This window comes from Helianthus annuus, chromosome 4 (genome assembly GCF_002127325.2).
Source record: "Helianthus annuus cultivar XRQ/B chromosome 4, HanXRQr2.0-SUNRISE, whole genome shotgun sequence".
Classification (NCBI taxonomy): domain Eukaryota; kingdom Viridiplantae; phylum Streptophyta; class Magnoliopsida; order Asterales; family Asteraceae; genus Helianthus; species Helianthus annuus.
In genome coordinates, this window is record NC_035436.2 from 206217914 (window position 1) to 206279012 (window position 61099).

Below are 61099 nucleotides of genomic sequence, written 5' to 3' on the forward strand. Positions count from 1 at the left end.
GATCATGTGAGAAGTGATAGGCTAGTTGAGAAACTTGAGAAGCATTCTGAACCACACATTTTTCTAAGCCTTTCGTAATATACACATATGTATAGTTTAAAATTGACTATATACATATGTGTATAACTCAATATACATATATGTATATAGTCAATTTTAAACTATACATATGTGTATATTACGAAAGGCTTAGAAAAATGTGTGGTCCAGAATGCTTCTCAAGTTTCTCATATAGGGTGGACTTCTCTTAGGATCCCTACCCTATATATATATATATATATATATATATATATATATATATATATATATATATATATATATATATATATATATAGAGAGAGAGAGAGAGAGAGAGAGAGAGAGAGATTACTAGAAAGGTTATAGCTATACAATCATATCATCATAAATCGTCCCCTCCCTATCTCTCTTAAAACGTGATCATCAAGATCACCTTACCCTTCCTAACCGTACATCCTAGACGAGAACTCGATTAGTCAGAAACATGTTTACCTCTATATCTACGATTTCAGGATTAACATGTACACATGATTTACATACTTGTTTTCTATTAGATATTAAAGAATCGATCAACATCATTATAATCAAATGTTGACGTATTTGGAAGACTAAAAATGATATAATTTTTCGAACAAGAAGGCAAACATTGCGCATATACCGGAGGCAATTAAATCACTTGGATACTTATGATTATCTCATTAGAAGCCACTTAATTCTCATTAGAAGGTCGAACCAAAGACATGTGGAAACATCACATGTGCATACAAGTATATAACCTTTCTTATGGTATTTTTTGCCTATCATTGTATGATTTCTTATAATATAACAATATATAGCACTTCAATACTTCATAGCACATCAGATATACATGTTTTTTTTACTTCTTGTGCAAGTATAGAGGTCTTGATCAACCCTGCAACAAGTAACCTCCTTCTATATACACCTTTATGATCTTTTCATAATAGAAATGGCTGATGCATCACCACCTATTTCCTCAAAAACAACTATCAAATTTTGGGTAGGTTTTAACCAAGAACGCGGAACGTGGTACCTGTAGAAAAAGATATGTTATTTTATATTATATGATATGTAATCGTATATAACTAACAGTGTAAAGGAGCCAAGTCACTCGTAAGCTATTTGAAATAGGCTAGCTTAAAACTCGATTCAAGCCGAGTTTAAACGAACTTGAGACAGAGCTCCAGCCTGAAAATAAGCTTGTTTAATTAACAAGCCCGAGCCTCAGCTTCATATATTTAGCTCGAGTTGGCTCACAAGCCTAAATAAACTTACTTTGTATATAAAGTTTATTTAATATATCAAACATATATTTATTTAGAAATAAATATTGTTATCTAAAAAGTTATGACAAAAATAACTAAGTATTATAATTATATATATATATATATATATATATATATATATATATATAGGGGAAGGTTCAAATGAAAACCATTAGTTATTGTGAAAACTCGAAAACTAATTAAAAAAGCCAAAAAAACATACCAATTTTTTTTTTTTTTGCATAATAATTTTCGCATGTTTTTTTATATAAAAAAAAGAGAAAAATGTCCGGATAGTCCCTGTGGTTTAGCATTTTTTCACCTATAGTCCCCAACTTTCTAAAACTACCTGAATAGTCCCCAACTTTTCATTTTTTGTTCCCGGATAGTCCCTGGGTCTAACTTCAGTTTGTTTTCTCTGTTAAGTGAGTGTGAAATGACCAATTTACCCTTTCTTTTAAAAAACCAAACCACAGGGACTATCCGAGCATCTTCTACATTTTTATTTATAAAACCCCACCACCACACTTCATCTTCAACCTCCACCCACTATCACCCTCCTCCACCCTCCACCATCACCGCCACAATCAGATTTGAGCAGAGGGATGCCTATATTCCACCTCCACCTTCTCTTATTTCTCTCTCTCTTTATCACCTCTGCCACCACCACCACCACAACCCTACCTCAGCCGCCACCACCATCACCGTAGACCGCCTGTCACCCAACCACCATCACCACCTTGCACCAACTGCATCCAACCACCACATTCTCTTCTCCCTCTCTCTCACCTCAGCCACCACCACCACAACCCTACCTCAGCCGCCACCACCATAACCCTACCACTGCCTGATCAAGCAACAAACATGTATAAAGGGACAACTTGAACCACTCTTTAAAGTTTCTTCGTACAACCACACACCCTCAAGCTTACCACTGAAATCACTCTTGTGATTAAGCAAGCTTCGCCGGAAAACTGTGGACTCCGACCTCGTCTTTTTCCAGCCATTCTCCACACAATCAGTACCATTTTTGTATGCTTTTGACTTGTTTCAATTCGTAGAACAGAAGCCCTTTATCAATTTGAAGCAACAGCAATACATTTCTGTTGATTCGGGAGCTTAGGGAGAGAGAGGAAGTCTAGAGAAAGAGGTGACGGCCGCCTAGGGTTTCGACAGTGAAGGTCTCTTAGGGTTTTGAGCCAAAGATTTGGATGATTATGGCGACGGTGGGGTACATTGGAAAACTCCTTTTTTGGAAAAAGTCGTTGGATGAGATCAGGTTACTTATTCGTTTGATGGTGATGGTGGTGATAGCAGGTGGTGGCGGTGGGATGGTGATGGTGGTCGATTAGCAGCAGCTGGAGGTGGGAGTGGTGGTGGTTGATGGTAAAAGTTTAGGGTTTCTCACCACCGGCATCCCTCTGCTCAAATCTGATTGTGGCGGTGATGGTGGAGGGTGGAGGAGGGTGATGGTGGGTGGAGGTTGAACATGAAGTGTGGTGGTGGGGTTTTATAAATAAAAATGTAGAAGATGCCTGGATAGTCCCTGTAGTTTGGTCTTTTAAAGGAAAGGGTAAATTGGTCATTTCACACCCACTTAACAGAGAAAACAAACTGAAGTTAGACCCAGGGACTATCCGGGAACAAAAAATGAAAAGTTGGGGACTATTTAGGTAGTTTTAGAAAGTTGGGGACTATAGGTGAAAAATGCGAAACCACAGGGACTATCCGGGCATTTTTCTCTAAAAAAAAATTCAAAAAAAAAAAAATTTTTGTGTAGTGCACATGTGTAATACTACACATGTGTACTACAATTTTTTTTTTTTTTGAAAAAAAGTTTTTTTTCATATATAAAAACCAGCGATTTTTATAAAAAAAATTGAAAAAAAAAAAATTGTGTGTTTTTTAGGCTTTTTTTAGTTAGTTTTCGAGTTTTCACAATAAAAGTGGTTTTCATTTGAACCATCCCCTATATATATATATATATATATATATATATATATATATATATATATATATATAGAATAATTATGTGTGTAAAAAATAAATTATATAATGAATAAACGAGCGAAGCCCAGGCTTGAAAAGCTACTCGTGAGTCAAGCTCAAGCTCTCGTAAGTTTAACAAGCCAAACTTGGACATGCCTTGATTCATTTATACCCCTGTATACGACACACAGTATATTTTTTAAAATCATAATATAAAGTTTTGGGAGAAAATTGATTCAGGGTGAATTACATTTCGGGTTTTTAACTTGGTAAAAAAAAAACCATTTTGGCATGTTACCCAACTCATTTGACCTCCCATTTTGAAAAATCGTTATTCGTTGATCACGAGAAATAGTTAAGTATACCATCGTTGAGTCGGGCGTCCACACTGAGATTGACACTTGGCGGGTCGAAAAGTACCAGCATAGTTGCAATCGGTACAACTACCTTTCGCATGAACTGTCCAATATCTTCCTATGCTCTCACCATTTATCCATACTTGACCCTTTCCCATGCTCTTCATATCAATAGCCAAAGGCTCCACACCTTCTGGTGCATTGAAATAAGCCTAAAAAGATTACAAAATGGCAACTGCTTAATCCATCTCGGGCCCAATTCTGAGCCCAAAATCCAGGCCCAAAAGTCTCTATAAATTAAATTAGTAGTTATTAAATGAGTTAACCGCCATTTTCGTACCTGTGGTTTGTTCACTTTTGCCATTTCAGACCAATTTTAAAAAATGCACCAGTTTCCACTTAAAACGTGTCACTTCATTCCAAAAATTAAAACCCGTCAGACATGTTAAATAAAGGGTATTATTGTCAATTCATATATCTTTTATTTTCACCTTATTTTATGAATTGACAATAATACCCTTTATTTAACTTGTCTGACTTAATTGAGTTTTAATTTTTGGACTAAGTGGCACGTTTCCGGTATGTCAGGAAGGAAACTTATGCATTTTTGAAAATTGGCCTGAAATGGTAAAAATGAACAAGCCACAGGGACGAAAATGACAGTTCACTCTTATTAAATCCTTTTGACCCGAACCCTTTTTGAAGTGTAACCAAAGTCCAAACCCGCATGAGTGGACCTTATCCATCCATTTCAACAACTCTAAGAATCACATACCTTATACCATGTAAGTGGCCTATTTGTTAGTCCTAATAAGGACGATTCTATCCAGTCTACTGACGAAACCCCGGTAGGCGATGCCAGGTTTTTGGATTCGCCTTTCAAGCCAACCTGTAAAAAACATATCCGAAGATCATAAAGAAAAAAAACGACCCTTGTCTCGGTAAGAAGATATGGTTAGACTTTTGAGGCCGAACCGGTTAATTTGAAAAGAAACAAACCTGGTATGACCATTTCTGATGGGTTATATCCCTCGAACCGCGACCTACTCCATGCAACACAACAGGCCCTAAAACTCCCGTTTTCGATAGCTCGAAACGTGGCCCGTTGTTCTTGGTCATAAAGAATCAACATAATACACGTGTTAAAATAAATAAATTAATAAATAAATCCATGATTAAACTTTTTAAATACAAGTCTCTTTTCAAAATGTAAAGAAAAGATGTTTTTTCTCTAAAGGTTGTTAAAATGATATTTGCAAACTTTTGGTATTTTTTTTTAGAGTAAATTACAAGTTTTGTCCTTTATGTTTGTCTCAAATTTCAGGCGCTGTCATTTACCTTTAAAATTGATGAGTTTTGTTCTTAACGTTTCCAAATCTTGCACGTTATGTCCTTTAGCCCTAACCTAGTTAGATTTTTTTGGTTAAATCAGATTACACAGGGGCATTTTAGTCTTTTTACCCATTTATTTAATATTATTTTAAAAAAGAAAATAATATTAAAATAATATTAAATAAATGGGTAAAAAGACTAAAATGCCCTTGTACAATCTGATTTAACCAAAAAAATCTAACTAGGTTAGGGCTAAAGGACATAACGTGCAAGATTTGGAAATGTTAAGGACAAAACTCATCAATTTTAAAGGTAAAGGACAGCGTCTGAAATTTGGGACAAACATAAAGGACAAAACTTGTAATTTACTCTTTTTTTTATTTGCTTGAGATAAAAATAGCTTAAATGACTCACTTGTAACCCGACTGTAACACTAAGAAGTTGAATCTTGTTCATTCCGGCCTGTAAATTTGCATTTCCTGTGAACTTTATTTTCTTATTTTCTCCGTTTCCAAATGCTGAACCTGTTGATTTGTGACAAATAATGATGAACAACATATTATATGCAAGCAAGACCATTCGTAAAGTACTCGAGATCAATCAATGTTCAGCTCGAGTCCGAATTTCATATGTCGAGCTTGACTAGGCTAAACGAGCCTATTATTTATTTAAATAATATATTTTTATTAATATAATTACATATGTACTAAATTAATATTAATAGTATTATTTATAATTATAAAAAATAAAATAATATGATATATATAAATTTAAAAATATGAATTTAATATAAAAATAGTATACGTATGTAAACGTAGTAAAAATAAATAAAGAGTGAATTTCAAGTTTTGTCCTTTATCTTTAGGCTACTTTACAAGTTTTGTCCTTTATGTTTAAATTTGACGAGTTTTGTCCTTTATGTTTAAAAATCAAGCACGTTTTGTCCTTTATGCTTGATTTTTAAGGACAAAACGTGCTTGATTTTTTAAACATAAAGGACAAAACGTGTTTGATTTTTAAACATAAAGGGTAAAACGTGCTTGATTTTTAAACATAAAGGACAAAACTCGTCAAATTTAAACATAAAGGACAAAACTTGCAAAGTGACCTAAAGATAAAGCACAAAACTTGAAATTCACTCATAAATAAATAAATAAATAAATAAATAAATAAATAAATAAATAGTTTATAATTAGTATATGAGCCAAGGCCAAGTTTAGCTTGAGCATGACTATGAGCTTAACTCATTGAGTTGTACATTGTGCTTATAGGAGTTGTACCTGCGAGCTCGCCATTGACGAAAACATGCAAAGCATGGCCTTCCGATTCGACTGTTAAACTAGGAACACCGTGTAACTCAGATGGGTTTATTACAACACTACAAACCAAACCAAACTCAAAAACATAAGTTACAAGTCCTAATGCACAATATACAAGCTCTAAAGCACAATGTACAACTTTTCTCACCCGGTAGAATACCAAAGGTAATCACTTGCATCTCTAGTGACACTCAACTGATCCAACAGCCCAGAAACTGCCATCCTTGAATCGGAATCAACCGATGCAACATCTTCATTAAAAGTTTGCCAAACAAGTTTGTTTACATTTGTTGGCAACCAATTGACTGCTGATGTTTTGGATCCAACCTTAAAACACCCAAAAAAAAAAAAAAAACAGATCGATCAGAATAGTGGCGGAGCTAGACGAAAAATTTAAGGGTGTCCCATTTTTTTTACCTAGGGTGGTCCTTGAGAATTCAAGGGCCCGTGTGGCTAGTAAAATAGCCCCTTAAATTTTGTTTGTACCTAGGGTCATTCGACTCATTCCTATGCGGCTAGTGTGTGTGTAATTACTAGGTTACAGACCCACGAGTTGAATAAAAAATTATTAAACACATAGTAATAAGATTTAGAATTATAATATGATATTTTGAAATAAGGTATAGATAAGTGTGTTGTGAAACTATTTTTTAGAAGGAAAATCGTTAATCAACCTTTATTAATCCATACTTTATAATATAGTATCACTCTCTAATAAAGTGAAAGAATGAATTTTATTTTTACATTTAAAACATATGTTGAATATAACTAGTATTAAGCCCCTGCGTTGCAGCGGTTGTCATAAAACTGTGTTAAATAATAGCAATACTATACCATTGTCAACAACCAACAACACCGGAAAAACTTGTAAAAACAAAATAAATAAAAATGGGGAAATAATAACGCCGAGGGAAAAACAGACGTAAAATCTTTGAATCACGCACACTCGTTGCTGAGAAATTAAACCGAAACGTAAAACATAGAAAAAATTAACTAAGTCCATGCAGGACCCGCGTGTTGGACGAACTTGTCAAGCGCAGAAAAATAGATGTGACGCGACGGGCCAGGTAAACGGGAATAAAATATACGAAAAAATGTTGAACCCCAAACGCACGTTGCGGTACGTTAACTCACAAAATTTAGAACGAAACGAAAAACTTGGGAAAGATGAAAAGTATGATGGACCAAAATTGAAAATAAAAAAGAGTTGGGATTAAATCGTAAAAGATGAAAAACTTTGGGTTAAAAGTAAAAAAACAAAGGGTCTAAATTGAAAAATTGAAATTATTTATTAATTTTAGATAAAGATAAGAATAAAAATAAATGATATCTATATATTGGTTATTAATTAATATTAATATTAAAAGAATTTTATTAAATAAATATAAATAAAATTTATGAGTTTGAAAGACAGAATGCCATGTGGCATTATTTGGAGTCTTTTATTATAAGTTAGATTTATTTTATTAATGGGTGTACCACACACAGTGGAGTATCAGGTAATTTTTATAGAACTTTAAATGTGATTTAGAAGTTTTATAGATAATATTTAGTAAATGGCTAAATGTTAAATGAAGTTTGACTATTCAACGCATACTAGTGGGTTACAACCGCGCTCTGCCGAGGCGCAAGCCGATACTTACTACGTCGATTTTTAACAAAATGTAATAGAAACGTAGACGCAATGATAAACATATTTTGTATTGATCATCAGAATGTGCTTTAGGTGCATGTATGTCCTCTATGGGTTCAACGTTTGGGCCTAGGCCCAGATGAGTTTGGGCCCATTGGGCTTATACAATGTAGGATTGGTTTGTACTAACTAACTAACCTGGGCGGTGTTAAAGGCGACTGTTTTGCAGTCAGGAAGGATGGTGATGGACCACGGTGGTAGATCATAACGGTTGTTTCTGAATCTAACGGTTGTGGATGAATTGATATGATAATTGGCTAGAAAAGCAGCACAACCACCTGCTTTTGAAGAAAACACATGGGCCTGTTCATAGGATCCTAAAGAAATGAAAGTGGGATCAGCTGAAACGATAGCTCGCTCGCTTAGTTTAACCGCTTTATGAAGCTCCTTTAGGTGATCGTATTTCGGTTGCCTAACCAAACCTGTGCATACAACCATAACAACTTTAGAACAGGCCCATAAATATGTCAAAACTAAAGAAAATGTTATTAATGTGAATCATAATGTTATTTATAAGTAACTGATAATTTGATTAGAGGTTTAGAATCATTCTTCCATGGCAAATTGGAAAATAACAATCCCATCTTTCTGAAATTGGCCGATAATAATCCCAAGTCAGTTATTAGCCGATAATAATCCGATCTCGTCCAATATTTTTGTAAAATAGGCCGCCGTTAAAATAAGCTTAACGGAGTTAAGTTTTTTTCCGAATTACAAACCGATGTTTTAGGGCTTTTGATCAGAACGAGGATACGAGTCGATTGATGTAAAACTTACCTCGAAATTGTGTTCGAAACGGCTTGAATTTTGTTAATTGGAAGTTAAACACCCGAATTGAAGCACCGTTTTCGTGGGTTGGGGGCAGTATTTTGAGGTAAGTTTTACATCAATCGACTCGTATCCTCATTCTGATCAAAAGCCCTAAAACATCAGTTTGTAATTCGGAAAAAAAACTTAACTCCGTTAATCTATTTTAACGGCGGACTATTTTACAAAAAATGGACGAGATCGGATTATTATTGGCTAATAACTGACTTGGGATTATTATCGACCAGTTTCAGAAAGATGGGATTATTATTTTCCAATTTGCCTTGTTCCATAACCGAAGCGGTTCAACAAATAGACTGGTAAGGCGGTCAGTTATATATGACCGACCCAGTTATAAAAACATCTATTAGAACGCGTGTAATTTAATTTTATTACCGTATTCATCTATAGGAGCGTCATAGTCGTAGCTTGTAGTAATAAACGGGCCTCCAGCTGTCCTTCCGAAGTTCGTTCCTCCATGATACTATTTTCACAATAAAAGAATTTTAATAAATAATGAAATTTAATCCGGTTTCTAAATAACATTTAAATAAAATGTTAACCATGTAATAGTTCGTGAACGAGCCCCCCTTTTGAATGAACCGGGCCACTGCAAAGGCCAAATCTTGAAACGGTCGATGGGGTAAAGGTCCACCAAAATCCGAGAACCTTAAATGACAAAGTTAAAAAACATGATTTTGACTTTACAAATCAAAAAGCTTTTTGGCAAAGTCAAAATTGTTAGTTTAAAGTTTGACTTACCAGCCAGTCCAAGCCTCAGTCCACATTGTGGGTTTGGTTTCTTTGTTATTTGGAGAGAAATAATCACAATAGAACCCATTGCAAGTATTTATCTAACACAAAGTCCAAACAAATCATAAATTTTAACATAAGTTATGTTGTTAAAACAAACCATACGTTATCCAAAGTGGTAAAACAACTTCTGAATGGGTAAGTACTGAACCAGTAAGACGTTTGAACCATTGAGTGTTGAACCAGTAAAAAGTCTGAACCATTAAGAGTCAGTATAATGCTTAACCGTTCAGAGACAAATGTTTGACCAATTCAGATTAGAGGTCTTAACCATTCAGATTCAGAGGCACATGTCTGAATCATTAAGACATCTGCTTGCGAAACAAACAGTCTGAACCATTAAGTACTGAACAACCATTAAGAGGTGAAACATAACATACAATGGGATCAGGAGCATCATCTTGCTTGCACATAACCCATGGGACACCAGTGTTCAAACCAACAGCCATTTTAGCTGCCCAAGTCATGTAAGCATGACCAGCTGCCCCATATGCTTTAGTATCTGCCCCATATTCATTCTCTATCTGCCCCCATTTACCAAAAAAAAAAAAAAAACATGTTACAAGCATATACATTCTTCTTTACATCATTTCATTCATTTATATCGTTTTATTCGGCTCTTGATGTCACGCGTATCATAACACTAGTAAATCTTGATATATGGAAACCCGAAACGTTGCAAGAAACTAAATGAAATAGGTAAATCATACAAATAAATGAAATCTTGATATTGAAAAAAAAAAAATAGTCTTAGCAAGAAAGCAGGAATAACCTGAGAGAGGATGATAGGGCCACCTTGAGACTCAAACAACTTTTCATTCTTCATCATTTCCACTATTTTTGTTGTGAACTTTTGCATTGCCATCTGCATTCACCAATGATGTACATTTATAAGATGGTAATCTTTATGAATTTCTCCATGAGTGATGCCAATCGTGCTGGGTTGGTGGTTTAATAGGTTGAACTTATGAACCCGAACATAGTTCATAGAGTTAACTGTTATTTTCGTCCCTGTGGTTTGGTGGAAAATGACACTTCAGTCCCAAAAAAAAAAAAAATTGCGCCAGTTTCGTCCTCAACATTTTTGAAACGTGCCACTTCAGTCCAAAAAGATAACGCCTTGCGCCAGTTCCGTCCTCAACGTTTTTAATGGTGTGTTATCTTTTTGGACTGAAGTGGCACGTTTCAAAAATGTCGAAGACGGAACTGGCGCAATTGTTTTTTGGACTGAAGTGGCATTTTCCACCAAATCACAAGGACGAAAATGGTAGTTAACTCTAGTTCATATAATATATTTATAACAAATTCATCAACTCTTACCCAGACACACATAAAATAGTATAAGCTATTTATGCAAAAGAGCCAGACGTTTGTGAGTGAGTTGTAATCAAGTTGTAAATGGGTTAAACGGGTCATAAACAGGTTGACGGGTTGAGCTTAATAAACATATATATTTTTATTTTAAACGTGTTGAGGTCAACTTGTTTGATTAAACGGGTTAAATAGGTGAACCCGAACACCACCAGTATGTTAAACATATGCAATAAAACAGAGGATTTCGGTAAACGACAGACCTTGAAAGGTTCATTATCAGTTCTGAAGCTGATTCCAGGAACATACTTCAGCCAAACAGGCAAACCCCTACATAAAAAACATCAAAATAATTATTAAATTAAAAAACATCAAAATCATTATTAAATATTACAAAGTCTTTCTTGATAAAATTACCCAAAATTCCACTCTGCACAAACAAATGGCCCAATCCTTAGATGCATATACATCCCAACTTTCTGAACCAACTTTACAAACTTTACCAAATCATATCTTCCTTCAAAATTATACTACAAAAAAATAATAATAAAAAAAAGAAATCACCCAAGATTAACCAGTATAAATTCAAAATAAAACTTTTATACCACATAACTAAAAAAACTTAAAATGTTTAAAAAAAAATTAAAAAAAAAGAAAAAAAAGAAAAGAAGAACATTATACAATGCCAGGTGAAGGTTCATGGCCATTCCAAAAGACATATGTGTCAATAACATCCAAACCTCCATCTTTAGCTTTTTGAATAAGATCTTCCCACATCTGCATCAATATTCCAGTTATATCAGTTACTTTTTTTATTAATTAAAAAATAAAAGTGGATTATATTTGGAGACATGTGAAGAACAGAGCAGAGCAGAAGAGAGAGATAGATTACTTGAGGGGTACTTCTTGGATAATGTATGGAACCAGAGAAGAGGATTCTTCTTTGGCCATTGATGATGAGAGATTTCTTGTCATAAGTCACAATGCATTCAGTAAACTCAATACATAATAATAATACCAATGAAGTGCATAGTAGAAGATAAAGCCATTTGGAACCTGAGCTAGCTGCCATTTTTTTTTCAGTTAGGGAGGGAGAGAGGTATGTAAGTGTGTGTATATATATATATCGAGCCCGGGGTCTTACTGGAAGCAGTCTCTCTATTCTTAACAGGTAGAGGTAAGGCTGTCTACGTGTTACGTTAGCTTTGTTATTTGTGGTATTTATCGAGAGAGGAAAAGATTGCTTAAGTCACTTATTGTTTTTTATTTTTTATTGGTGAATTGTCTTGAGATCTAGTGAATATTGGTATCTTTTGTTTATTAAAAATGTGACAATTTTTTTGGGTAGTTTTTAACTTTTTAGTCTTTGATGCTTAGTTTAAACAGATGGAAGTGCTCAAAAGAGGGAAGGAAAAGAAAATATTTAATTAATGAGGTTTTGGTGGAAGTTATGAAAATAGACTCATACAAATTGATTATTATATAACTTTTAAAAATTTTTTTTAATGAAAAATTTGAATTATTCCACCTCTAATATGTCACTAAGCTATAATGTCATGGACTTTTAAAAAATGAGGAAAACGATAAAAATGAGAAATTAACAGAAAATTCTAATCCAGATTGTCAATTGGATGAAAATCGCAACAAAAATGAAACCTCATGGACTCAGATACAAAAAAGTTTCATTTTTGAATTGAAGTGACAAAATTGGTAGAGAATATTTTGGCATTTTACTCTTCATTTAAATTTAAACGTATAAAAGATGACTTGTATTTCTTATTTATAAAAGTCGAATTTAAATTAGGACTTCTTTTTTTCTTTTATGGGGTTTAATTTAACTAGTCGATATCAAAACTCATAATAAAAGTTAAGGAATTATAAAAATTCTAAAAGAATATGACCAAATGGCATCAAACATAAGGGTGAAGGGGGTGCACACCTAATAGGTGAGTGCACTCTCTTACGCCAAACCAATCCCCGTGTGCCACGTCAACTCCCCTCTTAAACTCCCCTAACACCCCCATTTGATGGCGCCACTCCCCTCTTAACTCCCCTTATTTTTTTATTCAAAAAAAAAAAAAAAAAAACAAAGAAAATGGTTTGATTGGCTGGAAATATGGGGCCCACCACCTTTCTCCCTCACCGCTCTCGTTGAACCACCACCGTTCTCCCTCACCGATTCGGGTCCCCGCAACGTTGGCGGCGGTGTTCCCGATCGGGGAAGGCGCTCACCGAAGGGGGTTACCGAGTACGCCCCGAACACCCTAAGATCTGCATCTCAAGGTTTTAAAAACCTAAATGACCAGACATATGACACAACTTTAACTAAGCACATGGTTTCAAACTTCTAGATAACCCAAACCAATACGACAAAAATAAACTCCTATAACATTATATTATATTTATAAAAAAGTCAAACTCTTGTTCTAATGTTCTTAATTAATAACTACAACCTTGAAAGCCGTTCAAAAAAAAAAAAAAAATACAACCTTGAAGTTGAAACACCTACCCAATATAAGTTAAAATGGGTCACCCAAGATTTTCTTGGGTATTTAATATAAGTATATTTTCTTGGGTTTGTAAAGTAGTTAGATTTGGTGATATGTGTTTAAATCTTTTGTAATGTAAGATTAAATATTGGTAATGTATGTATCAATTTATCAACTTATATTCTAGAAACTTACAATTATGGTTATTTATTACTATATTTAGACGTTAGCATATTATGTTTAAAGTAAATTACATGGATGGTTTTTATCATACGTTAAAATTATATATTTGTTACTAATTCTTTTAGTCTCTCGAATGAGTGGACGGCTAAGTAAAACACTAGAATCAAATGAGTAACGAGATCATCCGTGTAGTTTACTTAATATTTATATTAAACATGTATTTACCTCTATAGCTATTAAAAAAATTACAACCAAGTATCAGGTATACATTCTGTGAAATTATTTTCTGTGTTTTACTATATTCCTTAAGCCCATATATCTAACACAAAAAGTTGGTAATATATAAGATTTATTTAGCTGAGCAGACCACATTCCTCAATCCTGCATAAGACACATGGAAAAGTGTGTGTACTTGTGGTCAAATTGCTTGTACCATTCTCATAATACATAATAAATGTTTTAACTGACTCATGTGATGTGAAATAAAAGTTGTATGCGGATCCAGCTTACATTTGTGGGTTCCCAGGAACCTAATGCCTTTAGAAAAAACGGAAAAAATTAATGAGAACATTGTAGAATTTAGAAAAAAATAGTGAGAATTAATGAGAATTTATCAAAAGGAACCCATTAAAATAAAATCTTGCATCCGTCACTGTACGTAGGTACGTACGTACATATGTATGTATGAAAATATAGTCCACTTGGGAATAGTCTAGTGGTGTTGGTGAGTTTAGATAGAGCTTAGGATAGGAGATGTCAGGGGTTCAATCCCCATAGTGTGCAACGTTAGCCATTCAAAAAAAATGTATGAAAATATAAAGAATAAAGAATTTATCTAGTAATTGTTTAGGGGTGTCCATGGCAATGCAGGTGTAGAACAAAATACTCATGGGCTTTTTTTATATTCAAGAATCATGCTTGCAATGCTAGAAGATACTATATTTGGTGCAACCATTGCCATAATATTGTGTTCTTGTTGTTGTGTTACAAAACCGGTGCCTATTTATAATGAACGAAATTATATAAAATAGAGTAAATTTCTGTTTTCGTCCCTGAGGTTTGTCAATTTTAACTAGTTTAGTCCATAAATCTAATTTATAACAAATCCAACCCTGAAGTTTGCATTTCTTAACGCTTTTCATCCCTAAGGGTGCTTTTTCATTTAATTCATAAGGATGAAAAGCGTTAAGAAACGCAAACCTTAGGGATGAAAAGCGTTAAGAAATGCATACCTTAGGGATGGTTTTGTTATAAATTAGATTTTTGGACTAAACTAGTTAAAATGGACAAACCTCAAGGACGAAAACAGAAATTTACTCTATAAAATAAAAGATTAACACACACATACATAACAACGGGCAGATCTAGCATCATTGCCGCTTGCACCACCACCATCTAGGTAAAGATCAAATACTAGGTTGTAACATACAAAATACTCTTAATGTAAGAAGTAAAGGAGGATTGATTCTTTTTTTTTTTTTTTGAATTTTCCCCTACTACTAAAGAATGATTTTTAATTGCAAAATGTAAAAAAGAAAAACAAGTCGTGATTTTACAATAGTAGAGTAATTTTGTAAAGTAATTATACTTACCGTAAAATTGCGATTTTTTTGGATTGTGCGACTAAAATACGTGCTTAATAAGTAGGGAGAAAAATTAAAAAAAAAAAAAAAATCCTTCTTCACTTCTTATGTTAAGGATGTTTGGTAGAATCATTTGTACAATAACTTAACCTGTATTGTTTAAACTTTGAAAGTGATTTATACAAAATTGAAATACCTAAATCGTATTATATAATACAGTGGGTTATCATTTGATTAATTAGCTTTTAATTTTAATTCAATATAATATATTAGGTATTAGTTATGTATAATAAATTCAAATTAACAAAAAGAATGTATGCATATATCTGATCGATTTTGAGTCTTTTGACCACCCTAATTAGTAATTATCTACTTATCTAATCCAAATTGGTTTTAAAAGCTTAACTATCTTCATTTTGTCATTTACAAATATGTTTATTCCTTGTGAGTTCTGTATACGCAAGTAATGACGTCGTGCGAATTAAAAAAAGGTTGGTAAGTTATCATACGACTCGTCATCTCAATCATTTCATTGTTACTAAGTAAGAATGAACTAGATAGGTGTGACAGATGATTTGTTATTCATCAATCAGATGTTCATCACTTAGAATTATTTGTTATATGTGTGTGTTTTATATGAGACTTTTAACTCATCTATAATATTTATAAAAGAATAATATAAATTAGCTATGTGCATCCCATAATTATATGATGAAGAACATAACGAAATCATTAATATTAAAAACGAACTAGTGGGTTACATCTGCACTATGCGGCGGGGCGACTCAATTTTTAATGGAAACGTAGACGCAATAGTAAAAATAACGTTAATAGCAGGAATTCGTTTGATATTGATTCGATTCATTAAGATGCCGACGTAAGAGAAACAAAAAAAATCATGATACGACCCAAAAATACCGAGACGTGTTTACATCGATCGAAACAATAAATAAGAATATTAATTTCGTTACTGTTTTGTTACATGTACAACAACAGGTTCGATTGAAACTTAAAAAAGAAAAAGAAAAACCAAAAAATAGAAAAGAAAAAGAGAAAATTGAAATTTTTTTCACAAAAGACAAAAATCATAAAAGGATTGTAGCTAAGAAGTTATAGATTATATATATAATAAATAAAATCTGAATACAATTTATAAAACAATTTTTCGTTGTTTATTGAGATTTTTAATGAACATATATGATTAAGAATTACACACAAATATTTTTTGAGACAGCACACCTAAAGATGAAAACAATTTTTTTTTTCTAATGTGAATTTTTTATATATTTTCCAACATGCCAAAAATAACCTGTTCTTCATCCTTGAACTTGTACCTTTTTTTTTAATTATCGTCATGCCTCCAAGTCTCCAACTATCCTTCTTAGACAAATAAACCCAACTCAATAAATTACAAATTATATAGAAATTATAATTTTCAAGAATATTTAAATATGTCATTACTTTAAACTTGGATTAATGTTTTTGCAATTGTAAAATTAAAATGGATATATTCACATAGCTATATATGTGTATGTGTGTTTTTTAAGGGAAATGGCTTGTAAGGTCATCCAAAGGCCATGTTCAATTGTTCCCAAATGAGATTTGCCAATTTCACAACAAATTTCAAAGATTCTAATAAAAGAAAGTTGTTAATTGGTGAATTTAATACCAATCTTCTTTTGTTTAACAAGGAGTTGTGCCCATCTAGTGGTGTAAAAATTTCAAAGATTCGCCTATTTCAAGATTAGCTTGAGCAACACTACATATTGTATAATCATTAACCATACAATTGCAATCGAACCAAACGGAAATTTATAATCATTAACCATACAATTGCAATCGAACCAAACGGAAATTATTATGAAGATTCATTTGAGAACACGCAAAATAAAAGTTGACGACAACACGTTATCTGTTTCAAGAACAATGAGTAGGGGCCAAGAGCTTCTATCAATCCTTCGGGTGGTTGAATTTGTTTTGTAAAATGTTGTGGAAAACATGAGTTGATCTTCTGAATTGTTGTCCACTTAGAAGAAAAAAAAATTGAACTTTTTTATAAGGAAAATGTGAGTTTTATTTAGAGAAGTGTGAGTTTTCTTGATATGTGTTAATAATATAAATCTTCTACTTTTATTGAAAACGTGTATGAGTTCTTCTACTTTTATTGAAAATATAATATACAAACAATGAAATCGAGGAATGGGATCAAATACAAATACTTATGTTTGTAAGAACCAACACATAATTGACAAGTGTCTCTCAACTCATGAAATCGAATACTATATTTGTTTATCAATGGTTCAAATCTGTTCTTACGGTTTTACAGTTAGCACTGTTTGTACAGAATCTCAACTCATGAAATCGAATATTATATTTGTTTATCTGACTCTAAAGCATGAGTTCTTCTCGTTTTATTTTCTAGAAGGTGTTTGCAAATTATTTGATAATTGCATTCTCAATCATGTCGCAAATAATTAGTTTTGAGTATACGTATGGATATGACGTCGCTGTAAATTTTTTCTGAACGGTATACGGTTAGAATGTCGCTAGAGTTTTGGTAAAACTAGACACTTGTGGGGCCTTTTAGTTGTAGCTTTAAGGGTAGCTAAAAAATTTATAAAATATACGAACACAAATTTTGTGACATGTGTTAATATTATGAAAAACTTTTCAAGTAATGGTACGGAGTTTGTCTTCTTGCACAAAAATGTTATGGGTTCAAATCTTTATAAACAGTGATAACTTTTTTTTTTATTTTACTTGGATATTAAGTTATTTTTGGCTACACTATACATATGGTGAACTTTGCTTAACAATACAACAAGCGAGTTGGCATATTAGTTTTGACTGTTAGAACACTGTCTTTCTTGTATTTTTATCATATTTTATGCGGTTCTCTATCATAAATTAATTCAAAACCATAAATTAATTCAAAACCATGAAACCAAATCAAAGGCAAACCGTTAATAACGATTTGTTGGTTCAGTTTAATTTTATACGGTTTAACTTTGATTTATAATAGTCAAGAAACGTTACTAATGACTTGACATAAAAACTATCACAAACGAACCGTGATATAGTATAATCTATTTCAACAAATAATCTCAAAACACCCCTAAAAATCAACAAATTGAACCTATTCAAAGCCCTTAACCAAAGCCATAGCACATGGTTGACGTTTAAAGTATACTATTGTTGATGTATCCATTTGTAAGTTTTCAATCCCAATTTACTAAAGCCATCTGCACATCTTATGCATTAAATTAAAGACTATACATTACACATTTGAATACCCAATCTTTATACCATTAGAGTAGCCCCCCACTATTTATGCCATTTGTAAATTGTAACACTAGCCCAGCCAAAATGGTCCCAACTCTAAACCATGTTCAATTGAAGCATCATCAATGTTCTACTTTTTTCTTGCACAATTGGTGTTTCAATTTGGATACAAATATCCCCATTATTAACTTGCAATAAGAAAAAGTAAATGACTTGAAAAAGAATTTAAATAATAGAAGATCTTACAGTTGAACAAAACCAAAGCCAAGGTGTTAAAACAATGTGAATTCGATTCAAACTGAATAACAAATAATGGTTATTTTAGTTTGTCGTTTAGCTCAGTCCAATCACATTTTTAGCCCAACCCCAATGCAATAACTAATTATTGTTTTATTTAATTTATTTGGTCGAAACTGAAAACCGAACAATTCCAGAAAAAAAAAAGTGAAAAGTAAAAATCAAACTGATGAACACCAGATACTAGTAAAAGTAAATAACACGGTCTATTTTAAGTAAATTTACTTCTCGTTATCTAAGTTAAGGTGCTTAAAGCGGGTTTCGCCTTGCATTTGGGAAAAAAAATCAATGATAACTAGACTTGAGAAGGTTTATTATAATGATCAAGTCATAATGCAGTAACAATTGCGGTTTAATAAAGTTGTAAGTTTATTTGTTATTGAGTTAATTACCTTATATTTGTTTGTTTTTTAAATTAAATGTTGTAATGTAATACACTAATACGTCATCTTATGGTGTAACAAAAGAACGGCCCACGAGCCCAAAAATACTAAGAAAACCGAACCATTTGCACCAAAAGGTTCGGGCTTAAATTTAATTGCATATAATACATTTAGCCCAATATAAGCTAATTTTATTTGAAAACTTCATATATTTTCCTTATCCTTATTTGAAAACTTCATATATTTTCCTTATCCAAATTTAAAGCTATACATCCTTCCTTCCAAATTCAATATTTTTATTTTTCACGAAGAAAACATTAAATTCTCATATTTATTAAAGTTCATATTGAGAGAAGGTAGATATGTAGGGATGGCAAAACTACCCGAGCTCGATGGGTATATTCAAAATCCGAAGAATTTGGGAGGGGTATACCCGATACCCACTGGGTATGGGGCCAGGTATGGGATTGAAAAAAAAGAATATTTCCCAGGTATGGGACGAGTATGGGATTATATGATATCCGGCCCAATTACCTGAAACTATATACCCGTTTACCCGAAAACTTTCAAGATTTATATTTATTTTCTTTTAAATATTATTTAGTAATGTTTCATTCTAGTAGTTTAATATTTAAAAAAATAAACTTTTTTTTTTTACAATATAGATTTTGATGACATTATTTATATTTATTTGCTATGAAATACAAAAATATTTGTTGAGATTAATATTATTATATATTTACATATTTAAATATAACAAATATTATTATGGTGATATGATATATATGTTATTTGTCATAATATAATATATTATATAGATATTATAAAACATAAAATTATAAACGAAAGTAAAGAATATATATACATGAAAATCATAACTGGTATGTCCGAGACCTGACGGGTAAGTACCCGAAAAATACCTGACGAGTAATGGTCGGGTATGGGACAAAATTTTACAACCAGGTATAGGTATATGATTAGCCATACCCAACCCATTGTCATCCCAATATATAAAGTAGCCTAAGGTTTTGTTGATAAAACCCTCGAAAGTATGCAGATTACATCGCTCTTTATATGGTCCTAAGCAATCTTTCGGATCGTGGTTTATTTGGTTTCTACATGAGAGTTTGGGATGTTTTTGTCTTGAATATTATCACTCTGTATTCCTTGGGCAGCAGTGGCGGATCCAGAAATTTTTTTCACCGGGTTCCTTTTGATAGATTTCCATTAATCCTCACTATTTTTTTTTAAATCTTATAAAATTTCCCTTATTTTTCTCATTTTTTCCAAATCGAGGGGGTTCCTGGGAACCCCCAAAACACCTCTGGATCCGCCACTGTTGGGCAGTGTCATTATCAGAAGTTTATGATTACATAAACCCAAAACGTTCATGTACAAATGATTTTTATAAACCAACATGCGTTTTGTTAAAGAAGTTTTATAAAAGAAAACTATTAAACAAAAATTAGGCGAATCTTCCTTTTAGGGGAATGTTTTCAAATTAAATACAAGTCATAATAGGTCAAAAGCGTTGTATATTAGAGGGAAAATTACGAAAATAGTCATTGACCAACATGACTTTCAAAAATAGTCACCTCATACGTCTTTGGAGCGGCGCTTCATTCGCGAGATGCGTCTTCCAAGCACAGAATGTGTCTTTGGAGTGAAACCCAATAAAAATGGACAGTGGCCACGGGATGCGTCTTTTGAACGAGGCATCATGCACGAGATGCGTCCGGCCAGTTTAGAAGCGTCGGGCGAGTTGCAGGTTTCCGGCGAGTTGCAACTTTAAAAATATGCGGTCCATAAATTAAAAAAATAATAATAATGAAGATATGGTCTGCAGAAGGGCTGCAAAAGAACTGAACATCAGCGAATGGTTTATGAACTGTTTAGCGGAAAGTTCGTTTATGTTCGTTCGTTTAATAAATGGACAAACATGAAAGAGGCCTCGTTCGTTCAAGTGTGTTCGTGGACGTTTGGTAATGTGTTAATGAACGTTCGTTCATTTACGTTTCTTCATGTTCATTTGTTTATCTTATTCAGTAAAGGTTTTTGTACATTTATTTACTTATTTTATCCATACTTTTTATATTATTTAATTCTTATTTATTTTCTTACTTTAACAAGCTAAATAGAAAACCATATTCCCACATGATTATGCACATTCTCTCCTTCTCATTAATAACATCGACGAAAAATATCAATTGTCGTTCCACGATTACGAGTTCACATTCCAGTGTTACTCCCTCCGCCATCCACCTCTAGCCTCCGTCACCTTCGTTGATTTTATTTGTGTTCATGAACACATTCATTTCTTTAATGAACGAACACGAACAAACAAATCTCGTTCAATAAGTGTTCATGAACACATTATTTCCTTAACAAACGAACACAAACAAAGCCTTATTCATATTTGTTCGGTTTATTTGCAACCCTAGTCTCCACTCTCAACTCCAAGTTACACAAAACACATATATTTTCACCCGAGAAAAATGCCCGGATAGTCCCTGTGGTTTCTCCTTTTTTCACCTATAGTCCCCAACTTTCTAAAACTACCTGAATAGTCCCCAAGTTTTCATTTTTTGTTCCCGGATAGTCCCTGGGTCTAACTTCAGTTACTTTTCTCTGTTGAAATGATGTGAAATGACAAAAATACCCTTTTCTTAAAAGGCCAAACCACAGGGACTATCCGAGCATTTTTCTCTTTTTATTTATAAAACCCCACCACCACACTTAATCTTCAACCTCCACCCACCATCACCCTCCTCCACCCTCCACCATCACCCTCTCTCTCTCTCTCCCTCTCCAATTCCGGCGAAAGTCCGGCGACTCACGGTGGAACCAGGGTTTTCCGGCCGTTTTTCATAGTGGAACCAGTCTTATTTCAAGATGAAGATGTAATAATGTAAATTTTCCGGCCGTTTTTCATGGTGGAACCAGTCTCAAAGACGGCCGAGAAGTTGCATTGTAAATTTTCCTCAAATGCTCTAGTAGGATACCCTTTGAATTGGTTTGTTTCCGCCATACTAACATGTTATGACAGTATAATGGAAGGTGAAGAATCATTGAAACAATAGTCAAATAGCAACCTTAGCAAGCGCATCAACATCACCAGCATGTATGTAATCGACTATATAGTCAAATAGCTCGTCTTTACCACCTCTTAGAGGATCCTGTACGGTTCGACAGAAATCCAAAAATTAAGTTAAAGTTGTCAAAAAAGATTATGTTCCAAACTTAAAATGTACACTTACTTGAACAAATAAATCTGTATGGGTTTTTCCTTTGTATAGTATTAGATCAGCTGGCACACCAATTCTCTTGAGAGTCTCCACAAAAGTTATACTGTTAAATATTTAAAACTGATCAGGCCATGTGTAGTCATAAAGCCCTTTTGTGGGCGTTATGCGACACGTGTCGTGCCACGTCACACAGGGGCTTTATGGGGCGTTATGTCACTAGAGCCCGTAGTCATAAAGCCCCTACCTCATCATAACCAAAGTGTAAAATGCAGGGACCAAAGTGTAAAATGCAGGGACCAAAGTGTTTTAATGCAGGGACCAAAGTGTAAAATGCAGGGACCAAAGTGGAAAATGCAGAACAAATAAATACCTTCTCACGCCGCGAAAAATCTCACGCCGTTTTTTTTTTTGGTCATGGCGCCCCGGGGGGCGGTGTTCTTGGCGCCATAGCGGCGCTATGGACCTTTCTCGCGCCCCATTACACATAACCTCATGTATAACATTTTAAAAAGTAATAAATGAAATACGAGTTTTGACTTTTGAGGGAGTCAAACCTTGCATGTGGTGGTATTGTGAAATCTTCAGTACCATGAAAAAGGATAATACGGGGCAAGATAGAAAAGGCGTTTTTAACTAGAAAAGGCGTTTTTAACACTGGGATCCTCAACAAACATTTCAGGGGAAAATTGTTTCAATGATTCTTCACCTTCCATTATACTGTCATAACATGTTAGTATGGCGGAAACAAACCAACTCAAAGGGTATGCTACTAGAGCATTTGAGGAAAATTTACACTGCAACTTCTCGGCCGTCTTTGAGACTGGTTCCACCATGAAAAACAGCCGGAAAATTTACATTATTACATCTTCATCTTGAAATAAGACTGGTTCCACCATGAAAAACGGCCGGAAAACCCTGGTTCCACCGTGAGTCGCCGGACTTTCGCCGGAATTGGAGAGGGAGAGAGAGAGAGGGTGATGGTGGAGGGTGGAGGAGGGTGATGGTGGGTGGAGGTTGAAGATTAAGTGTGGTGGTGGGGTTTTATAAATAAAAAGAGAAAAATGCCCGGATAGTCCCTGTGGTTTGGTCTTTTAAGAAAAGGGTATTTTTGTCATTTCACATCATTTTAACAGAGAAAAGTAACTGAAGTTAGACCCAGGGACTATCCGGGAACAAAAAATGAAAACTTGGGGACTATTCAGGTAGTTTTAGAAAGTTGGGGACTATAGGTGAAAAAAGGCGAAACCACAGGGACTATCCGGGCATTTTTCTCTTTTCACCCGAAAAACAATTTCTAGAGATGAGGGCGTCAATTATAGGAATACAACCCAAATCCACTCTCCAAACTAGAATATTGCAATTCTTAGGAACCCGTTTGCACCATTTAAGCACAAAACTGTTACTATAATCTTTATCATCACTTTCCAGGAATTCTTTAAATGAACGCACTTGCACCATTTAAGCACAAAACTGTTGCTATAAGGGTGTAAGGGGTGCTCACCTAATAGGTGAGTCCCATCTCTTACGCCCAACCAATCCTCGTGTGCCACGTCAACTCCCCTCTTAAACTCCCCTAACACCCTAAATTGATGGCGGCACTCCCCTCTTAGGTGAATTGTTTTTTTTTTTTTTTTTTTAAAAAAAAGGAAACTTTTGATTGGTCCCCTCTCCCTCTCTCCTCCCTCTCTCCTCCCCCTCTCTTCGGCAGCTCCTCACCCATTTCACTCCCTCTCTCTAACTCACCGCTATGTTGGCAGCCCCCCCCCCCCCCCCTAATCGGCAAGTGACCTCCCCGCATGGGTCACCGAATTACACCCCGCCCACCCTAATCTTTATCCTCACTTTCCAGGAATTCTTTAATATTGCAATTCTTTAATGTTCTTAGTTACCATCTCCCTCTTTGCCTTTAATTAACTAATGAAATTTTGTTCCAACCACCTTTACTTTCTCAACCGTACTAACAATATTCTTCCAAGTTCCATTTAAAGCCTTGTTAACGGGAACTTGCGACCAACACGGCTTGGTGTTATAAAGAGCATCATCACAATAACCGATTTCCGCATGTTATTCTCTTCATTTTTGTAGCGCCATATCCATTTGGATATAAGAGCAATATTAGTGTTCTTCAGTTTGCAAGGTCCAAGGATAATTCCTAAAACCTAGTGTGTTTATCACACAGTACCAATTGCATAACTTTTTATGTTGAATCATTTGGATTTCTTTATATATGAAACCGCTATCAAAGCAACTTAACAACTAAATTAGTTTGGTCAAGCTTGCAAATACTTCTTACACTTTATATACAAAAACCAAGGTTTTCCGCAACTCTATATTGCGAGAATAAGTAGATAAAAATGGACCATTTTATTTTGATGCACACAACAAAATAAAATGAATGAAGGAAAAATTACAAGTTTTGTCCTTTATCTTTATACCACTTTTCAGGAGGTGTCCGTTTTAACGAATGTTGACAGGCGGTGTCCTTTACTAGGTATTTTGTTGCAAATTTAGTCCTTTACATCCAACCCAGTTAAAAAACCCTGTTAATTGTTGACAGGCGGTGTCCTTTACTAGGTATTTTGTTGCAAGTTTAGTCCTTTACCTAGGTATTTTGTTGCAAGTTTAGTCCTTTACACCCAACAATTAACATGGTTTTTTGTGACAACTTCGACTTTCAAGGTTCGTATCCGTCAGTCTTGTGATTTCAAATCTCTTTATTTCTTTTCTTTCACGTTCCTTGCTTTTGTGAATCTGTTAACGCTCGTGAAAGACTTGTTTGCGTTACCTATTGTGTCGTATGGTTAAGTTAGAACCGCACACTTTGACGGGCCACGCATATTAGATTTGTGCATATGGTATTGGGCCGATTATTGTGCACCAAGGAACCCAACCGCTCACATGTATCGGATTGTTGGGGTGGGCCTGAGCCCACTTCGATTACATAAAATATATTTATGTATACGTAAATTGCATATATCACACAACTCAAATAAACAAACCCTACCCCTACCCCCTCTAATCAAACTGCGGCAGTAGAAGCAAACCCCCCCCCCCCCCCATGTCGAGATCACCATCACCATACTTCCCATATTATCTCGGTTAGTATCACTTATGTTTGTTTAATTTTATTGGTTGCTTGTAGTATCCGTGAACTTGCTTGATCTTGGTTGATTTGGGCATCGATACATGGCTGTGTGGTTTATGTTTGTATATGAGAATATGTGGTGTTTGGTTCAGCATGATGATGATCAGTGATAATGCTAGATAATAACAAATCACTGGATACAGTTTAGGTCATATCAACTAGCACAAACCACAACACAATTCAAACAATCAGTTTTGATTTAATTGTATTCGATTTTTCATTGGACCTCAATTGTAATATGATGTGATCACTGACAACTTTATATAGATCACATGTAATTCTGACAAATTATGGAAAAAGTGGCTGACTATTATGAATAAATTCCAAGTCACCTGCATATTGATAAGGATCTGATCAATAAATTAATGATTGGACCGATTGTTTGAAACCAGAATTGAATGATTTATTATTTGATTGCATGATTTACTTGCTATTTGATCACTGTTATGTATATGGAACTCATGAATTGGAACTTTGAATTTGTTAATGTGCATGGCCTCAATTGTTAGATCATATCCGGAAGTAGTTAACCAGTGGGCCACACAAGAATGAAACATATACACGAGCCCATATTGGGCCACACTCTAACATCAGATTACCCCACATGGGCCTAGCTTGTAAGTTGGGCCTCACACATTGAAACAGGCCTGGTAAGGGTGGACCGTATGCACAGCTGGGCTGCGTTCAGGCTGGGCTCAGGCGTGAGTGGCCCAAAAAAATTCACTGTTGAGCAGACGACTCATATTGGGCCTTAGGTATGATCGGGTTGCGCGGTTTGGATGACTATTATGTGATGCTACACGAGTACATGAGATTTGATATGTGTAATCTTGTATGTGTAGTACCTAGTACATAAATATACCCTGATAATGGAGGTTTGTGACACAATTAAGTGATACATCATGTCCATTATTGAATATATACTACTTGTGTAAATGTGAGCAGCATATGCCATGTTAGGATGAAGGAATCTGTGACTCGGGGTTTAACCACCTACTATGTGATATTATGATGGTGTATGTTGCCAAGTGCATTGTGCGGACAACTGTTACAACATGTATGCTAGTATGTGCGTTACTTGTATGTCGGACTACGTGGTATATGAGTAGGGAATATGTAAATTAATCTTCCGTGGAACATCTAGTGTTTGTGCACTCGAAACTGATTATTACTGGTAATTACAATAGGGACTAATTGACCAACTTGGAATACGTGCTTTAATCTTACCGAGCAAACCAAAGGTGAGTTCACTGCACTTTTCTAAGCATGCGTCCCGGTGGTTTGGGACATCTGGTAAACGTTTCTAAAGGGAATACTGGGTAAACTGTTATTTGGGATGTTGGTTATTGAACACAGTATAAATCATGTAAGACCCCATACATCTACCGTGTTGCTGAAGAAGCAACGAGGTATTTAGTTGATAGCGCTATTAGGTTTGGCACCCTCACACCGGGCCGAAAGGACGGGCGTGAACTAATTACCTGGACTTCATGACCAATGCCTAGTTAGAGGCATTGGGGTTGGGCATTCTCATCGTGTACATATAAAACCCCTTACATCTATTCAAGGTTGTTTGATACCTTGACCTCATGACCAATGCCTAAATGGAGGCATTGGGGTTGGGCATTCACATCTAGTCGCCACATACGGTAATCGAGTAATAACAACATCAAATCAATCAAATTGTTAAACTGTTTTATACATGTATCTGGTAAACTGAACTCGGTAACAAAACTTTGAACTCACCAGCGTTGTCTGACACACTTGTTTGCATGCTTGTAGGTCGTTTGATATTCTGCATTGGGGCTTGCTGTCTGGAGTAGCTGGAGTGGTCATGGGTCGACTGGATGGATTTATGTTATTGATTTCTTGATACAATACTTGGGTTTTGAAACTGTTTAAATTTTGCTTCCGCTGAATACTTTGGTTTTCACTTAGACTTGTTGATGGTATTTTACTAATAATCAAGGATTTTATTTTGAAACTTGTGCGCGTTCAATGTTATTAGTGGCTCGTCATTACTAGTGGTCACACGCCTAACAGGGACACTCCCTAAGTGGTAATTTGAGGGTGTGACATTTTTTAACTGGGTTGGGTGTAAAGGACTAAACTTGCAACAAAATACCTAGTAAAGGATACCGTCTGTCAACATTCGTTAAAATGGACACCGCCTGAAAAATGATATAAAGATAAAGAACAAAACTTGTAATTTTTCCATGAATGAAAATTGAACAAACTAGTAATTTGATGGTTTGTTCGTATATAAAAGCTAACATTAAAAGGGGCTGACGATTAATCATGCATCATGCGGTGACGTTGGTAGCCGAAAGACAAGAGGGTACATGCACCAATCGGTTTTTATCCCATTTGCTAAGTGTTCCAAGGCTTGATGCAAAACTACTATTGAGTCGGGGGTCTCACTAGAAGCAGTATCTTTCTTTCTACGGGGTAGAGGTAAGGTTGCCTACACCTTAACCTCTTCAGACCCTACGTACCTTAGCTTTGCTGTTGGTGAGATTTACTGAGTATGACGACCACGACATGTATTGGTCATGTGTGGGTGTTAAACGACCCAACATAAAATTTAAAACATATGAACATATTAGTTTGATAATTTTTTTACATGTATAACTTGTGCATGTATGCAAGAAGCATTAAACTTAAAAATATGAAATATTGACTAAAATTAAACAATTTTAATTTGTTAGTTTTCTGTTCTCAATAACTTGATGTTCTGAATATCACGAAGCAAACTTATTAGATACAACAATTATATATTATAGAGATCGAGCAAATAAATTTAATGTAATTTCTTGTATTCCACTAAAGAGACTCTTCATTGAATCCAATCACAAACCCGATATACCTGACGTGACTAGCTCGTAACTCAGTGGCGGACCTGAAAATTATTTGTTGGGGGTGTGGATGAGGCGTTCAACCATATTTTCAAGGAGTACGGTCGGGTTTTTTGCCTAAAATATACACTATTTTTTTTTTCAAATGGTGCGGCTGCCCACAACTGTTGGTAGGTCCGCCACTGGTTTAATTGTAAATTAAGAGTAGCATGCAGCGTTTCAAAACTAGATTTATTTTCAAATTATATTTTTAATTAAATTATTGAAAAAAAAATCATGTCATGTAAGTATTACGTCCAAACAGAAAACGCCCAAATAAGACATGCATACTTTCTCACTACAAAAGACATGCATGCGTTGCAAACCCTAACTATACGTACATATAATCTAATAGTATTAACATAATAACATCCATATTCATATATAGTTTATAGATCAACTTCATCAATACATATACGTACACATCCATAATTCAAAAATATTTTACATGCATGATGCTTGCTGGGCAGCATAAACACTACGTTCACATATACACATTATGTATATAATATATATTTATACAAAGGGAGTGTATTATCTTTAAAACTTATAGGTGCAACAGGTAAGTATACTCCCTAGGATATATCACTAGTTTCTTTGCTAATTTCATTGATACCGCGAATGAGCCGATCTCTAAACCATGCTAGCTAGTTCGGTATGAGTTTAAACGGAGGCTTGACAAACGTCGGTGCAGGATCCGATCGCCCATAATCTTTTGTATTAGCCCTTAGCAGCCTCTCATGAATAATATCATCCCTCCCCAAAATTTGATCTTCTTCATATAAAGATTCCTATATACACATACATGCACATAAAGTTTTTTACATGATATGACGCAAAACACATGAAATATAAGAGATTATGTTAAAAGAAAAAGAAGATGAACTTAACTAACCTGATTTTGATCAGTTGCACCAAGTTTCACCATTGGAATGGACGAACCGCAACGGGCTGTTTCACATGAACATGATCAAGTATGATTCATATAGACAACTCAAAAGGGTTTACATATGTGTTCATAAAGATTACTATACAGAAGAAAAGATAAGAAATTGATTGAATATATTATGGATTGAACCTGCAAATGATGATGAAACAAGTGAGGCTACAATGAGAAGAGTTAGGAGATAAATCTTGTAAGACATGTTTCTTTTCATTCTCATGATTGCTTCTCTTTGTTGAGAGCTTTTTGGCTTAAAGGATTTCAAGAAATGATGCAAACATTGTATTTCTATACAAGAGTGGGGTGGGGGGTTATTATAAAGTTAATTATTTAATAATAACAATAGTGGTGTTGGGGATAAGACCTAATTAAGAAATGCTAGTTTAATATAAAGAGTTATGTCATAATTCAATGCTTTTTCCTGTGCTTAACTTTTAGATTAAATTTAAAACCTAAAAGGTGAGAGGAAACCACTTTGCTGTTGTTGGGGCACTAATTGTCTATAGGGTTAGTGGAAATTTAAATATCTAGAAGATTAGTTTAATGTCTTAATGGGTAATGGACCCCTAATACAAAGTTTTAGCCAATAATATCATGTTCTTTTTTATCTTTTTATCGGGTAAAGAGGTGAGACTTGAACCTAAAAATGCGTGGACTTGAAGGCTAAAGTAGCCACATATGTTGTTTGGTAAGAGTTTCTTTCATGATTTATTTATTTATTTGGTTGATTGATCTCACTCCATTGGATCTCTAAACGTTGGTTATAAATTGAGGTGCTTTGTATATTTTTTTTTCTTTATAAAATAGTTAAATTGACAAATCATACGAAATCGATCTATTGTTCAGGATCGATGAGCATAGGATAACTAACACATTCGTTTTGGTCATCTTAGAGATGAAAAAAGGAGATATATTTATTTGGATCAATGTATGAAACAAAGCCTAAACCTCACTTGAAACTAGACCTTTTTTCCTAAATGTCACTTGATGGCCATTGTAGCAATAGTCAGTTATTTAGTACGTACTAATTAGTGTCGCATGATGCACAATTACTATTAGTGCACACTTGCTACTTATAGTAGTTACCACTAATGAACACTACTTATGCACACTTACAATTGTTTTTGCTTGCACAACTTCCACTAATGGACCAATGAACACTACTTACGTACACTTACAATTGTTATTTGCTTGTATAATTTTACTAATGGACCAACTTGCTAATCAGTGACGGATCCAAAAATTATTTGCTGAGGGTGCGGATGAGGTGTTCAACCATATTTTCAAGGGGTGCGGTCGGGTTTTTGTCTAAAATATACACTCAAATTTCTTTTTCAAGGGGTGCGGCCGCCCGCCCTGGCCAAAGGGTAGGTCCGCCCCTATTGCTAACAATCACAATATTACCACTGATGTCATTAGTGATGGCTAGTTACAACTAAAGAGATGGAAGCAGCCTTTGTCTTAATTGTTGAGTGTTATGTGTCTTATGTCCAAGTCTTGATGCAAAACTACTATCGAGCCGGGGGTCTTACTGGAAGCAGCCTCTCTATTCCTACGAGGTAGAGGTAAGACTGTTTACATCTTACTCTCCTTAGACTCTACATTAACTTTGTTATTGGTGAGATTTACTTAGTATGATGATGATGATGTTTTTTCTTGTAGAACTTGCTTCCAAACGAAGTTTAACACAAACTTTATGATTCAAGATTCTTTATAACACAAACAAGAAAAGCAAGCAATTAAACCATTTTGGAAGATAAGTAAAGAATTAGCATTATGAATTACTTTAGTTAATTAAATACAGGTTCTATAAGGGAATGTAGTGCAATATTACTGACTCAAAAACCTCAAAAGGCAACTAGTGGCCACTTTAGAAACATTAGGGTTTTTGTTTTGTTCTTTAGTTGATCAGCTAGGGTTCCAAAAAGATTTAAATATAATTTGTGGGATTTTCAAGGGTTTAAACTTTGGATGGTTAGTCATTAGTGCTTTCAATTATACATATGGACAAAGACTTGGCACCAAATACCACTTGACAGGACACTGATGGAGAATAAAGATACCACCCTCTTCATTATTATTTTTCTCATCTTTTCTTTTTCTATTAAAGCAGTCTTGGTTGGACAGCTCCACACCTCCCAAAAAAAGAACTTGATTAATACATGTTTATAAATATAAAGATGAATATAAATATATATATATATAGAAAAAGTATATCGTACATTACGGCTTAAAATACTTCACGTACGACAACGTGCGTGATTTGTTGTATAACACGCACGTTAATGTTTTCAATATGCGTGATTATTGTGTTTCAACATGCGTGATTTTAGATTTTTGAGTTATAACGTGCGTGATTTTAAAATGAACGTGCGTAATTACTTGTCGTACGTGATGTACGTTAAGCCGTAATGTACGTTAACCTTCCTCTCTCTCTCTCTCTCTCTCTCTCTATCTATATATATATATATATATGTTTGCGTGCGCACGTGTGTGTTTAAGTGGTTTTAAGCTTTCTTTTGAGGGTGATAATATGAATTTTAGTTATCATAACTAAATAGTAATTTATAATAAAAACACGGGTTAAAAAAAGGTAGTGTTTGTATTGTTTAAGACATGATAAGTACGATGTTTATATTTTTTTGTTACTTAAAGGATCAGAAGAAGAGGTATCATGTATTGTTTAAGACATGATAAGTACTATGTTTATATTTTTTTTTGTTAATTAAAGGATCAAAAGAAGAGGTATCATGTGGCATATTTCAGTTTAGGTTAAAAAATAGTTTAAAGGATTCTATAACTTTTACCAAATTATTTTTTATTATAAGTTATAAAAAGCTAAAAAAAAATATACAAGAAATATGGTGCACGTCTTTTGGTTCTTTCAATAGAACAAAAGTTAGCATATGATTAAAAAGCGAAGAAGACAAAATTATTGTCAGAAACATATTCAATAGCTAGCGCAAATAATTAAGATTAAAGACATACTATATTTAAGATACTAGTTAGTTACGATGTTAAATTGAACTGATTCTGATGGTTTTATAAATAATAATAAAACTTTGAGAAAAATGCATGGATAGTCGTTGTGGTTTGCCCATCTTTCACCTTTCTTCCCTAACTTTTTAAAATTACAGCTATAGTCCCAAACTTTTGCAATTTCGTTCTGTCACACCACGTAAAATCACGACCAATGATGTGTTGACACGTGTACTAAACTCTAATGAAGTCAAACGTTGACTATTAGGGATTAATTTTGCGAAAAATCAAAAACCATGAATATGAAAGGACTGAAAGTGTCAACATGCTTAAACTAAGCCTCTGAATAACCTTACACGGTATTAATATTCACAAATGAGCCACATGTTGGTTGAGAGGAGCCGTTTGCATAATTATTTGAAAGTTTGCGCGTCGAAGGGTTAAAAGTGTCAACATGTTAATTCTTACCTATGAGTGACCTTTTAACAAACTGAGAGCTTCATGATGTTTAATTATACTCTCGGGAATGCCTATTATTGGTTATCTAAGGCTTTTACACTAATAAGTGATGTTACGCGCAAGTTTGCAAGTTAAAGGGGTTAAAAGTGTCAACATGTTTAATTATATCTCTGAGTGACCTTTTAACGAACCCGAAACATCATGACGTGCAATCATACTCTTGGGAATGCCTATTATGGGCTACATAGGGCTTTGATGCTATTAAACAATAATACGCGCAAGTTTGTGCGTTAAAGGGGCCAAAAGCGTCAACATTTAAAACTACACCTTTGAGTGACCATATAAGCGAACTGGAGTATCGTAATGTTCGGTCATACTCTCGAGAATGCTTAATATTGGCCAATGAGGGCTTTTTGTACTAATTATAACAAAACATGCAAGTATGGAAGTCAAGGGGCCTAAAATGACAAAGTTTGAAAGTTGTTGGGTGTGACAGGTTGGTACCAGAGCCAACATTAAGTGAATTAAACACTAGCCTTTTGTGTTTAATCTCAATGACACAGTAGCACATTCCTTGACTTCCGAGTCTAGACATGAACTAGGAATGATCTCATCCCTGTTATTTGTATGCATTGTTTTCGATATTTGTGAATTACAGGAACGTGTCGCCGAGCAAAGCTGCCATTGGTGGAAACTCTCCAAACCTGAAGTCTAAGAATGTTAAGCTTCGTACTACAGCTCGAATAAGCGTATGACCAGTATGGAGAAAGGACCTTTTTGAACCATTTCCCAAAAATCAAACCAGTTGAAACCATTAAACATATTTCAAATTCTGTACCTAAGACTTTTTGAAACTTCAAATGAGAAGCCAACATCGGAGGAGTCCATACCAACTGTCCTTGAGGCTCCCACTCCAAAGATAATACCTATGAGAACCCAAAGGACCCATAATTCTTACCTCCCAGTCTTGGAATCCCAAATTTGGATTATACATGTCCTGACCTTATTCGTGATCCATATATTCATTAAACATAGAATCCTTGGATTCCACTTTTGCAAAGATTCCTAATATAGAAGATTTCGACTACCCACAAAAACCTTCAGTGTCCGTACCACACACAGTGAACCAAGGAGAAAACTTTCAGAAATAAAATGAAGAAGAAACTCCCTTTGTTATATTTCATTTCTCTAGTAGTCCCTATAAGGAATGAAAACTTTCAGAAATAAGTCCCTGCGTGGGCGAATTTCTTTGTTTAAGATCCGTTTAGGGTAATTATTGTAATTCTTTAGGACTTTCTATGAAAAGTTTCCTTTTTAAAATTTACTTTGGTATTAAACATATACATATGTATTATGTCCTAAATCAGAACATTATTTCAGTTTATGATTGCTCCGCCATTAAATCTCAAGGAAAATCTTAAAGGTATAACCTAGCCTATATGTCATTTTAGACATGGCTATAATGGTAAAGCCTTTTTAAGATAATAGATCATTGTCAACACCTAAGAACGTGTTAGCACTCTTGACAAATGTGGTTCGAGAAAATCACAATAGTCATCCTTATATTGGATTCTTCCAATTTCTTATCTAGCCTAGTGGTTTAGAAATCATGGCTCAAATCATCAAATAAAATGATCATATCATAAACATCCATTAGTGATAAAGTGCCTACGGGCTATATCCATTGTCCTAAAAGACAAGAGACAGTTGTAGTCTCTGACTCCCTGTCAAGAAAGGTAATGAACTATGTTCAAACCTTAATGTCTCGATCCTATAAGATCATGGCTCATAAATTCAAAACTGTCCTCGTGACAAGGCCTTTTGTGCCATTTTAATATCCTTAATAGTTTATAACTAGATTAACTATAATGAAAAGTTTAAAATAAACCTGATTATCAAATTAACCAAATATGGTCTGTTTATACCATGGTTAATGAATCATCGAAAATGATGATTCCAGAATAGACTTCTAAACAAAATTATTGACAATTGTTTTATAGAAAACAAGCTTTAGCATGCCTGAATCAGATGAGGTTAATAGTCATTCCAATATGGGGAATGACAACACCAGAATGAATATAACGGGTGTAGATCTACAAGCAATGATAGATAATCCTGTCACTATAGCCATTGACAGATAGTTCAAAGAACCAAGTGGTACTCGCATTAGGACTCAGTCTATACCTCATACGAAGCCACCTTCCAAGACACATACATCTCATAAGGACGATTCTCATCATTCGTCAAATCAGAAAAGTATCCCATCCAAACAAATTGTGCTCAATCAGGAGCCACGTGTTAAGACCTGCTCTTATAAATACTTTGTCTCTCACAAACCAAGGGACTTTACAGGAGAAAAAAGAGTCATCGATTGTATGACATGGCTTGATGAGATGGATACTGTAGTAGACATTAGTGGTTGTGCCGAGCAGGATATTGTGAAATTTGTTTCACAATCATTCAAAGGAGAAGCGTTGGCATGGTGGAGATCATTGATCCAAGCCACGGGGAAGATCCCGCTTTATAACTTATCTTGGGATCAATTTGTTGCACTGATCAAGGAAAACTTCTGTCCTCAGCATGAGGTAGAAAAGATCGAAACAGACTTCTTGACTCTGGTCATGAAGAATTTAGATTGTCAGGCATACGTGACGAGTTTCAACACCATGTCCCGCCTGGTTCCCTATTTAGTCACCCCTGAACGTAAACGCATAGCGCGTTTTATTGGAGGCCTAGCACCAGAAATTAAGGGAAATTTTAAAGCATCTAGGCCTACCACATATAGGTCTATGGTGGACTTATCCTTATCTATCACTTTAGATGCAATCAGGAATAAGTCTGTTAAGACTACTGACGAGGGAAAAAGGAAAAGAGAAGAGGAGAGCTCTCATCGATCTGACAAGAAGAAAAAGGGAAATTCTAAGCACAAGAAAAATTTCGAGTTCAAGAAAAACTCGAGTCAGTCTGATAAAGACCCAAATGCAGTAACTGCAGAAAGCGTCATTCTGGAAAATGTACGCTCGACCCACGTGCTAAACTATGTGGGATTTGCAAGACCAAGAGTCACAAGACTTTAGAATGCAAGGAGTTGAAGAACGCAACTTGTTACAACTGTAACGAGGAAGGGCACATCAAAACCAATTCCCCAAAACTTGCAAAGAAGCCTGAAGAGGCCAAGAAAACAAACGCGCGAGTCTTCCAAATGAACGCCCAAGAGGCGGTACATAATGATAACGTCATAACAGGTACCTTCCTTATCAATGAGGTTTATGCTAGAATTTTGTTTGATTCTGGCACAGATAAGTCTATTGCAGACAATAAATATTGTAAATTGCTGAATCTGCCTGTTAGAACTCTAGACATAAAACATGAGGTAGAATTGGCAGATGATGCCTTAGAGACTGCTTCAACAATTTTAGGTGAATGCTTTATATCCATTAGGAATCACTCTTTTCCAATGTCCTTGTGGCGAGCTTTCAAGCTATCAAAAATCATCAATATGACAAAGGCAGATGTGACATTTTAATCCCCTGTCAAAAAGGTAATGGACTAGGTCCAAACCTTAAATGCCATTGATGGTCCTTTTGTGACCTAGGCTAAATATAATTGATATACATTTAAATAACGTTCATTAGGAATGTTCATACCATATTAGCCTGTATGGTTTAATGATACCGTGGTTAGCATATGTTAGGTCATCAGAATGATGACTAGCTGTTGTAGTACAACTAAGTAATTGTTTCAGTTGGTGTTGGGGACCAAGTCTCGAGTATGACAAACTCGGATAAGACAACCGTCAATCGCGTCATTGATGGTGCGACTCATGCTAATGATGCTACAATTGTGAACCTCAAAATTAACAGAGATGTTCTCCAAGCTATGATTGACGCAGCTGTTGGAAAAGCTATTAGAAAGGTCATGAAAAAGTTCAAAGAGCCAAATGCTACTTTCTCCAAATCCCATTTAAAACCACACTTCATTACTCACGAGAAGGATCTTATTCATGCCTCGAGTGCAAAGAATGAACCAAAAAGGAAAAGGGAGAAAGATAACTCCAAGACTTCTAAGAAAAAGGGGAAGCTAGAGCTTAATAAGAACCAACAAAAGTCCAATAAGAAACTTGTATGCAAGACATGCTATAAAAGACACTGGGGACAGTGTCGAATGGAACAAAGGCCAAGACCGTGTGGCATCTGTAAAAGTACTAGTCATCCGTCTCACGAATGTAGGGACATAAAGAATGCAGTCTGCTTCGGCTGTGGCGAGAAAGGCCACATCAAGACTACATGCCCTAAATCTGTCAAGGGATGTATGGTTAAGAATAAAAAGCCTAAGAATGAAAGCGCTTAAACTCTCCTGATGAATGCCAGAGGTAGTTCATATCAATAATGTCATCAGGTACATTCCTTCTCATTTATTAGTAATATAAATGCTAAGAGCTCTGTTTTGGTTCGGGTACCAACAAATCCTTCATAAATTTTAAGCATAGCAAACTTTTAAAATTTTTTCCATAAGAACCCCAGATATTAAGTGTAAGGTAAAACTTACATGCGAAAATCATAAGAACCATTTCTTCTATTCTTGTCAGAAATCTTCATTCGTAAAAATCTAGAGTACTCTCTCTCTCTCTCTCTCTCCAGATGGAGTATGTCAATATATGTTATTTTTTTTATTATCTCATTGATTTCTATCAACTGTGAATGCTAGACTATGCTTTATAATAGCGCCATATGAGGATTGGCGTATCCTAGTGTGTTCCATAGATTGCTTCCATGCCTGATCAGTATGAAGGTTTAATGCATGGAACCACTGAGATATCCCAATGGTCATATTGTACCAAAGTCAGTTAATGGTATTCAAAGAAGATATCCAGAATAGAAATGTCCAAGTGAGTGTCGCTAATTAAGACATCCATGCATTCGTAAAGCAAATGTGTCATTTATCTGACACGAGTATCGATAGATGATCTGAAGCTTGGGATTTAGAATATCTCTGTTATGTCTTGATTATCTTCTCTAAAGAAGTACCCTGTTTACCTCCTAAGACAAGTAGAGTTGAGATTTACATCCCACTTAGGGCTGCATTATTATGAAAATATCCATATCAATTAGTACCAGCAATAATGGAAGAATCGAAACCCTAATTAAATGAGTTTTAAGATAAAGGTTCATAAAGCCTAATTCATAATTCTGAGAGCTTCGGTAATATTAGTTAAGAAAGACGGTTCATTATGCTTATGCATTGATTACCGCAACCCTACTTAGGTATCAATTGTGAGTCGCTATTGGCTACCCAGGATTGTCGACTTGTTCAACTAACCATGAGGTTAGCTATTCTTCAAGATTGGGTTAAGCAGTAGTTGGAATGACTATCTCACCTTAAATAAGCTCTCATATAACTAATAATTAGTATATAAGCATCAAGGCTGCTCCTTTGGAGACCTTGTATAGATGGAATGTTAAACATCCGTTGTTGGACAGAAGTTTGGTAAGTCCAAATTAGCAGGACCTGAAATTTCCCTGGAAATAACGAATAAGATCATACGAATCCGTAACTGTTTGAAATTTGCCAATAATCGACAGAAAATCAATGATTGATAAGAGTCGCAAACCTCTTAAGTTCTTGTTAAGGAATAAGATTCAACAGAAAGTATCACCCTAGAAGGGTGTGATGAAATTTTAATACAGCGGGCTAGTTAAGCTCTGGATATATAGGATCATTCGAGAAAATCGAATATGTCAGGATCGGTAGCCTATAAGCTAAAACTTACCTAAGGAACTTGATGGTATTCACAATGTGTTCCACACTGGTGATTTAAGGATATGTCTCGCTGATAAGTCAATAGAATTATCACATAATGATGTGCAGATTAATGAAAACTTATGGTTTGATGAGAAACCAGTATCGATCAAGGATTGACAGGATTAGAAGCTCCGAAAGAAAACATGTACCTATTATAAAGGTCAACTGGGGTGCCCATAGAGGTCCCAAATATGTTGTGGAAGTTAAGTCCATTAGACGACAGAAAGTACTTCCATCTTTTGAGCAAATCTCGAGGTCGAGATTTCTTTTAAGGGGGTGAGGATGTAACACCTCGTAAAATCACGACCAATGATGTGTTGACACGTGTACTAAACTCTAATGAAGTCAAACGTTGACTATTAGGGACTAATTTTGAGAAAAATCAAAAACCTTGAATATGAAAGGACTGAAAGTGGCAACATGCTTAAACTAAGCCTCTGAATAACCTTACACGGTATTCATATTCACAAAAGAGCCACATGTTGGTCGAGAGGAGCCGTTTGCATAATTATTTGAAAGTTTGGGCGTCGAAGGGTTAAAAGGGTCAACATGTTAATTCTTACCTCTGAGTGACCTTTTAACAAACCGAGAGCTTCATGATGTTTGATTATACTCTCGGGAATGCCTAATATTGGTCATCTAAGGCTTTTACGCCAATAAGTGATGTTACGCGCAAGTTTGCAAGGTAAAGGGGTTAAAAGCGTCAACATGTTTAATTATACCTCTGAGTGACCTTTTAACGAACCCGAAACATCATGACGTGCAATCATACTCTTGGGAATGCCTATTATGGGCTACATAGGGCTTTGATGCTATTAAACAATAATACGCGCAAGTTTGTGCGTTAAAGGGGCCAAAAGCGTCAACATTTAAAACTACACCTTTGAGTGACCATATAAGCGAACTGGAGTGTCGCAATGTTCGGTCATACTCTCGAGAATGCTTAATATTGGCCAAGGAGGGCTTTTTGTACTAATTATAACAAAACATGCAAGTATGGAAGTCAAGGGGCCTAAAATAACAAAGTTTGAAAGTTGTTGGGTGTGACAGGTTGGTATCAGAGCCAACATTGAGTGAATTAAACACTAGCCTTTTGTGTTTAATCTCAATGACACAGTAGCACATTCCTTGACTTCCGAGTCTAGACATGAACTAGGAATGATCTCATCCCTGTTATTTGTATGCATTGTTTTCGATATTTGTGAATTACAGGAACGTGTCGCCGAGCAAAGCTGCCATTGTTATTGTTATTGTTATTGTTATTGTTATTGTTATTGTTATTGTTATTGTTATTGTTATTGTTATTGTTATTGTTATTGTTATTGTTATTGTTATTGTTATTGTTATTGTTATTGTTATGGTGTTGAGCCTGCTGCTGATACTGTTGTTGTTGTTGTTGATGGTAATAAGGCATGTATTGCGGCGGTGGGTGCTGGTACATCATGGCTGGGTGGTGCATAGCGGCGGCGGCGGGGTATTGCTGCATCGCTAACCATTGTTGTTGTTGGTATTGTTGCATCGCTAACCACTATTGTTGATGTTGTTGTTGTTGTGGGGTTAGTTCGGTGGTGGTGGGGCCGGTGGTGGTTCGGTGGCAGTGGCGGTGAGTTGCTGCATCTTAATGATGGGTGAGGATTGCGGCGGAGGATGAATAAGGGGTTTGTTTGGAGAGGAAAAAGGAGTGGTCAAAGAATGTAACGAGAAAAAAAAGAAGATAGGGGTTAGGGTGAGGGTGGAGTAGGTTGTGGGATCCATTTGAAATTTGATTTATTAATTAGTTTTTTATTTTTTTATTTATTAAAAGCTTGGATAGTCCCTGTGGTTTGTCCTTTTTAAGCAAAGGATATTTTTGTCATTTCACACCCTCTTAACTGAGAAAACTAACTGATGTTAGACACAGGGACTATCCGGGAACGAAAATTGAAAAGTTGGGGACTATAGCTGTAATTTTAGAAAGTTAGAGACTAAAGGTGGAAAAAGGATAAACCACAGGGACTATCCGGGCATTTAACTCTTAATATTGATTAATGATCAACTGTATAGAATATAGAGGGGCCTTTTCGGCCCATTTACTTAAGAATGGGTCGATTTGAGTTGTGTTTTAACAAGTCCGTTAAGCAGAAAGTTAACAAAAATAAAAAAGTACCCTTTCATTGTTAAAAAGGAAAGGATTGTGAAGGCATTATCATCTCCCAATCTTAGCATTGACAATCATCGACAGCCTGTATTCCAGCTCCAATCCTTTAGTGTGTTTCCTCGTTTAAGTCATTGTATATGCATATAAATAGGCCTTTTTGCTTCTTTGTAATACACACAACAATCAATACAAGCCTTTTTTCCAATAAAGTCTTCATGGTATCAGAGCAGTGTTTCTGATTCCTGAACACTTTGCTCATCATCTACAAACAATCCCAAACCAGAGAAACCCGTCTACAAAAATCAAACTCGGAAAAAAAAATCATTACCAGTTCCGGCAAATCTCAGATCGTGTATCAGTTCCGGCAAACCTCAACCCCGCCGCAATCAAACCTCAGATCTTGTTTCCTTTCCTGTTGGTTCAAGATCCAACAACCGCCACAACATCCGGCTACTAATCACCAGCTCCACCAACCAAAACACCGCCGCCGCCGCAAACCTCAACTCCGTCGATCTGAACATATACCATTGTTAATCCACCCTCCACCACCCATATCGTCCGCTGAAACCTACCACCACTCACCGTCTTCACGTGCCACCGATTACCACCACCTCCGCCACTCCTAACATCCACCAGTTGGTTGTGTGTTCTTCTTTTTTTTGGGTTTGAGTTATTTTTTGTTGTCTGCATAAAGAGGATAGAGAGAAAAAGGGTGGGTGACGGCTGATAAGTTAAATATTAGGGTTTTACTTGTGTTAAATAGGTGAGAGATGTGGTGTCTAGGAAAGAGAGAAGATAAACAAATGAAAAGGTGGGGAGTTGATGTAGAAACAGACAAAAGAAAAAGAAAAATAGGAAAGGCAAATATGGTACATAACTCTTATAAAAAAAATAAATCGTGGATTTTCGATTGTGGGGCAACCGATACCATGACATATGAAATTTCTGATTTGGTGTCAACATCCAAACCGCAGAAAACTCATATTCAAACTGCGAACGGAGAGGTTATGCGTGCAGAAAAAGGGGGAACAATTGAAATCTCCCCAACATTAAAACTCTCAAATTGCCTTTATGTTCCATCATTGTCACATAAATTACTATCAATCAGTCATGTGACAAAAGAACTAAATTGCGTAGTGCTAATGCATCCCACTTTTTGTATCTTACAGGATATCAGGACGGGGACGATTATTGGACGTGGCACTGAGCATCAGGGGTTGTACTATGTGGATGAGGTGGCTCAACAAGGTACTGTGATGCTAGCTCATGGAACTACAAACCGAGAAGCATGGTTATGGCATAGGCGTCTCGGACATCCATCTTCTGGGTATCTACATCTTTTATTCCCTAAACTTTTTTCTCCTCGTGATAAAATAAATTGTGAAACTTGTTTTCTTGCTAAAAGCCATCGACAACCCTTCAAACCAAATAATACAAGAGTTAATGTACCTTTCTCATTAATTCATTCTGATGTATGGGGTCCGTCCCCTATTACGGGGGGACAAGGCTTTCGTTATTTCTTGCTATTCATAGATGATTGTACCCGTATGACGTGGGTCTATTTCTTGAAACATAAATCTGAAGTTTTTGAAAAATTTACTATATTCCATACTATGATTCACACTCAATTTCAAAAAGAAATTCAAATTCTTCGGTCCGACAATGGGGGGGAATTCGTTAATGCATCCATAAAACAGTTTTGCCAAACAAAGGGGATAATTCACCAAACCACCTGTCCACATACTCCTGAACAAAATGGAGTTGCCGAACGCAAAAACCGTATAATTCTTGAGATGACTCGGGCCTTCCTAATCGAATCCAAAGTCCCTAAATTCTTCTGGCCCGAAGCAGTTGCTTCTTCTGTATACCTTATAAATCAACTTCCTACAAAGATTCTTGAACTAAAAACCCCCATACAAGTCCTAGAAAAATTTTCCGAGATCCCCCCTTCTCTTACTCTTGAACCACGAATTTTTGGCTGCTCAACCTTTGTTCACATACCCAAAACCAATCGAACAAAACTTGACCCGTGTGCCGAGAAATGTGTGTTTGTGGGTTATGGAGTTAATCAAAAAGGTTATCGTTGTTACAACCCAAAAACACGTCACACACACACTACTATGAACCTTGACTTTCTTGAAACAGAATACTTCTATGACACCCAACCTAATGGTCAGGGGGAGAACGAACACATAGACACACTGGGTTGGCTGACTCGATTCCCATCTTCTGAGGAAGTCATAACCAGAGGAGATCACAGTACCAAAGGAGAATCACCGCCTGACACAAACACACAACCAACTGAGCACAGTCTCACTGAAGAAAATCCCTCCAACCTGATGCCCGAGGTAAGTAACAATGAGATTCCTGAAAATTCTAATGTTTCCCCTAATCATTATGAATGTGAGCACACAGAACAGGAGCAAGCTGAACGAAGTTCTCCTGCCTCCCCTAATCATAGTGATGGTGAACACATAGAACCGGTGACAACAACAGAACACATTGAACCAAGGGAAGCACCAGAACGGTATGTGTTGCCACCAAGGGCAAATAGGGGAGTTCCTCCCAAGCGATATTCCCCAGAAAAGGAATCTCGAAACTCAAATTATCCGGTAGCCAACATAGCCAGGGGAGCCTGTCTCATGAAGCTAAGGCGTTTGCTTCCTCAATATATTCTGAACATGCCCCAACCAATGTTGAACAAGCCTTAAAATCCAAGAACTGGAGAGGAGCAATGGAAACAGAGATGGAAGCCTTGATAAAAAATGACACATGGGAAAAGAGTACCCTTCCGCCAGGAAAGAAACCCGTAGGATGTCGCTGGGTCTTCACAGTAAAGCATAAGTCTGACGGAACCATTGAAAGGTATAAAGCTCGGCTGGTAGCTAAAGGGTACACTCAAACATATTGTGACAACTCGAAATTCTGAACCTATCTTTGTGTAACGTTTATGAACATGTCATGACTATATGAACTTGACTTATTAAGTGAATGATTATTTGATATGTGCTATGTTTAATATGTGTGCTTACTATGTGTGTATTAATTGAGCCCAACCCGAACCGCACAACACCGTTCGACCGCACAAGCCCAATTGGGGCCGCACCTCTTGTACTCGGAACATGGACAACCCATTAAGGGGTTTTGGCCCACTTCTCCTTAGCGAGTAAAACACCCGTAAGGGGTTTTGTTCTCTCATTTGTCACTAAACACAAGAAAACACACAAGAACCCTAGACTCCTTTCTCTCTCTCGTTTGCTTGGAACCCGACGGCATGAGCATCCCCTATTCGGATCACTCTCTTCACCTTCTCTAATCCGGTTAGTGGTTTATGTTATTGGTTGTGTTATTGTTGTATGTTGATTGTTACCGGAGATGTTTGCTTGTTACCCGAAGGATTCTTGTTAACATGTTGTTTATGTTAATAGTTAATAGTGGTTGTGAATCGGTTCACATGTATGGTTACTATGATTGATTATGTTATTGTATTATGATTAGGATGGAAAGATGTAATCGGCTGTTATGTATTGTCATAATCGGATGTAGTTTGGTAATCGAGATCCATGTTAGAATGTTTATGTATTGTTAAGATGTTGTTCATATTATGGTTTGATTAGGGTTCATGTGATTTGGTGTTGCAATTGTTCTGTTTGATTGATGATAGGTTAACCGAATAATAGAAATTATGTTAATTGATTGTGGTTTAATCGGATTGTGAAACTGCCAAACTTGTTAGCTGTCATCAAGGAAATCTTGTGCATGAAATCAGGAAAGTTGTTACAGTTGAAAGCCACACGGTTGCGAGTCGGTACCTCCAGTTGCGACTCGAAACCTCACACCGACACAGCAGCACGAGCCGCAATCACGGTTGCGAGTCAGGTTGCGACTCGTAACCAGACCATGACGAGCCGAGACCAGCCATTGCGACTCGAAACTTCCCGTTGCGACTCGGGGCCCATTAGCTCGCACACACTGTTTTGGATTCACGCTATCACGGGCCCAATTGATTGGGCCAAGTAATTGGACTTGTTTACATATCTGCTAATTGGACTGCTAAAATTATTTGGACCGGGCTTTATGGGAATTCGCACAACAGGTTGGGCCGGTTAGTATTGGGCTTACTCGTTTAAACCGTACAAGTTGTATGTATTGCTTAACTGCCAAATGTTGCCATGATTTTTACGTGATTAGCAACGTGCTAGACTATGTGAAACAAACGTGTATTATCTAAGTCAAGACCTGACTTGTATTATAACCATGATAGGACGTGGTTGACCATTTACTAGCTTACCTGTACTCTTTGTGTATCTGCCGAGCAAACCAAGGTGAGTTCACACAGCCAAGGCATGGGATTCCCGAGTTGGGAATTGGGTTGGATACGTTGATATTGAAAGAGTTACTCGTACTTACGCATTCACTAGACTAAAGACCATCGTCCTCAGGATAGTCAGGACACGTTACGTAAAGCCTACGTAACCCAGTAATTGCCAATTGTCTCCCGGGTCGGGAGGACACGTTACGTAAAGCCTACGTAACCCAATACCATCTACTGTCTTCCGGGTCGGAAGGACACACTGCGTAAAGCCTACGTAGCCCCCCACGCGTACCACTGTCCTCGGGGAAGGGCACGTCACGTAAATCCTACGTGACCCAGTACGTATTCCTGTTCTCGGTTTAAGAAGAACACATGGTTGCACTAGTCTAGTAAGTACCATAATGGGAAGCCCCCATTATAAAGGATAAACGTGAGAATCCCTCACAAATAGTATATACTTGTATGGGAAGCCCCCACTAGATGAACTTACGCATTACTGTTACGAACTTACTTTCTGTGAACTCGCTCAACTAGTTTGTTGATTATTTGCTGCATGCCTTGCAGGACCTTAGGTACATTATGGAGCTTGCACAGGGAGGAGCGGGTCGTTGTGGGATATGGATCATGAACGTTATTTGAACTTATGACTATTTCGAGTTTACATTATTATGCTTCCGCTACTTAAACAATGATTGGTTTTGAAACATCAATCATGTCATGATGAATTACATTAATTACTTTCATTACTATTAAATGCTATGTTTGATATGATTGATGGCTTGATCCTGGTCATGTCACGCCTCCAAGCGGTGGTACTCCGCGTGTGGGATTTTGGTGGTGTGACAGATTGGTATCAGAGCCATTGGTTATAGAGAACTTGGTTTTAATATGGGAAAACGTTTTTATTAAAACCGGACTATAACCAGAACAGTGCTCTCAACGATCCACAACGACGCTTCGCTCCACGTGCAAGACTCGACATCCTAGGTAATAAGGTTTATGTTTATTGCCTGTTTGCTAGAACTGCTTAGAACTTTGCTCGCATTACGTTTAGATACACATGATACTATAGCATAAGAATCCCTGCGTGCTTACGCTTTTCTGTCATCGCCCTACTCGCGAACCACTCTCACTTACGTTACTTTTACTATGAAGATCATGTCTGGACGAATCAACATGACTCAAGCCCAGCTAGAGGCTCTCGTTCAAGCTCAAGTTGCTGCGGCACTTGCAGCTGCTCAAGCAGGTAGTATATCCTGTAGTCATAACTCACGCTAGGATCTTTAGATCCTACACTCCTAAACTAGGCCTCGTATTTAAACTTTGCCCTATTCGTATACCATAGGTCAACCAGCGCAGCAAGTTTGCACTTTTAAGAACTTCATGGACTGTCGTCCAAGTACCTTCAGCGGCACAGAGGGGGCAGTGGGACTCCTCCACTGGTTTGAAAAGCTAGAGTCAGTATTCGAAATGTGCGAGTGCCCTGAGGCTCGCAAGGTTAAGTATGCAACTGGCACCTTGGAAGGAATCGCGCTAACCTGGTGGAACGCGCAGGTGCAAATTCTGGGGTTGGCAGCTGCTAACGCCACACCCTGGAACGATTTTAAGGAACTTATCAAGAGGGAGTATTGTACACGTGAAGATATTCACAAGTTGGAAGACGAGCTGTATAATCTGAAAATGGTTGGGTTAGAGATTGAAGCGTATACTAAACGGTCGAATGAGCTGGCCGTACTGTGCCCAACTATGGTGGACCCTCCATACAAGCGCATTGAGATGTATCTCAAGGGATTGGCGCCAGAGATTCAGAGCCATGTTACCTCGGCTAACCTTGACAACATCCAGGAAATTCAGCGCCTCACTCATCGCATCACCGACCAGGCAGTGGATCAGAATAAACTGCCTAAGCGTGTCAACGCTACTGCTACAGTCACTCCTTCAGCTACTCCCGCTACTACGAGTGACAGCAAAAGGAAGTGGGATGGAGATTCTAGTAAAGGTTCAGCATCCGTTCAGTCTCAAGCTCAGCAACAGAAGACTGACCACTACCAGAGTCCCAGTCAGCAATCCTCTGGTGGTCATAGACGGGGAAGATATCAGGGATTTCACCCCAAGTGTCACAATTGCAACAGGCACCATAGCGGCCCATGCAGCAAGGGTCGTTGCCAAAGGTGTCTTAAGATGGGGCATGAGGCTAAAGACTGTAGGAGCCCACGGCCTGCAAATCAGAACCAGCAACCGCAACAACCAGCTCCACAGAACCCACAGCAGCAGCAGCCACAGCGTGGAAACCGGGGATGTTTCCAGTGTGGGGCTGAAGGCCATTTCAAACGCGACTGCCCTCAGTTGAACCAGAATCGCAACAACAATAACCAGGGCAACGGGAACAACAACGGTGGGAACAACAACAACAATGGCAACGAGGCTAGGGGACGCGCTTTTGTGCTAGGTCGAGGTGACACAGTGAACGATCCCAATGTGGTTATGGGTAAGTTTCTCCTCGACAATATATATGTTACTGTTTTATTTGATTCGGGTGCGGATACAAGCTATATGTCTGTGAAAATGTGTCAACTGCTAAAACGTGCACCAACACTTTTACCCACCAAACATGTAGTAGAGTTAGCTAACGGTAAAAGTCTAGAAGCCACGCACGTAGTTCAGGGTTGTAATCTTATCCTAGCTGGTCAAGCTTTCTCTATCGATCTCATTCCCATAGTTTTGGGTAGTTTCGACGTCGTGATTGGGATGGATTGGCTATCCCAACACCAGGCAGAAATCTTATGCAGCGAGAAGATTATTCGCATTCCTCGTTCGGGTCAGGAACCTCTCGAAGTCCAAGGCGACAAGAGTGGTGCTGTGGTTGGCATCATCTCTTTCTTGAAGGCTCAGAAATGCTTACGAAAGGGGCACACTGCCATTCTGGCACTCGTTACAGACGCGTCAGTAAAGGAAAAGAAACTGGAGGATATTCCAGTTGTACGTGACTTTCCTCAGGTATTTCCTGAAGACTTACCTGGATTACCTCCTCATCGTCAGGTCGAATTTCAGATCGAGCTCGCTCCAGGAGCAGCACCCATAGCTCGCGCACCGTATCGTCTAGCTCCATCAGAATTGGAAGAATTGTCAAAGCAGTTAGAAGAGCTCTTGGAAAAGGGTTTCATTCGTCCAAGCTCTTCGCCTTGGGGAGTTCCAGTACTTTTCGTGAAGAAGAAAGACGGTACGTTCAGAATGTGCATCGACTACCGTGAACTCAACAAGGTAACGGTGAAGAACCGTTATCCTCTTCCACGCATAGACGACTTATTCGACCAGTTGCAAGGGTCGAGTTACTACTCCAAAATAGACTTAAGGTCAGGGTATCACCAGCTGAGAGTCCGGGGTGAGGACGTCTCCAAGACAGCCTTCAGAACTCGTTATGGTCACTACGAGTTTCTCGTCATGCCATTTGGATTAACGAACGCGCCTGCTGTATTTATGGACCTTATGAACAGGGTATGCAAATCCTATCTTGACAAGTTCGTCATAGTTTTCATCGACGACATTCTGATTTACTCCAAGAGTCAGGAGGAACACGAGCAGCATCTTTGTCTTATTTTGGAACTCCTTCGGAAGGAACAGCTGTACGCTAAACTTTCTAAATGCGACTTCTGGCTTCGTGAAGTCCACTTCTTAGGCCACGTAGTAAACAAGGATGGGATCCATGTCGATCCATCCAAGGTAGACTCGATCAGAAACTGGCCTGCACCACGTACGCCAACGGAAATACGCCAATTCTTGGGTTTGGCAGGTTATTACAGACGGTTTATCAAGGATTTCTCAAAGATTGCTCAGCCGCTTACGCTACTGACACAGAAGGGTGTCACCTATCGCTGGGGAGAGCCCCAGGAGACTGCTTTTCAGTACTTAAAGGATAGACTTTGCAGTGCACCTATCCTCTCTTTGCCAGAGGGCACAGATGACTTCGTAGTATATTGTGATGCATCCATCCAGGGTCTTGGATGTGTGTTAATGCAGCGCGACAAGGTTATTGCTTACGCCTCTCGTCAACTCAAGGTTCATGAACGGAACTACACGACGCACGACTTAGAGCTGGGAGCTGTTGTTTTCGCACTTAAGATATGGCGACACTACCTGTACGGTACCAGGTGCACGATTTACACCGATCACAGGAGTCTCGAGCATATCCTTAAGCAAAAGGATTTGAGCATGCGTCAACGGCGATGGGTTGAACTACTGAACGATTACGAATGCGCTATCAAGTACCATCCAGGCAAGGCCAATGTTGTGGCTGACGCCCTCAGTCGGAAAGACACTTTACCTCGGCGCGTGCGAGCGCTACAGCTTACAATTCAGTCTAGCCTCCCTACACAGATACGAAATGCTCAGGTAGAAGCATTGAAGCCCGAAAACGTCAAGGCTGAAGCCTTACGCGGCTCACGACAACAAATGGAACAGAAGGCAGACGGCGCCTACTATGTAACGGGGCGTATTTGGGTCCCACTTTATGGCGGTCTACGCGAACTTGTGATGGACGAAGCACACAAGTCTCGCTACTCGGTACATCCAGGGTCGGATAAAATGTACCGCGACATCAGCACTACTTATTGGTGGCCTAGTATGAAGGCCCACATCGCTACATACGTTGGAAAATGCTTGACCCGTGCGAGAGTCAAGGTCGAATATCAGAAACCAGCTGGCCTGCTTCAGCAGCCTAAGATACCGCAATGGAAATGGGAAGAAATTTCCATGGATTTCGTTACAGGCCTACCTAGATCCCAGCGGGGGAATGATACTATATGGGTGATCGTGGATCGACTCACCAAGTCTGCACACTTCCTGGCTATAAAGGAAACGGATAAGTTCTCCACTCTCGCAGACATCTACCTTAAAGAAGTTGTTTCGAGGCACGGGGTGCCCACATCCATCATTTCGGATCGCGATGCACGATTCACATCAGAGCTATGGCAAGCGATGCATAAATCTTTCGGCTCACGATTAGACATGAGCACAGCATATCATCCTCAGACGGATGGGCAGTCTGAGCGAACGATTCAAACACTTGAAGACATGCTTAGAGCATGCGTTATCGATTTCGGCAACGGCTGGGAAAAGCACCTCCCTTTGGTGGAGTTTTCGTACAATAACAGTTATCACACCAGCATTCAAGCCGCTCCATTCGAGGCATTGTAGGGGCGTAAATGCCGGTCACCCCTCTGTTGGGCAGAGGTGGGGGATAGTCAGATTACGGGTCCAGAGATTGTAGTGGACGCCACAGAAAAGATTGCACAAATACGACAACGCATGGCGGCAGCACGCGACCGTCAGAAAGCCGACGCGGACAAGCGTAGAAAGCCTTTGGAGTTTCAGGTCGGGGACCGGGTTTTACTTAAAGTCTCACCCTGGAAGGGTGTAGTTCGTTTTGGCAAACGGGGCAAACTGAATCCGCGGTATGTCGGACCATTCGAGATCATAGAAAAGATTGGCAAGGTAGCCTACAAGTTGAACCTACCAGCTGAACTCGGGGCAGTTCACAATGTCTTTCATGTGTCGAACCTAAAGAAGTGCCTATCAGATGAAACCCTCATCATTCCTTTTAAGGAACTCACTATCGACGAGCGGGTGCAGTTCGTCGAGGAACCAGTTGAAATCACGGACCGGGATGTAAAGGTCCTCAAAAACAAGAGAATCCCTCTTGTTCGAGTACGTTGGAACTCCAAACGTGGCCCAGAGTACACCTGGGAACGCGAAGACAGGATGATAGAAAAGTACCCCCAGTTATTCGAAACCAATGCAACCACTACTGAGGCTGAAGCTACTACTTCGGAATTTCGGGACGAAATTCCAGATCAACGGGGGGAGGATGTGACACCCCAGGAAAACCAGGGAACTTTATAACTTACCTAGCTTCCTCAGTGAGTGCATACCAAATTTCGGGACGAAATTTCCAATTAGTTGGGGATAATGTGACAACTCGAAATTCTGAACCTATCTTTGTGTAACGTTTATGAACATGTCATGACTATATGAACTTGACTTATTAAGTGAATGATTATTTGATATGTGCTATGTTTAATATGTGTGCTTACTATGTGTGTATTAATTGAGCCCAACCCGAACCGCACAACACCGTTCGACCGCACAAGCCCAATTGGGGCCGCACCTCTTGTACTCGGAACATGGACAACCCATTAAGGGGTTTTGGCCCACTTCTCCTTAGCGAGTAAAACACCCGTAAGGGGTTTTGTTCTCTCATTTGTCACTAAACACAAGAAAACTCACAAGAACCCTAGACTCCTTTCTCTCTCTCGTTTGCTTGGAACCCGACGGCAAGAGCATCCCCTATTCGGATCACTCTCTTCTCCTTCTCTAATCCGGTTAGTGGTTTATGTTATTGGTTGTGTTATTGTTGTATGTTGATTGTTACCGGAGATGTTTGCTTGTTACCCGAAGGATTCTTGTTAACATGTTGTTTATGTTAATAGTTAATAGTGGTTGTGAATCGGTTCACATGTATGGTTACTATGATTGATTATGTTATTGTATTATGATTAGGATGGAAAGATGTAATCGGCTGTTATGTATTGTCATAATCGGATGTAGTTTGGTAATCGAGATCCATGTTAGAATGTTTATGTATTGTTAAGATGTTGTTCATATTATGGTTTCATTAGGGTTCATGTGATTTGGTGTTGCAATTGTTCTGTTTGATTGATGATAGGTTAACCGAATAATAGAAATTATGTTAATTGATTGTGGTTTAATCGGATTGTGAAACTGCCAAACTTGTTAGCTGTCATCAAGGAAATCTTGTGCATGAAATCAGGAAAGTTGTTACAGTTGAAAGCCACACGGTTGTGAGTCGGTACCTCCAGTTGCGACTCGAAACCTCACACCGACACAGCAGCACGAGCCGCAATCACGGTTGCGAGTCAGGTTGCGACTCGTAACCAGACCATGACGAGCCGAGACCAGCCATTGCGACTTGAAACTTCCCGTTGCAACTCGAGACCGCTGGTTGCGACTCGGGGCCCATTAGCTCGCACACACTGTTTTGGATTCACGCTATCACGGGCCCAATTGATTGGGCCAAGTAATTGGACTTGTTTACATATCTGCTAATTGGACTGCTAAAATTATTTGGACCGGGCTTTATGGGAATTCGCACAACAGGTTGGGCTGGTTAGTATTGGGCTTACTCGTTTAAACCGTACAAGTTGTATGTATTGCTTAACTGCCAAATGTTGCCATGATTTTTACGTGATTAGCAACGTGCTAGACTATGTGAAACAAACGTGTATTATCTAAGTCAAGACCTGACTTGTATTATAACCATGATAGGACGTGGTTGACCATTTACTAGCTTACCTGTACTCTTTGTGTATCTGCCGAGCAAACCAAGGTGAGTTCACACAGCCAAGGCATGGGATTCCCGGGTTGGGAATTGGGTTGGATACGTTGATATTGAAAGAGTTACTCGTACTTACGCATTCACTAGACTAAAGACCATCGTCCTCAGGATAGTCAGGACACGTTACGTAAAGCCTACGTAACCCAGTAATTGCCAATTGTCTCCCGGGTCGGGAGGACACGTTACGTAAAGCCTACGTAACCCAATACCATCTACTGTCTTTCGGGTCGGAAGGACACGCTGCGTAAAGCCTACGTAGCCCCCCACGCGTACCACTGTCCTCGGGGAAGGGCACGTCACGTAAATCCTACGTGACCCAGTACGTATTCCTGTTCTCGGTTTAAGAAGAACACATGGTTGCACTAGTGTCACACCCCGATTTCCACGTGTCTCACCGGTGGGCCCGGTGGGGGATTACCGTGACGATGTTGGCAACAATATAGTCAAACCACACAATTATATAATGCACAGCGGAAGCATAATTTAAATATATAATTTCAACCTCTGATTGTAATATCAAAATGTATTACAGAAGTTGAATATCCACAGTGGATCGTAAAATACAGATAAAGTATTGTTCCATTAGATACTGCAATCAAGCTTGCGAGGCTTATCCCGACGCTAGGGAGCTAATACCAGCCAATTACGTTTAGGTACCTGCACTTAATCTTTTTGGGGAAAATACGTCAGTTTACACTGGTAAATACATTCAACTGACACATTTGAAAATGTTTATTTAAAATTGATTTGAATGCACAAGGCACAAACTCTTTTATAACTTGGGAAAATTCATAATGATCTTGTGAACGTTTTACATGTTCTTTTATGCGTTCAGTAGCCCGGGTCGTGCCGGGTTAAAGATTTATAGACACACCACGTTTGCGTAAAACCGTAGTACAGAAACCAACGGCTACGTCTTTTAGTTTTAATGTCGACACTTTATACCGGGTGTACGCCTACACCGGGATGTCGATGGTCGTGGCCATTTCGTAAAATGATGCCGAGGATATCCGGGACAACGGTCATTAAACCCCCCAAAGGCTTATAAGCAACAAAACTGTTTAAATGAGCCAATCATATTTAATCAATTAACCACCTAAGCGATGGAAGTATATAATGCTCAATCAAGCGGTATTAATATACCGTAACCCAAGCCCGTATAGGGGAAATAAGTCAAAAGTATTTACCTTTGCAAGTATTAATCCTTAATTTAGATCAAGTCACCGATAGCTTTTACTGGGGCTCCTAATCTGGAACGAAGGTTTTAATTAACCTCTTAGAATCCTAACGGTCCTTGTATTAGCCGTAGCTTAAACCGGTTGATTCCGATATATATGGATATGGTTAATTCGCAAGAAAAGGCGAAAACCGAGAATGGAGTATGATTTGGACCCAACAAGTTCAGAGACTTGTTTTATATGGGTTTATAGTTCATACTCTGGATTTTGGGGTTCAAATAATATAATTTGACCCATATCGGCTATTGCACGAAAACTAGTTCCGTGGGCCGTACCGTGTGCGCAAATAGGCGAAACGGTTAACCATAAGAGTCGTACGCTTATTTCCTAAGTCAATATGCCTTAAAAGTATTTTGGTATCAGTAGGATACCTTCCGTAATGCCCGTAACGAGTTTAAGTTTATTTTATGCCCCGTAGGGGCTTTTCGGTCATTTAAAAGACTTTAGAAAGGGATTTTCGAGTTCTACAGGAAATCTGAGTTTCCCGAACAGCTTATAAAGCTTGAAATACTTTATTTATTATTTAAAACCAGTAGCAACTGGAATCGGGTCAAAAGACCTTGTAGAACTCCCGTTTTGGCCAAAAAGGGCATATTCGGTATTTACCGAACCGTAGCCATAACCGCAGGTTATGAGCAAGGTAAAAATTATTAAAAATCTTTAAAATTCCCAAAATATTATTTCACCACAGTGGGTAAAAGTTTTGGTGACGAAAACTTGGGTTAGATGGGCGTTATGCTAATTGCGCCGTTAATTACAAAACTTTCTTAAAAGTGCGCCTTTTAGCATAACTCTCATTCTAGACCTCGGATTGACGTGAAACTTCAGGGACATGCTTATAATTTAATAAGCAAGGTTTTGGTCCGTTCACGTGTCCGAAATACTCGTTTTAATTTTAAAAGGCCGTTACGGTCAACTTTTAGGCGAATGACGGATTTGCGTGAAAGACTCGGGTAACTCATGAACCGACCACAGAGGCTTATACCAACATGTGACCTGGTCCTAAGAGAGTCCTAAGGTATATTTATACCTCACTAAAACGGGTCAGAACTGAAGTCAAAGCAAAAGTCAAACTTTTGCGACTTTCGGCTCCGAACCGGTTCAATATAGTAAATGATCGATTCAAACGAGCGCGAACATGTTTATATACTTATTATCATGTTTTATGACTATCAAAACCGGTTCCATAACATATATATTACAGTTTATGCATAAATCGCTAAAATAGCTTTCTGTTGACTTTTTAACCGCGCGTTTGACTCGATAATTGACATAGTTAGAGTGGTGATCAGGGGGAACCCTTTTAGAGGTTTAATACCCACATAAATACCAACTCATAACCACCTTTGATTCGTCATAAGACTGAACCGTTTGCAAGATATTGCAATGACAACCGTTAGTTACGACGGTTGCGTTTATAGGCTATAACTATGGAAATGTGAAACCAAAATGGTCATGAACGACTTACAGAAGTTAACTCTTGATGAGAGAACAGAAGGGAAAGCTAGAGAGCTCTTGAATGATCAGTTATAAGTGTTTTTGAGTTGTGTGATTGGTAATGCACAAGAAGTGGCTATTTATAGCCAAAGAAGGCCACTTATGATCATTACAAGCTCTACTATCAGTCCAGAGCTGATGGGTAGTTGTCCCCTAAATGTATGGGTCATTTGTAGGGTGCCCATGCCCCATAATTACATGCATAATCGTTCACAAGTTCCAAAAGCCAAGTAGTTACCATTTTTCTGCATCTGGGCACTTTACGCGGCCCGCATGGGAGTTCCATGCCATTTTAACGCGGGTCGCCTAAAGTTCAAAAATCAGACGCGAAATAGAGGAGGCTCGCGGCCCGCCTCAACTTATGTTGAAACTTCACGCGGGTCGCCTAAGGTTAATATTTCAGGATTTTTAAATCTTTTGTCATGATTATCAGAATCGGGCCATTAATAACGAAATCTTTCGTAATGATTTGCCTGACCTTTCGGATTTGAAGGGGTAACTTTGCGGTTTGGCCCTCGGTTATTTACCGATAGGGGCCTCGTGTTAATTACCCGCATTATTAAGTCCCCGGTTTATTTATTATTTATATTGGAAAGCCTTAGCTTTCATTGTTGACGCTTTTAACCCTTCTTCTACGAATTCGATCGTATCTTTTTCGTTTCATATCGAAACTTCGCGAAATTTATATATATTATTTTAGTGAGGGTATAATACCGTTACAAAGTCTTTGGAACGTTAAAGGGTCACTCAGAGGTATTATTAAACATGTTGACACAGTTAACCCCTGTAGTTTGTAATCTCTCACTTTCTTCCGCGTTTTGTTTTCGTACGATCTATAATTTATTCGTTTGAAGGTTTAAGCATTATTTAGGGATACTATACAGTATATTTACCCTTGTTGACATTTATAACCCTCGAATTTATATACTTTCAAGGTTTGTCAAAATTAGTCCTTTATTTATTTTAGATGCCACGTGTAAACAAATGACACGTGTTAACACATCATTGGACACAAAAATTCGAGGTGTTACATCCTCACCCCCTTAAAATAAATCTCGACCCGAGATTTACTCAAATAAGTAGGGGTATTTTTCTTTCATTGTAGCTTCGACTTCCCACGTATATTCAGGACCTCTACGAGCATCCCATTTGACCTTTACAATCGGTACGTGCTTTCTGTGAAGCTTCTTCACCTGTCGATCTTCAATCGACAAGGGTTTTTCTATGAACTTTAAGCTCTCATCTATATGCACATCTGTGTGTGGAATCACCAACGACTCGTCGGCGAAGCACTTTTTGAGATTGCAGATGTGGAACACATTGTGAATTCCATTGAGCTCTTCAGGCAAGTTCAGTTTATAGGCAACTGATCCGACTCGTTCAATGACCTCAAAAGGCCCTATGTATCTCGGACTCAGCTTGCCTTTCTTGCCGAAACGCATCACCCCCTTCCAGGGTGACACCTTAAGTAATACCTTTTCACCCACTTCGAAGTGAAAATCCTTACGCTTTGGATCAGCGTAGCTCTTCTGCCTATCGCGGGCAGCCTTGAGACGTTCCCGGATCTGGACAATCTTGTCCGTCGTCTGGAAAACAATCTCTGGTCCCGATAACTGGACCTCTCCTACTTCCGCCCAACAAACAGGCGATCTACATTTCCTACCATATAATGCCTCAAAAGGCGCAGCCTTTATGCTGGTGTGGTAGCTATTATTGTAGGAGAATTCGATCAGGGGTAGGTTTTTATCCCAATTACCACCTAGATCGATCGCACATGCACGAAGCATGTCTCCTAGCGTTTGGATAGTACGCTCACTTTGACCGTCCGTCTGTGGATGGTAAGCCGTACTAAAGTTCAAACGCGTGCCCAAAGATTGCTGGAAACTCTTCCAGAAGTGTGACGTGTATCTAGTATCCCTGTCGGAGATAATAGACACAGGTATGCCGTGTAAGGCTACAATCTTATCAACATATAGTTGGGCTAACATATCGGAGCTATACGTCTCCTTGATGGGTAGAAAATGAGCTGATTTAGTCAGCCTATCAACTATGACCCATATTGTATCGTTTCCTTTCCTGGTTTTGGGTAACTTGGTTATGAAGTCCATAGTTACACATTCCCACTTCCACTCGGGAAGTTCAGGCTGTTGTAGCAAGCCAGACGGCTTTTGGTGCTCGGCTTTGACTTGAGCACAAGTTAAGCACTTTGCTACATGGGCGGCTACAGACTTTTTCAAGCCTATCCACCAATAATTTGCCTTTAAGTCTTGGTACATCTTATCTGCACCCGGATGGACTGAGTATTTGGAACTATGGGCTTCCTGGAGAACAACATCTCGTAGTCCCCCATAAATCGGAACCCATATACGTCCATTCAGCCTAAGAATTCCATCCTTGCTAAGAGTCAACTGCTCCGCAGTTACTCCCAGCTTTTCATTAGGAGAATTAGCTTCCAACACAGCCTCTCGCTGTGCAGCCAAAATCCTTTCAATCAAATTATTTTTAACTTCAATGCTCTTGGCATTGATTCGAATGGGTTTTACCCTTTCTTTCCTGCTCAATGCATCGGCGACTACATTCGCCTTGCCGGGATGGTACCTGATTTCACAGTCATAATCATTCAGGGTTTCCATCCAACGGCGTTGTCTCATGTTCAACTCCTTCTGGTTGAACAGGTGCTGGAGGCTTTTGTGATCAGAGTAAATCACAAATTTAATGCCATAAAGGTAGTGCCTCCATAACTTAAGTGCAAATACAACGGCACCCAACTCCAAGTCGTGGGTGGTGTAATTCTTTCATGCACCTTTAATTGTCTTGAAGCATAGGCAATCACCTTGCCCTTCTGCATAAGCACACATCCCATGCCCGTGTGTGATGCATCGCAGTAAACTACGAATTCATCTGTACCCTCAGGTAAGGTCAACACAGGTGCGTTGCTTAGCTTTTGCTTCAATATTTCGAAGGACTCTTGCTGCTTCGGGCCCCAAATGTACTTTTCTTTCTTCTTGGTCAAAGAAGTCAAGGGCGCAGCAATCCTTGAAAAATTTTCAATAAATCTCCGGTAGTATCCTGCTAAACCCAGGAAGCTACGGATTTCGGTAGGCGTCTTTGGCTCTTGCCAGTTCATGACTGCCTCCACCTTAGCGGGATCTACTTGGATGCCACGCTCGCTCACAACGTGTCCTAAAAATTGAACCTCTCTTAGCCAGAATTCACATTTCGAGAATTTGGCGTAGAGTTTCTCACGCTGTAGTAGTTCGAGAATGCAACGGAGGTGCTTCTCGTGGTCATCTTGACTCTTGGAATAGATAAGGATATCGTCGATGAAGACTATGACGAATTTATCTAGATACGGCTTGCACACGCGATTCATGAGATCCATGAACGCAGCCGGTGCATTTGTGAGCCCAAAAGGCATCACTCGGAACTCGTAATGACCATAGCGAGTCCTAAATGCAGTCTTGTGTACATCTTCATCTCTGACCCTTAGTTGATGATAACCCGACCTTAAGTCGATCTTGGAGAAGTAGCTTGCTCCTTGCAGCTGGTCGAACAGATCATCGATCCTTGGTAAAGGATATCGGTTCTTTATGGTAACTTTATTCAGCTCTCTATAGTCGATGCACAACCGCATCGACCCGTCCTTCTTCTTTACAAATAGGACAGGAGCTCCCCAGGGAGATGAACTAGGTTTGATAAAACCTTTCGCCAGCAGTTCATCCAACTAGGTCCTCAGTTCTTTCATTTCCGTTGGCGCTAATCTGTAAGGTGCTCTGGCTATCGGAGCTGCTCCAGGAATGATGTCAATTCTGAACTCCACTTGTCTATCTGGTGGCAAACCAGGTAGTTCTTCAGGAAAAACCTCGGGGTATTCAGAAATGACTGGAAGATCCTCGATCTTCGGCTTTGGTTCTTCAATTATCACTTGAGCCATGTAAATTACACAGCCTCTGTTCAAACATCTTGAAGCTTTCAGCATAGATACGTCTTCGGGCAATCCGTAGTGCGTATCCCCTCGAATGGTAAGAGATTCACCACTCGGAGTCTTTAAAACTATTTGCCTCTTGCCACAAATGATTTGGGCCTGGTTATGGGATAACCAGTCCATGCCTAGTACGATGTCAAAACCCGCAAGTTTGAAAGGAAGTAGAGATAAAGGAAAAGAATGGTTCCTAATGGATATCTCACATCCTTCTAGAACGGTAGAGACGGTTTCTATCGTGCCGTCTGCCAACTCTACTTCGTATTTTACGTCTAGGGTTTTGATTGGCATATTTAGTAGTTGGCAAAATTTCTGGTCTACAAAGGACTTGTCAGCGCCAGAATCGAACAGTACTCTTGCAAATATATCATTTACGAGAAAAGTACCTGTAAGCACAGTGTCGTCCTTGACCGCTTCCTTTGCATCCAAGCGAAAAATTCTCGCATTTGATTTCTTCGTTTCTTCCGCCTTCTTGGCATACTTCGGGCAATTACTCTTTATGTGCCCCTTTTCGTTACAATTATAGCAGGTTGCGTCCTTTATCTTTTTACACTCCACTGTCTTATGCTCCTTGGACTTGCATAGTCCACAGGGTGGAGTCCTTTGCTGCGAATGTGAACCAGACGCAAACCTACACTTCCCGGAGTGAGGTTTCTTGCAGACCTTACAGTAGGGTCTTCCATCAGCTTGCCCCTCCTTCCTTGCCTCCGACCCTTTCTTGCCTTCACCGTTTCCACGGTGCTTTTTCCCAGACTTTCGTGAGGTATCATCCTCACGCTTTCGCTTTTCAGCCTCCTTACTCCTTTGTGCCCTCAGACGGACAGCATCAAGTGTAAGAGACAAGGAGAGGTCAGTAACTGACCTGAAGGTCGTTGGCCTAGAGGCTTTTACGCTGGCCTTGATCGCCGGCTCTAAGCCCCCAATGAATCGGGCAATTCTTCGTGGTTCTGGTGTCACAAGATATGGCACCAGGCGTGACATAGTGTTGAAGCTTGTCAGATAAGCTTGACAATCCAGGTTTGTCATCACTAGTGAGACAAAATCTGCCTCAATCTTCTCAACCTCGTGCTGAGGGCAGTAGTTTTCTTTTATGAGGGTAATAAACTCCCCCCATGACATCTTGTACAAGGCAGACTTACCTGAAGCCTGCACCAGAGCTCTCCACCATGCCAGGGCCTCGCCCTTGAATGACTGGGACACAAACTTAACCACGTCCCTCTCAGCGCACCCGCTGATGTCCACAATCGTGTCCATCTCGTCCAGCCAGGTGATACAATCAACCGCACCTTTCTCCCCTGTAAATTCACGGGCTTACATGATACAAAGTATTTGTAGGTGCAACCCTTAGCACTGGACGCATCAGTATATTCTCTATCGCGGTGAACGTTGTGCTCAGTAGACGAATGCTTGTCGTCATCTTTCTTGGGTTCAGAGGGTGGTTTGGAGTGTGTCTTTGGTTTAGAGGGTGGTTTTGACACAGATCTGCCTTGAGACTCATATTTTGACGATCAATCGCTGCCTGGACAGCATTGTTGATCAGAGCCTTTAGCTGTGCGCCTGTCAAATGAACTGACGCATTGTCATAGTCATCTCATTCGTGTGGCTGTTCTCACCATTGGGATCCGCCATTTGTAACTTGAATCTGTTACAGAAGATAACAAAATTTTAATTTAGGGGATTATTATGTGATTGTCTTTTATGACACTTCGTCAACCATGGTACAGAGACCATATTTGGTTAACTGTTTATTTCAATAAATATTAGGATTTGAATATATCCTATTTCAACTATATAAATAGTATTGGCGGCATAAAGCCTAATCATGATGATGTTTATAATATTAGCCGAGATTCTCAGAGAATCAAGGCATAGAGAGTTTGAACCGTAGTTCTTTTATCTCTTTCTGACAGAGAG

General features: G+C 38.0%; 3 protein-coding genes and 1 long non-coding RNA gene across 4 annotated transcripts; 1 reads left to right on the forward strand and 3 right to left on the reverse strand.

Annotated features, from left to right (window-relative positions):
* Positions 1–708: 708 nt before the first annotated feature.
* On the reverse strand, positions 709–12021 carry LOC110938203 (beta-galactosidase 3). Its single transcript, XM_022180665.2, has 17 exons — positions 11814–12021; positions 11603–11698; positions 11339–11451; positions 11185–11251; positions 10383–10475; positions 9991–10134; positions 9560–9651; positions 9361–9466; positions 9194–9281; positions 8129–8412; positions 6446–6624; positions 6259–6356; positions 5393–5502; positions 4646–4756; positions 4422–4535; positions 3656–3858; positions 709–1069 (listed from the first exon to the last, which is right to left on the reverse strand). The coding sequence occupies exons 1-17, from the start codon at positions 11991–11993 to the stop codon at positions 964–966; spliced, it is 2184 nt and encodes a 727-aa protein (XP_022036357.1). The 5' UTR covers positions 11994–12021; the 3' UTR covers positions 709–963.
* A 10197-nt stretch (positions 12022–22218) lies between these two features.
* Positions 22219–23005, reverse strand: LOC110935356. The gene is made up of 3 exons (XR_002589066.2): positions 22938–23005; positions 22396–22486; positions 22219–22314 (listed from the first exon to the last, which is right to left on the reverse strand). It is a non-coding gene; the product is annotated as an uncharacterized LOC110935356 (long non-coding RNA).
* Positions 23006–28790: 5785 nt separating this feature from the next.
* Positions 28791–29658, reverse strand: LOC110938204 (protein CASPARIAN STRIP INTEGRITY FACTOR 1). The gene is made up of 3 exons (XM_022180667.2): positions 29501–29658; positions 29318–29373; positions 28791–29213 (listed from the first exon to the last, which is right to left on the reverse strand). The coding sequence occupies exons 1-3, from the start codon at positions 29583–29585 to the stop codon at positions 29070–29072; spliced, it is 285 nt and encodes a 94-aa protein (XP_022036359.1). The 5' UTR covers positions 29586–29658; the 3' UTR covers positions 28791–29069.
* Positions 29659–35592: 5934 nt separating this feature from the next.
* LOC110934240 lies at positions 35593–37153 on the forward strand. Its single transcript, XM_022177422.1, has 3 exons — positions 35593–35817; positions 35859–36048; positions 36549–37153. Exons 1-3 carry the CDS (start codon positions 35593–35595, stop codon positions 37151–37153), a joined length of 1020 nt encoding a protein of 339 aa, XP_022033114.1.
* Positions 37154–61099: the final 23946 nt, after the last annotated feature.

What these genes read in the sequence shown, in the direction of transcription:
- LOC110938203 (XM_022180665.2), bottom strand. Translation starts at nt 11,993, where the DNA reads ATGGCAGCTAGCTCAGGTTCCAAATGGCTTTATCTTCTACTATGCACT. An exon ending in GCCCTATCATCCTCTCTCAG is followed by an intron (nt 10,135 to 10,382) that starts GTTATTCCTGCT and finishes AAATGGGGGCAG; the next exon opens with ATAGAGAATGAATATGGGGC. An exon ending in CGTCAATGGCGAGCTCGCAG is followed by an intron (nt 5,503 to 6,258) that starts GTACAACTCCTA and finishes ACAAATCAACAG; the next exon opens with GTTCAGCATTTGGAAACGGA.
- LOC110938204 (XM_022180667.2), bottom strand. Translation starts at nt 29,585, where the DNA reads ATGAGAATGAAAAGAAACATGTCTTACAAGATTTATCTCCTAACTCTT. An exon ending in TGTTTCATCATCATTTGCAG is followed by an intron (nt 29,374 to 29,500) that starts GTTCAATCCATA and finishes CATGTGAAACAG; the next exon opens with CCCGTTGCGGTTCGTCCATT. An exon ending in GTGCAACTGATCAAAATCAG is followed by an intron (nt 29,214 to 29,317) that starts GTTAGTTAAGTT and finishes ATGTGTATATAG; the next exon opens with GAATCTTTATATGAAGAAGA.
- LOC110934240 (XM_022177422.1), top strand. Translation starts at nt 35,593, where the DNA reads ATGGTGGACTTATCCTTATCTATCACTTTAGATGCAATCAGGAATAAG. An exon ending in AAAGCGTCATTCTGGAAAAT is followed by an intron (nt 35,818 to 35,858) that starts GTACGCTCGACC and finishes GGGATTTGCAAG; the next exon opens with ACCAAGAGTCACAAGACTTT. An exon ending in TAATGATAACGTCATAACAG is followed by an intron (nt 36,049 to 36,548) that starts GTACCTTCCTTA and finishes TAATTGTTTCAG; the next exon opens with TTGGTGTTGGGGACCAAGTC.